At 46.3% G+C, this 72089-nt stretch overlaps 1 protein-coding gene and 1 non-coding gene across 2 annotated transcripts; one reads left to right on the top strand and one right to left on the bottom strand.

The window, feature by feature from the left end:
• Positions 1 to 24850: 24850 nt before the first annotated feature.
• Positions 24851 to 36975, top strand: LOC135818324 (uncharacterized). Its single transcript, XM_065331680.1, has 7 exons — positions 24851 to 27015; positions 30024 to 30099; positions 30936 to 31247; positions 31623 to 31704; positions 32370 to 32446; positions 33278 to 33512; positions 35268 to 36975. The coding sequence occupies exons 1-7, from the start codon at positions 24904 to 24906 to the stop codon at positions 35287 to 35289; spliced, it is 2916 nt and encodes a 971-aa protein (XP_065187752.1). The 5' UTR covers positions 24851 to 24903; the 3' UTR covers positions 35290 to 36975.
• Positions 36976 to 38891: 1916 nt separating this feature from the next.
• Positions 38892 to 38963, bottom strand: Trnaq-uug (transfer RNA glutamine (anticodon UUG)). The gene has a single exon. It is a non-coding gene; the product is annotated as a tRNA-Gln (tRNA).
• Positions 38964 to 72089: the final 33126 nt, after the last annotated feature.

Here is a 72089-nt window from a genome sequence, read left to right as displayed (position 1 = left end):
TGGTGTCGACTTCGCACTTGAATCGATGGGTTGAACTGCAGTGCTGTTGTTCGCTCCTGAGAGGAAGATGTCATCTTTTATTTTTCCCTCTTTTACTGACCAGGAATGCAGATAGTCTGTTAGAATGTCTTCCGGAAAGCGAAAGGGAGATGAATTCAGAGGACTTGCCGCCGGGCAAAAAGTCCGTGGTGTGAAGGCCGCTACTTGCGATAAGTGGATCTCGGACAACGATGCAGAGCTGACTACTTCCGCCTGGCTGATTTATGACCGGCAGAGGAACGATCGGCTGTTAGCAGAATGTTTGAAGTGTTCCGTGTGCATCAAGTTTGTAGACAGAGTCCGCAGTTGTAAAAACGTCAGCGAGGCTTTCATAACCGGATCCAAGAACCTGAGAACATCAGCGTTCAAGGATCATGCTGGAACGGAGATGCATAAACGAGCAATGAATCTTTTCCACAGGCAAGAGTGTCCCGCTCGAAACGCCCTCGAATTTGCTCCAATTGCGAAGGCACTGTGCAAGATGGACGATGGTGCTGCCACTATTGCACGACTCAAATTCGAACTGACTTACCTTCTCTGCAAGGAGCATATCGCGTTCGCAAAATTCGAGTCGTAATGTGTGAGATACGTCCACATAATGAGTCATTGTGAATATACTTCAGTACTACTAAAAAAATAGAGGAAGAAACACCCTGAAAATGTGTTGTGGAAAATGTCCGGGCATGTCCGGACAGATTTCAAAACGGAAGGACATATGTCCGAGCTAAATGAAATCCTTAAGCTATGCCCTGTGCATGGAGACTGCCAGATCCAGTCAATCGTATACAAGGCCAGCGTGACAGAAACCGGAAAAGACGAACGAAAAGAGTACATCGGTCTAACGGAAATGACGTTCAAGAAGCGATACGACGAACACATGACGTCAATGAGGCATGAGCGAATGGAGAAGAGTACCGAGTTGTCGAAGCACATCTGGGACATGAAGCGCAAGAATGCCGGGTACAGCATCAGTTGGTCAGTTGTCGCCCAAGCACCAGCATACTCCAATGCCACCAAGCGCTGCCCTCTCTGTCTACGTGAGAAGCTGGAGATCATGCATGCTGACAGAAAGGTGAACATCAACAAACGATCGTAGCTAGTGGCCAAGTGCAGACATGAGAACAAATTCTACCTATCTAACTTCACACCTCCAGTTACATAAACCAGGATTACACCTGATGAATGGCGCTGACCTTGCAAGTACATGCATAGAATCACCGCTTGACCTTATTTGTGCTTAAATTCTCTGATACCACTAGCACCTTACCACACTATATCAAGAATATTCATTGAGTTTTTGTCATCATTGCTGTCTGATGATCGCCACAGGCGTGAAACTCTGAGTCACAGCCAATCCAAGCTCCGTATCCCATTCTATAGGGCTTGAAAGTGCTACGTCACAGCATAGCAACAATTTCAAAAATTCAAAAACTGGATCCACTTGGATCCAGTTTTTGTATGGATCCAAGCACATTTCAAGCCGTCTTACTCACAGCAAGGTGACGTAGCCAGTGAAACTGACTGATTTGGCGACTGGGGGCAGGGGTTACAACTGGTGGCGAAGTAAAAGTCACCCCTGCATATGACATGAGTGGGTTGCTATTCACCCACATACTGAGGCAATAGCAAAGTCACACCTTCGTGGATCCAAAATAGAAATCTGATGTCAACTTACTACTCCCTGGCCGTTTTTGACGTCATCACTTTCAAGCCCTATTCTTTTTGTATGAAGCTCTGCACCCCAGTGCATTGAGCACTCTTTCGAGGACCACACCCAACTTCGTGTATAATCATTATGTATGCAGTTTCAAACATTGCGGATGTTGCGTGCGGTGGAAATAGCAGTTAACATTCTACTCCCCATGCTAGAGTATAGAGTAGACACACACGCGTGCAGGACGCGACACACCAAAAGACACAAGAGTGAGTTTGGAAGAATGGGAATGTCGGGCAGAGTAGCTGGCCTCAATTGAGTGCGCGTTAACGAATCGTGTGGTCGGCCTACCGAGGGCAGGAGCTGTATATGACCAAGTGGGTCGGCCTGCGCTGAGCAGGAGCGGTTTGTGACCCATGCGAGTTGGTGGGTCGGCCTGCGTTGAGCAGGAGCGGTTTATGACCCATGCGAGTTTAATAGTAGTGCGCGAGAGGCCAGTTACGGAGGAGTGCCCATGCCGACATTCCCATTAGGGCCAGAGGAGATAGCGGGTGATAACAGCCAATATAGATGTTAAGTACGCATTGCACAAGGGCGTTGTTCTAGAGGCATAAAGTCAGACTGATATTGTGGAGTAGGATCGACAGAGAACGCTATCTGCATCCTAAGTGAATGTCTTTACACTTACTCAGTGATCGGCTGGACCATGGTGTCAGGCCGCTCCGCAGCTGTAGGAGCAAAGGTCCTGAAGGCATCCATCTTGTTCCGGGACAGGGCATCAGCGATGGTATTGGAAATTCCTGGCAGGTGCGATGCTCGGATCAGGAAATTGTGCTTCACACAGATTGAGTACAGGGTGCAGATGAGTGCCATGACTGCAGGAGACCGGCTCGTGCCCGTCCTCAGGCACTCCACGACAGCTTGGTTGTCGCACTGAAACTCCACGCGCAGCCACTCGATCCCTCATGTGGCGCAGGCCACGACAATGGCGAAGAGCTCCTTGTAGGTAATGCTTAGTTCCAGTTGCTGCGGGGACCAGTCATCTCTGAACCAGCGACCATTGAAGAAGGCTCCAAATCCAATGGGGCCACTTGCGTCGGTTTGCAACTGGAGGTCAGCGCTGGGCATCCACTTCTCTAGCAGGAAAAATGACTTTCCGTTCCATGTTGACAGAGTCTGGTGCCACCAGCTCAGGTCGCCCTTGGCTGAGGCTGAGAGGTGCAGCATTCGGTGAGATGACATCTCAGATGTGGCCTTGTCGAGGTCATACAGGCGGCGTAAGAATGTACGGGCGGCCGGAATTGCTCTGGAAGCGAACGAGAGGTGGCCCAGGAGTGAGGCGAGTTCGCGGTTGCGAACGCAACCAGATATAGCAGCAGAATGGCCTATCGTGAAACCGTGACACAGCCCATGCAACACAAAGTGAGAGAAGGAGTGATCAGAATGATGGTTAAGGAGCCCGGCTAATCGGCTAACATTGATGGGAGTCTCCACAGAATGTTTACGGAGCAGAAGCTGAGGTGGCAGACTTTCCCCTGCCACATTTGACTTCTGGGTGCTTTCCGTGGCATTGAAGGCACACGTGGGCACGATAGCAGAATGAGTTGTTGCACTGGTCCCTGTTGAAGTTGCGGCAGATAGGCTTCCCAAGATGGGTTGGCGCGCTGGACTGCGGCGGACCTCCACTCCCAGCGCCGTCGGATGGAGGCTCTGGTCTAAAGGGACACCGGGCCTGAGCCACTGGGTGCACCAGAGAACAGCGCGAACATGGCGGGCGACCACGGCTGGTGAATGAGGACTGCCACAAATTAGAGTCGATGATAGCCCAGTCGTACGACAGTGGTTGGGAGGCTATGGCGCGCCGGAAACGCCTGTCATAACTTAGCCATGCGTCCACATGATACGAGTTATTTGCATCCAGAATAGTGGCCTGATATGCCAGCAAATCATTTTCTGAGCTGAGAGGGAACAAGGAAAGCGAATACTAAAGACGGCAGCCAATTGGCAGAACTAGGACTGACACTCTGAAGCAGGCAAATCAGAAATCAGAATTTTCGAGTTCAGAATTTGAAAGCTGACTGCAGGCAAGGAAACTGGAAATACAGCAAGCTCTGTTGTGCGCACAGGAAATCAGCGCATGCGCAGAGCGTGGGCATGTGATGTCTATGATACACAGCAGTATGAAGAGAGAGCAAGATTGTGCACACACGTAAGGAGGGTTATGCAACCCGTTATAAAGGCCAAGAGCGAAGCAATGGTACGTGACTGCTAACAACGGTTAACTCCTACGTTAACCGAACATTTAATACCTCTTTGTACTCCACCCGTTTAGTACACCACGGGACAACACAGTAACATAGCCAGTGGCTGGCAATGGCAAAATAGTCAGAAAACAGGCCAATGCAAAGTGAGCGATATCTTTGGCCTGCGCCTGCTTTGTACGGACTCACTCCGTGCCAACATGGAAGTTTTCTAGGTTATACACAAAGGCACATACCTTCTAGCACCTTTATGGCTGCTAGAAAGCGCAACTTTTGTCGTCAAGTTCTAATCGAAATCCTATCATTCACTCCTGACGATAGTGCTCTTCCGCTGCTCCCCAACTCTCACATACAGAACAACCGTTCTTGAAGTTGTTAAGAAGGAGAGTTATGAAAGAATGCGTTGCAAGAACGACAATACATGTGGAACAAAGGCCATGCACAATCGATGCACAGCGGCGCATGCAGAGGCGAAAAGGGGGCTCTAATGACACAGTGGTCAAGAAGACAGCACTTTTGCTTTAGTTAAATAATCTTCAAATGAATCTTGATTTTCTGCTTGTCTGTGGTGTGATCTTTTCAACCGTTTGTTTACTTCTGTGTGATCATCTCGCTCTTCCTATCTCCTATGACGGATCTGTTCCTATCTTGTCCTCAATTCGGATATTCCTTATGGCAACTGCAGCGGGTAAGTTAATAATCATCAAAAAGTCTTTAGCACAAACCCATACTGATCCCTTCTCGCTACTGTCTAATAGAGTCTGTGTCGGCTGGGGTGTCTGTGGTGTGCTTGGGCAGCGCTTTTGCACAAGCAATCTTTCCTGTCTGGTCAAGTTAGTGATGGATGGTTTCTTTTGCACATTACCTGGAAAGCTCTGTTACTCTTTGGGCGGCTGGCTATAATCTTTATGTATGCAGTTTCAAACATTGCGGATGTTGGGTGCCGTTGAAATAGCAGTTATTACCTCTTTGTACTCCACCCGTTTAGTGCACCACGGGACAACACAGTAACATAGCCAGTGGCTGGCTATGGCAAAGTAATCAAAAAAACAGGCCAATGCAAAGTGAGCGATATCTTTGGCCTGCGCCAACTCACTCCGTGCCAACATGTAAAACAAAGGCCATGCACAATCGATGCGCAGCGGCGCATGCAGAGGCGAAAAGGGGGCTCTGATTACACAGTGGTCAAGAAGACAGTACTGTTGCTTTAGTTAAATAATCTTCCAATGCATATTGATTTCCTGCTTGTCTGTTGTGTGACCTTTTCAACCGTTTGTTCACTTCGGTATGATCATCTCGCTCTTCCCATCTCCTATGACGGATCTGTTCCTATCTTGTCCTCAATTCGGATGTTCTTGATGGAAACTGCAGGGTGTAAGTTAATGATCATCAAAAAGTCTTTTAAAGGAAAAACCAATACTGATCCCCCTCCCTACTGTCTAATAGAGTCCGTGTCGGCTGGGGTCTCTGTGGTGTGCTTGGGCAGCGCTTTTGCACAAGCAATCTATCCTGTCTGGTCAAGTTAGAGATGGATGGTTTCTTTTGCACATTACCTGGAAAGCTCTGTTAATCTTTGAGCGGCTGGCTATAATCTTTATGTATGCAGTTTCAAACATTGCGGATGTTGCGTGCGGTAGAAATGGCAGTTATTACCTCTTTGTATTCCACCCGTTTAGTACACCACGGGACAACACAGTAACATAGCCAGTGGCTGGCAATGGCAAAATAATCAGAAAACAGGCCAATGCAAAGTGAGCGATATCTTTGGCCTGCGTCTGCTTTGTACAGACTCACTTCGTGCCAACATGGAAGTTTTCTTGGTTATACACAAAGGCACATACTTTCTAGCACTACTATGGCTGCTAAAAAGCGCAACTTTTTTCGTCAAGTTTTATTCGAAATCCTATCATTCAGTCTGACGATAGTGCTCTTCTGCTGCTCCCCAACTCTCACATACAGAACAACAGTTCTTGATGTTATAAAGAAAGAGAGTCATGAAAGAATGTGTTGCAAGAAAGACAATACATGTAGAACAAAGGCTATGGACAATCGATGCGCAGCTGCGCATGCAGAGGCGAAAAGGGGGCTCTGATGACACAGTGGTCAAGAATACAGCACTTTTTCTTTACTTAAATAATCTTCCAATGAATATTGATTTCCTGCTTGTCTGTGGTGTGACCTTTTCAACCGTTTGTTTACTTCTGTTTGATCCTCTCGCTCTTCCCATCTCCTATGATGGATCTGTTCCTATCTTGTCCTCAATTCGGATGTTCTTGATGGCAACTGCAGTGTGTAAGTTAATAATTATCAAAAAGTCTTTAGCACAAACCTATACTAGTAGTAGTAGTAGTATTCTTTTATTTTCCATCGGAAGCCTCAACAGTGATAAACACAACTCTTAAGAGGGCCGATAACAGAGTAGAGGGGTGTGGGGTGAGAAAAATAATAATAATGGTGTACTAGCTGTGCTAGTACTTGTTAGCAACAATCCGAACTAGCGCACATACTGCACTGCATTGCTTTGTACTGCATTCAAGACTGACGTCATGTGCTTTGTTTTGCTGCGTAATCACAAATGGCACCAGCCCATTTTTGCGGAAAAGAAAAACAAATCTTGCTTGCCCTGTTGTGCTCTTCCAGACAACGGATCGTGCTTCAGCAGTGTTTCTTTTCCTTTCGTAGCTTTGCTGCCAGCCCGAGTGTCACCTCGACACTGTATTTCTTCAGTATGTCTGACCTTACTGTCGACACTGTCAAGGCAATGCCTTGCCAAGCCCTCCGCGGCGAGCCTTCTCAGCGCGGCTTGAATCCGAAAGGAAACTTAGTAAAAGTATTTTACAGGACCGTTTGCTGGCACAACTAGCCCTTGGTAGTGAGGTCTGCTCCGGCCAGGAGAACCAGCAACATGACAGTGCGGACACGGCTCGCGAGCCCAGAAGTCCGACGTGCACCAATGCCTCCTCCGCCAGCTCAGGTGACGCGGGCTCAACGGATCTCTGCGCTCCCGTACGGGACGAGGTGTAGTCGGCTTTGTCGGCCGCCATTTTATTATTATCGAAGAGCATTGTGCCGCTCCTCACCCAAGGCCAAGGCAATGCGGCAGCTGCCGCCACTACGCCAGGCCAAGCTTCTCCAACATTCCGGCAGGTGTAGTCGGCTTTGTCGGCCGCCATTTTATTATTATCGGAGAGCATTGTGCCGCTCCTCACCCAAGGCCAAGGCAATGCGGCAGCTGCCGCCACTACGCCAGGCCAAGCTCCTCCAACATTCCGGCTGGTGCACAGCCCAAATAACGATAGCCAGCTAAATATCGTTGAGTCGGATGACGCGAAGCAGGTGCGTCGCAAGGTTCACGATAATTACACATGTAGCTACCCGGCTCAAGGCATGGACCACATACATGTCTGTTATCACGGCTGCTGCCCTACACCGCACTGCTGAACTGATTGCGTACCAGCAGTTGATCCTGACTGCTAACTGCCAGTTCTTCCCAAGCGCGTGGCTAGAGTACGACCGCCAGCTGCGGATGCTCGTGGCCCAGTAACCAGGCACGAAGAGGTTGGACACCGTCGACGTGAACCTATGGCAGATAGCTGTCACAGGCCATGCACACCCAAAATGCGCTCAATGTAAGACGGTCCATCCAGGGGCGGTTTGTGTCCTTTTCGTCCCGAAGCCAGCAGCATTTACCTCCAGTGGTCGCAACCATACCAGCGACGGCCAAGAAATCTGCCGCAACTTCAATGGAGGTCGCTGTTCTTCGTCGTCGTGCCGCTTCTCCCACACCTGCAGCCAGTGTGGCAAGGACCACCCATGCATCATGTGCAACCAGCAGCAGCGCGGAGCCAATCGACCACCCCGCCGCTCCTAGCAGAATGGCTACTGAATCGTTTGACTCGGTACGTAGCTTCTTTCCTATACACTCTGCAGACACCACACTGCTAGCTGACCACTTTGCCCGCCTGTTACGTAACCACTCAGATCAATCATGTGTTGCGTATGTTCTCCATGGCCTGCGCCGTGGCTTTACTCTTGGAGCTGCCGGCCAACATGACATTTCGGTTTTCTCTAATAATCTACCATTGGCTTTCACTCACTCGGCATTTATATCCGAGCAATTAGCCGCTTCCTGCGCCCGCAGCGAGACCACAGGCCCATTTCCGTCACCTCCATTTCAGTTCATGCGCCGCTCTGGTATTGGTGCCATCCCCAAAAAGAACGGCAAGCCGCGAATGATCCACCATCTGTCTAGTCCGGAAGGCACCGGCGCGAACGACAGCATTCCTGCCGAGCCGCTCTCTCTACACTACGCGAGCATTGACAACGCGATCAACATCATCATGTCATGCCCACAGCCTGTGTATTTGTCCAAGCTCGATGTACGCAGTGCATTTCGGCAGATCCCAGTCCGCCGTCAGGACTTCGCTGGGAAGGCTCCTACTACTACGAGCGCTTTCTGCCTTTCGGCCTCTGCTCCAGCCCAGCCGTCTTTGACTCAGGAGCCACAGCAGTCAACTGGATCATGCAGCACGAGTTTGCTATAGATCACCGGCTTCACTACCTCGATGACTTTCTCGATATCTCCACTGGTTTGGCTGCAGCCAACCAGCAACTCACCATCCCCCTCCGGGCGTTCACGTATCTCGGCACTCCTCTTTGCTCCATCCCAGCTCGAAGGGCCATCACCATCATTGACCTTCCTTGGTATTGTCCTAGACTGCGAGCGCCACGAAGCTCGGCTACCAGAGGACAAGCTGTCCGAGATCCGTGCGCCACTCATGGCTACTATCAGCGAGCGCAGCATCGGCCAGCGTCAACTCGAGTCCCTCCTGGGGAAGCTCACTTTCGCTGCCCGAGTCATCATTCCTGGACACACATTCATGCGTGAACTATGATCAGCGTGCCCTGAACTGTATCTGTGTATGCGAGTGCATCAGCGTGCATAAAGCCCACCTTGAGAATGGGTTTGCCGGCCCCTTAGTGGATGCGTGCCTTCTGAAGAGGGTGTTGAAGGGCATCCAGCGATGCCATGGTACGGCTGCACTCACCCCTCGCCTTCCTATAACTATGCCAATCCTACGATACCTGATGGATGCACGCCGGAAAAGTAGTATCCTGAATGGCCATGACAAGCTGCTCTACCAAGCCGCCATGCTGCTTCTTTGGATTTCTTTGGTGCGCTGAATTCACTAATGGCATCACACGGGGCTGTACTAGCTCCCCTGGTGACGGACGCCTGCAACTCTTCCTGATTTCATCCAAGACGGACCTATTCGGTAAAGGCGTTACTAGTGACATTGGCCCGTCTGTACCGCCGTACTGCCCGGTCCGTGCCATTGTTAGCTACCCATTTGTCACTCGTCGCGAGGGACCGGAGCAACTCTTGTTCGTACTCTCGAACTGACAGCAGCTGACCAGGCAGTCATTCACAGTAACAGTATGGTCTCTTGTCGCTGCGGCCGGTGTACCATCCCAGTCGAACTACTCCGGTCATTCGGTCCACATTGGTTCAGCCACCACCGCCGCTATGGCTAGTGCCCCCGACTCCTTCTTCCGAGTGGCAGGTCAGTGGAAAGAGCGATGCGTGTCTATGCTACATCCGGACTACAACACGGGCGCGAGCGCATAGCGCCAGCTATCGTCCCAGCTTGCTGCCGTGCCATGGATGCCATGATCCCCAACTCGGGTGAGTAATGAGCTACTGAACTCTAGCTGCGCAACGCTTGCCTGTGCTGACATTAATTGACCCTTGCTGTGCGTCAATAGTGCTTAGCTAACGGAGTGCTGGTTTCATGGGTCCACTCTCACAACTGGTGTTATCTAGCTATTTGCTGCGCTATATTACATCCATTTAGCATTGCAGCTCTACGTTGAGCTAACAGCAGCTCTACTTTGAGCTAACAGCAGCTCTACTTTGAGCTAACAGCAGCTCTACTTTGAGCTAACCGCAGCTCTACTTTGAGCTAACAGCAGCTCTACTTTGAGCTAACCGCAGCTCTACTTTGAGCTAACAGCAGCTCTACTTTGAGCTAACAGCAGCTCTACCTTGAGCTAACAGCAGCTCTACTTTGAGCTAACAGCAGCTCTACTTTGAGCTAACAGCAGCTCTACTTTGAGCTAATCGCAGCTCTACTTTGAGCTAACAGCAGCTCTACTTTGAGCTAACCGCAGCTCTACTTTGAGCTAACAGCAGCTCTACTTTGAGCTAACAGCAGCTCTGCTCTGAGCTAACAGCAGCTCTGCTCTGAGCTAACACCAGCTCTACTTTGAGCTTCGAACCAGTTGTTTCGAAACCAGCACTCCTTAATCCAAAGATGCCTCTTTGTTGACTTGTTTGTGTGAGGGATGGGGCTAATGGTGTACTAGCTGTGCTAGTACTTGTTAGCAACAATCCGAACTAGCGCACATACTGCACTGCATTGCTTTGTACTGCATTCAAGACTGACGTCATGTGCTTTGTTTTGCTGCGTAATCACAAATGGCACCAGCCCATTTTTGCGGAAAAGAAAAACAAATCTTGCTTGCCCTGTTGTGCTCTTCCAGACAACGGATCGTGCTTCAGCAGTGTTTCTTTTCCCACCATCCCTCCCTATCCAACTTATTCACACCATCATAATATTATCGTACCCACTAACCGGGTCCACTCTCACAACTGGTGTTATCTAGCTATTTGCTGCGCTATATTACATCCATTTAGCATTGCAGCTCTACGTTGAGCTAACAGCAGCTCTACTTTGAGCTAACAGCAGCTCTACTTTGAGCTAACAGCAGCTCTACTTTGAGCTAACCGCAGCTCTACTTTGAGCTAACAGCAGCTCTACTTTGAGCTAACCGCAGCTCTACTTTGAGCTAACAGCAGCTCTACCTTGAGCTAACAGCAGCTCTACTTTGAGCTAACAGCAGCTCTACTTTGAGCTAACAGCAGCTCTACTTTGAGCTAATCGCAGCTCTACTTTGAGCTAACAGCAGCTCTACTTTGAGCTAACCGCAGCTCTACTTTGAGCTAACAGCAGCTCTACTTTGAGCTAACAGCAGCTCTGCTCTGAGCTAACATCAGCTCTGCTCTGAGCTAACACCAGCTCTACTTTGAGCTTCGAACCAGTTGTTTCGAAACCAGCACTCCTCAATCCAAAGATGCCTCTTTGTTGACTTGTTTGTGTGAGGGATGGGGCTAAGAGATGTTTAAACTAAACTAAACTGATAATTGGAACAATAAAGAAGCAGTAAGCAGTAAGCAGTAAACACAGGTATACAATACAAGCGATGCAGATCAATGAGGCTGTTTGCTGAAAAGAAGATCAAAATACTTCTGAAAAGACGCTGGCAGCGTCTTTAAGCATGGTCATAATGGGATAAGGCAAGAATACTGATCCCTTCTTGCTACTGTCTCCTAGAGTCCGTGTCGGCTGGAGTGTCTGTGGTGTGCTTTTGCAGCGCTTTTGCACAAGCAATCTTTCCTGTCTGGTCAAGTTAGAGATGGATGGTTTCTTTTGCACATTACCTGGAAAGCTCTGTTAATCTTTGGGCGGCTGACTATAATCTTTATGTATGCAGTTTCGAAAATTGCGGATGTTGCGTGAGGTAGAAATAGCAGTTATTACCTCTTTGTACTCCACCCGTTTATTACAGCACGGGACAACACAGTAACATAGCCAGTGGCTGACAATGGCAAAATATTCAGAAAACAGGCCAATGCAAAGTGAGCGATATCTTTGGCCTGCGCCTGCTTTGTACGAACTCACTCCGTACCAGCATGGAAGTTTTCTTGGTTATATACAAGAGCACATACTTTCTAACACTATTATGGCTGCTAGAAAGCGCAACTTTTGTCGTCAAGGTTTATTCGAAATCCTATCATTCACTCCTGACAATAGTGCTCTTCTGCTGCTCCCCAACTCTCACATACAGAACAACAGTTCTTGATGTTATAAAGAAAGAGAGTTATGAAAGAATGCGTTGTAAGAACGACAATAAATGTAGAACAAAGGCCATGCACAATTGATGCGCAGCGGCACATGCAGAGATGAAAAGGGGGCTCTGATGACACAGTGGTCAAGAAGACAGCACTTTTGCTTTAGTTAAATAATCTTGCAATGAATATTGATTTCCTGCTTGTCTGTGGTGTGACCTTTTCAACCGTTTGTTTACTTCTGTATGTTCATCTCGCTCTTCCCATCTCCTATGACGGATCTGTTCCTATCTTGTCCTCAATTCGGATGTTCCTTATGGCAACTGCAGTTCGTAAGTTAATAATCATCAAAAAGTCTTAAAGGGGAAGTTAAGGCAAAAATTAAAATTTCACCAGTTGTAGTCTTCGGGGTGCTGAGTAGAATGGTCTTGGTCCGAGGAAGCTGAGACGCTCCCTTCCTACTTGAATCCCAATCGAACTCGCGCACTTCAACCGAAACTGGGTGACTGCGCCCTACTAGATGGGGATTTGTATGCAAAATCTCACTAAAAGCGCCATTTCGTTCTTATAAAAGCACGGATGACCGCGATTGGTCCATATGTTGTAGTCTTTTGGACGCTGAGTCGACTGGTTTTGGTCCGAAAAGGCTGCGATGCAGCGTTCCTCCTTTATTCCCAATCGAACATGGTTGAACAAGCGGTCACGTGCTCCTGGGTGCCCAAATCACCTGGTCAGCACGCCAGCAGGCGACAACTTTCACACCAAGGTTCAACTCGAGTTCAACTCGAGTGACAGGACTGCACCCAAAAAAGGTCAAACAGGCTAGTAAGTTGTACCCTGCAGGCACGGTGACCAGGTGACTGGCGTACGCAGGAGCACGTGACCGCTTGTTCAACCATGTTCGATTGGGAATAAAGGAGGAACGCTGGACCGCAGCCTTTTCGGACCAAAACCAATCGACTCAGCGTCCAAAAGACTACAACATATGGGCCAATCGCGGTCATCCATGCTTTTATAAGAACGAAATGGCGCTTTTAGTGAAATTTTGCATACAAATCCCCATCTAGTAGGGCGCAGTCACCCAGTTTCGGTGGAAGTGCGCGAGTTCGATTGGGATTCAAGTAGGAAGGGAGCGTCTCAGCTTCCTCGGACCACGACCATTCGACTCAGCACCCCGAAGACTACAACTGGTAAAATTTTAATTTTTGCCTTAACTTCCCCTTTAAGCACAAACCCATACTGATCCCTTCTCGCTACTGTCTAATAGAGTCTCTGTCGTCTGGGGTGTCTGTGATGTGCTTGGGCAGCGCTTTTTCACAAGCAATATTTCCTGTCTGGTCAACTTAGTGATGGATGGTTTCTTTTGCACATTACCTGGAAAGCTCTGTTACTCTTTGGGCGGCTGGCTTTAATCTTTATGTACAAATAAACAGTAGCCACGAATGTCACGCAATCCTTGTAACACCTCGTCGAGAAACATTTCCCACCTCGCTCACGCCTAAACAAAATATTCAACAGTAACACAGTAAAAGTAAGTTACAGCTGCATGCAGAACATGTCTGGTGTACTAAAGGCGCACAACAATTCGGTCTTTCGGAAGACGCAGAAAGATGATCAACAGAGAACAGAGAAAAGATGCAACTGCAGGGATAAAATTAACTGCCCCATGCATTCAGGGCATAGATTAACGGCCGAACATCGGACATTTTCCGGCCATTTTCGGCCACTGACCGGACGTTTTCAATTTCACCGGACATAGTGTCCGGTCAAAAAAGGAAAAAAAGAGCAGCGACCTTTCGACCTTTTATGCAGAGTTGGGCTTTCTTCGGAGCTTCGTGCCAAGTGCGACTTGCATTATCGTACAACTAACATGTCTACACCGTAGCCTCAGGCGTAGACTTCACCATAATTTACTTGTTCCGCCTGTAGCAACGCGGTTGCTACAGTCAATTCACACTTTCGACCTAGGCTTTGGTACATGGTGTCTACTTCGCACTTGAATCGATGGGTTGAACTGCAGTGCTGTTGTTCGCTCTTGAGAGGAAGATGTCATCTTTTATTTTCCCTCTTTCACTGACCAGGAATGCAGATAGTCTGTTAGAATGTCTTCCGGAAAGCGAAAGGGAGATGAATTCAGAGGACTTGCCGCCGGGCAAAAAGTCCGTGGTGTGAAGGCCGCTACTGGCTATAATCTTTATGTATGCAGTTTCAAACATTGCGGATGTTGCGTGCGGTAGAAATGGCAGTTATTACCTCTTTGTATTCCACCCGTTTAGTAAACCACGGGACAACACAGTAACATAGCCAGTGGCTGGCAATGGCTATAATCTTTATGTATGCAGTTTCAAGCATTGCGGATGTTGGGTGCAGTAGAAATAGCAGTTATTACCTCGTTGTGCTCCACCTGTTTAGTGCAGCAGAGGACAATACAGTAACATAGCCAGTGGCTGGCAATGGCAAAGTAATAAAAAACAGGCCAATGCAAAGTTAGCGATATCTTTGGCCTGCGCCTGCTTTGTACGGACTCACTCCGTACCAACCTAGAAGTTTTCTTGGTTGTACACAAAGGCACATGCTTTCTAACACTATTAAGGCTGCTAGAAAGCGCAACTCCTATACTTGTGAAGACAAAAACTTTCAAGATGTTTGTAATGAGCCTGAAGTGTGTCCTTTTTATGAGTATTATCGCATTTTTGTCTCAGAGGAAACTGTAGTGCATTGGTCCTTTTTCCGTTTTATAAATTTATCCTTGGCTCTCCGTCGAGTCCAATATTGATCCCTTCTCGGTTCTTTCTAATAGAGTCCGCGGCGGGTCGGGTGTCCGTGGTGTGCTTAAACAGTGCTTTTTCACACGCAGCCTTTCCTGCTAGTCAATTTAGTTATTGGGTTTTTTGCACCTTACTCCTTAGGCGGCTGACAATAATGTTCATGAATGCGGATTCGGGCATTTTGGATGTTGCATGCCGTAGAAATAGCAGTTATTGCCTCTTTGTGCTCCACCTGTTAAGTGCAGCAGAGGACAATACAGTAACATAGCCAGTGGCTGGCAATGGCAAAGTAATCAGAAAATTGGCCACGGCAAGTGAGGGATATCGTTGGCATTCGCCTGCTTTTTGCGTACTCACTCTGGACCACCCTGATTGTGATGGCTACGCACAAGAACACATGCTTTTTAATACTTTTATGGCTGTGGGAAAGCCAAACCTTTGTAGCCCGAGTTCTATGCGAAATCCTATCATTCACTACCGACGGTAGTGCTCTTCCGCTGCTCCCCAACCCTCACATACAGAAGAACAGTTCTTTAGGTCAACGAGAGAGCTTGGAAGCTCAGGGCCCTACGCTATGCTTTTTTGCCTAGCTCATCATGGATGTTATTAGAACTGCCCCTAATAATCGGATTTTCTGGCCTTTTGTAGTAATACATTGACCTGCTGAGCCAATGAGGTAAAATTATATTCCATACAATACGATACAATACAGTAATACGATAATGTCCTTGCCTTGATAGTGTGCTTGTGCTTAACTGTTGCTGACGCCCAAATGCATGGTTGCCTGTGGAGCACATTACATAACTTTACAGTCCCCTATAATACGCATCCTGTCCGACGGCAAAAGAGGCTGCGGATTTAGTTTTTCTGCACGTTGTCAGCAATGACTACTGGTCTTCAGCAACTTGGGTCTCCTGTAGTACGCATCCTGTCTATGCTTTTGTAATGCTAACATAATGCTCGGGATAGCACTCGCTACTGATCTTCAGAAACTTGGCCCGACTATCACTCACAATAGGACTGTTGTAATGTTCATCGTTCCCAAGCGGTCGCTGGTTTCTCCCACAATTTCATCGTACTGTTGTACGACATGCTATACGACATCCTTATACTTCCTCCGCGTCATTAATAATTGTCGCTTCGCACATCGCAATGTTTGTGACTTGGCTCGTCTTAGTCAGACTGTCGGAATCGCTGTTTTCTGTGTTCGAAAATTGGTACGACCCTTCCTGCACAATGTCTACTTGTTACTGAAGCCGTGGTGCTCTCGGACTTTGTCGGAGCTCTCTTCCGCACCAAGCAAATTCATCGCGCTCCGCACTATTCCGCCCCAGAGCGCATATCGCTTTTCTGGAGGTCGTGCCGTCCCACATCGCTCGCGTGGGCATTTACGGAGACTGTAAGCTTGGGCATAAGAATCCTGGTATCTCTCCTGAATACGAAATGCTGAAGTTGACGATGGCAAGAACAAAGTGTTCTCAGATTCCTAAAATGCGCTACTTGTGGTGCATGTTGCTGCGAAGGTAGCAGGTCTGAAACACCAACGAAATCGGTGAAGCGCTTGCCAAGGAAAGTATCTGCGGAACTGCTGGAAAAGCTGGTCCAGCGGCAGCTTGTACGGCACCTCGACCACACCGATGCTATCCTGGAAACTCAGTTTGCATTTCGCCGGCAGCACTCGACGGTTGATGCACTAGCCTTACTGGTTGATCAGTTGCAAATGGCTCGAGACAAGAAGGAATCTTCTGGAGTGTGCTTCCTTGACATGTCGAAGGCCTTCGATAAAGTGCGGCATGAAATTATGACCCAGGACTGTTGTGAAATTGGAGTTGGCGGTACGGTGATGGAGTGGCTCGTTAGCCACCTTACAAACCGGACAGAACAAGTCCGCATCAGTAGCAAACTGAGCAACATCACAGTATGCACAAGCGAAGTACCCCAAGGATCTGTATTGGGGCCCATTTTGTTCAATATCTACACCCGAGCGGTAGCTGCAGTAGCTCACCCGACCCCTAGCAAACAATTTGCTGACGATATTGCACTATGCCAAAGTGGTCCCAAAACAGCAACTATTTCACTGGGACTCCGTCATCCGTCACTGCGCTGGCCGATTGCCTCTAAAACCGCGGCCTGATATTGAATGAACGCAAAAGTCCAGTTCTGTCCATCTGTGGGAGGGATGCGCCAACCAGCATCGCTGTAAATTGCCATCAGACCCGCTTACCTGCTTGTACTGCGGCCAAGTACTTGGGTTTAACCATCACCGAGCAACTGACCTGGGACCACCATATCCACGATGTTACAGCGAAGGTGAACAGGAAAGTTGGAGCATTGTGGCGAGCCCGGCGATCCCTTTCCCAGAAGGCCAGGGTCCAATACCTAAAATTCGTTGTGATGCCCGACCTATTATATGAAAGTGTGGCCTATAGCACGTCCCTCTCAGCTTTTGCTCTAGGGAAGCTCCAACGTTTTCAGAACCGTGCCATCTGCGCTGTGTTCAGCCTACCACCCACATCTTCGGTAAGCCGCCAAAGGGAGAGCATATCCCTCCGCAAAATCGAGGAGACACAACGCCACCGACTCCTTGATCTCATCTGGCGCGGCCTGAACGGCCAATGTAGCACAGCGCTTTCGAAGCAGCTGACGCCCGCAACCGCGGCCACAACTCGACATCAAGCCAACGCCGGGCTCATTCTCCCGGTGGCCAGGACGAATACAGGCACTCACCGACCGTTCTTCCGTGGATCTGCGCTGTGGAATACTCTGCCAGCCAGTGTACATTCCTGCAAAGCCGTGGCCGATTTCGCAGCAGCCGTGTACCTGTACACTCTCAGGCCATAAACGTTTTAAAGAAGAGAAACAGTGATCTGCACACACGCACGCACGCACCCCCCCACACCCCCCCCCCCCCCACACACACACAAGGACAGTATGTATAGGCATTTTAACGAACGGTCTTTTCCTGTTAGCTCTGTTTGTCCAGTACATGAGATACGTCTTTCTTGTTGTTTTTCCTTCTACATGTAGCTGCTTGCAGCATGGTAAACGACAGTATCATGGCCTTTTCAGATTTTCATTGTACCTATTTGTAGTACCTCCCGGGATCAGTGTTTCCACTTGAAATATTCACCCAAATGCCTCATTCTTAGCATTCTTTAATTCGCTTCCATGTAATTGGACTTACTAGTATTGCCCGTTTGGTATTGCGAATTCAAATAAAAAGAAACAACAACAACAACAACAACAACAACAACAACAACAACAACAACAACAACAACAACAACAACAACAACAACAACAACAACAACAAAAACAACAACAACAACAACAATTTCTCTTATTGGCCACAGGCCATCGTGAGAAAAAAAGATTTCAAACAACTTACCCTATCCTGCTGGAAGGTCGTTACAGTGTACTTGAAAAATACTAGCTTGCCTTCATCGCCTGCCACCTGGAGGCATGGATCGCTTGAAAACGAGGTAATAGTTTCTTGACCTGAACTTGAACGCGCGTCTTGTAGAGTGCTGAAGGGTCTGCTTCAAACTCTGGTGAAGACGTCGACCTTAGCTGCAAGTGCAGTGAAGCGGGAGGCCACAAACTAAAGCTTGGTTCGTCGACAATGCTCTGCCTCAATTTCTAGCTGATTTCTTTGCCCTTCGGGTGGACAAAATAAATTCGAAAAATCGTTCTGGGAATCGAAAATATTAATGACGCGGAGGAAGTACCGTACAACACTGTATTGATGTCTTTGATGGTACGGTACGGGACAGGTACGGGACAGGTACGGGACAGGTACGGGACAGGTACGGGATAGCGCCAGGCATGCCGATGGCACAAACAAACAACAAACAAACACGGAATTAAAGCTGTGTGGACCCTGCCTAGCGCCAGACGTTACTGAAGTAACGTCTTTTGCATAGCTACGGGAATAATCTTCCAGTGTATATTGATTTAGGTCAATAATCTTCCAGTGTATATTGATTTTCTGCTTGTCTGTGGTGTGTTCTTTTCAACCGTTTGTTTATTTCTGTATGATCAACTCACTCTTCTCATCTTCTATGACGGGTCTGTTCCAATCTTGTCGGCAATATGGATGTTCTTGATGGCAACTGCAGCGCGTAAGTTTATAATCATCAAAAGGTCTTTAGCACAAACGAATATTGATCCCTTCTCGGTTCTTTCAAATAGAGTCCGTGTCGGCTGGGGTGTCCGTGGTGTGCTTGAGCAGCGCTTTTGCACATGCAATCTTTCCTGTCTGGTCAATTTAGTAATGGATGTTTCTTTTGTACATTACCTGGAAAGCTCTGTTACTCCTTGGTCGGCTGGCTATAATCTTCATGAATGCGGAGTTAAGCATTGCGGATGTTGGGTGCTGTAGAAATAGCAGTTATTACCTCTTTGTGCTCCACCTGTTTAGTGCAGCAGAGGACAATACAGTAACATAGCCAGTGGCTGGCAATGGCAAATTAATTAGAAAATGGGCCATTGCAAAGTGAGGGATATCTTTGGCCTTCGCCTCCTTTTTGCGGACTCACTCCGTACCACCATGCTAAGTTACTCTATATTGTCCACTAACACCAGTAGCTACTAAACAATCAGCTCATGTGATAACATTGCACGGCTCTGACTGACGGTACTGACTTTCTACAACTAACTGTGTTAGTGAACATTATAGGGTAACTTGTAGTGCATTGGTCCTTTTTCCCTTTTATAAATTTATGCTTGGCTCTCCATCGAGTCCAATATTCATCCCTTCTCGGTTCTTTCTAATAGAGTCTGCGGCGGGTCGGGTGTCCGTGATGTGCTTAAACAGTGCTTTTTCACACGCAGTCTTTCCTGTTTAGTCAATTTCGTTATTGATGTTTTCTTTTGCACCTTACTCCTTAGGCGGCTGACAATAATGTTCATGAATGCGGATTCGGGCATTGCGAATGTTGCGTGCTATAGAAATAGTAGGTGCGACGTGTTCCTCGTGTGCTCCTGATGGCAGTCGTGAGCCAGTCAAGTGTCAAGTTCGGCAAGAAGCGTGTGTTCCTCGTTGGAGCAATCAACTTCATGAAAAAAATTGTAATAATTTTAATTTTTTCGACCTCACTAATAGAAAAAAATTTCACCCAGTGCATGCGCAAAGAGTGCATGGCCACCAATCGAGGACATCTGAGAGTTGTAATTTTTGTACTCCTCCGAGGTGTGATTTTTGGCGTGCTGGGCCAAGCACAAGGAAGCCATCTGCAAAAAACGGCAGAAAATGGTTGTTGTTTGATCCTTTGGTGTAATCTTTGTTTCTAGTCGAAGCTATTTGCTGTTTGGAGCAGAAACGCTGAAATTGACTATTTTCTGCATGTACTCATACATGTACTCATGTACTCAGGCATGCAGTCTCACTCGTATTTTAGCTCTTTTTCTGGAATGGATGCTGCTCTGCGCCCCTTGGTGAACATTTCCTGCGCTCGTGGAGCAGCTGAAAAGGACCACTGGTATGTCTAGTTCCTGGTTTGAAAGTGGAGAGTCGACTTTTGTGCCTTGAAAAAGGAGTAGAGAGCGATAAAAGTACGTCTGTGGCGTATTTTTGAGTGGTCCTCGTACATTTTTGATCGTGATAGAAATTCTCAGACCAAACTCAGACCAAAGTGCCGTACAGTTTTCTTGTGGATTTTTTAGTTCTTTCGTCTTGTATCTATGTCAGTATCGTGATGGTGAAGTGGAGAGGGTGATTTTCTTCCTCTAGGCTTCGTTCGGCCGACTTTGCTTCGTCCTCGTTGAAAAGTGATCCTGAAAAAAAGGTCGATTCGCAAAATTATGTTGATTTTGAATGTACGTGATGACATGCGATTGCTGGCTATGGAATAGCAACTAAATAGAGCAGTTGTCAGTTGACAAACCCCCTTTTATCAAAAAAATCTTTTAAAAGCACAAGCAAAGTTGATCCCTTCTCGGTTCTGTCTAACAGAGTTTGTTGCGGCTGGGGTGCTTGTAAAGCTCTTTTGCACCTGCAGTCTTTCCTGTCTGGTCATTTTAGTAGTGGATGGTTTCTTAAACTTTCTTTTGCACCTTACCTGGAAAGCTCTGTTACTCCTTGGGCGGCTGCCTATAATCTTTATGAATGCGGATTCAGGCATTGCCGATGTTGCGTGCGGTAGAAATAGCAATTATTACCTCTTTGTACTCCACCCGTTTAGCGCACTACAGGACAACACAGTAACATAGCCAGTGGCTGGCAAGGCACCCCAGCCGGTGCGGCTGGGGTGGCTGAGGCGCCCCTCTTTTTTGGCCTTTTTTTGGAGCACACTGCAACAAGGCGCGATGATTGCAGCTCAGCGCAAACGTCGCAAATAATGAAGAATTCTTGTCCCCGATCGTGGTCTGTTGCAGAATCAAAAAGTCCTTCATGCGGTTACACTGAAATGGCACAAAATTCCTGGAAATGCTTGCAATTGGCTTCAATTTTTGAAATGTTGTCACGGGGCTCCGGACCCCCTTCCATGGCCGCCCCACGTACAAAGTCGGGCCTGGGCTGGCAATGGCAAAATAATCAGAAAATAGGCCACTGCAAATTTAGGGATATCTTTGGCCTGCGCCTGCATTGTGCATTCTCACTCCGGACCACCATGATTATCTTGGCTACGCACAAAGACACGTGCTTTTTAACACTATTATTGCTGCGGGAATGCGCAACTTCAAGTTTGTAGTCAGAGTTTTATTCGAAATTCTATCAGCAACAGGTCTTGAAGTTGCAAAGAGGGAGAGATATAAAAGAATGCGTTGCAAGAACGACAATACATGTAGAACAAAAGACCATGCGTTATCCATGAGCAGCAGCTCAAGCAGACTTGAATATATATTGAGTATATATATATATATGTTGGACTCAGTAGAGCGTCCAGCCCCTATATGATGTCCAACCCCTATATAGAGTCCATTGGTCCAAAATCCACTGTACAGAGTCCAAACTTGGAGTCAACTGTGAGCTCAAAGTTTAGATGAACATCACTCCCTGTATAGAGTCCAGCCAATTGGCTTCACCCCTATATAGTGTCCATTGGTCCAAAATCAACTGTACGGAGTCCAAACTTTGAAATCAACTATAAAGAGTCTTTATGTGGACAACACTTCCTGTATAAAGTCCAGCCAATTAGGCATCCCCTATCCAGAGTTCGAAATTAGACATAGGATCTGCTGTAAGCAGTGAATATTAACCAGAAAACGGCCTCTCCCTTTAATCCTTTACATCATTCACTTCTCAAGATAAAAAATAAGTATTGAGGCGCCACTGCAGCCACTTCATTACATGAAAAACCCTACAAACACAATCCTCAAATCAAGTGGTCTCTTCGCAGACGCTGCAAATTACAATAATTATTATCTCAATCATGTAGTGTTGCAAAATTATTGTGCTCGCACACACATGCACACACCCACACAACGCCAAGAAAATACCTAGAAAAAAACCAAGAATCGAAAGATAATAATGGAGAGCCAAGGATTAATTATTTGTTTTCAAATTATTGTGCGGGCGCCGGGCGCACACACACACACACACACACACACACACAAACTTATACAACGCCAAGAAAACACCAAGAAAAGAGTAGAGACACAATACACACGCAACTCAAACAGCCATGCAAACATCCACCCATTTACACGTAAAGTCAAGAGGGATAACAAAAAATTATACGAAACGAATGCATACGTGGCCGTGGGCGGATGCACGCACGTTTACATACATGTACATGTAGTAGTGTAAGAGAGTAACATAGTGCAGTAGTCAGCATAATACTAGCACATGCTGAGACTGCAATAGCAAGCTTCACCATTGCTCATGGCCATGCAAATGTTCAGCAGCACTCAGTTCCGCAAGCTTCTGAAGATCAGCACACCTGCAACAAATAGATAGCACAAGGATACGCTTATTACCGTAATGATGCATGGGAGCACACAACTACCAAGTTCTCAACGAATGTGATGCTCAATGAAAATCCATCCACTCAAAGACCTGTGAACAGGTGATGGTGGGAACTATAATCTATTAGTAATACTTATGATGAAGTACGAGGAATAAGATCATTTGTGCACACTCAAGACGCACAGACACACCACCATACATGTAGTGTACACAGTGTTTCACTTCACTGCAACTAAATTGAAATGAGATGATTTGAACAATCTGTACAGCGTTGCCGTCAGTCAGTCTTCCCCGAGATGGAAATGCAATGATTCAATGATTTGTTGTCACGAGGCAGTTTCACTGACACAGTGTCATGTTTGTCACATCAAAACGGTTACTTCATGGAATACGAGTACATGTATTAGCTTGAGAAGCTTTTTCTTGTCATCAGCATACAAGAAATCCTCCTCCTACTACTACTAGTACACTGGCACTGCGTTTGTGGATCCCATTGTATTTGACATCATACTAGAGCCTAGTAGAGGAAGAGTGTCGTGGAGTTCACATAATTATCATAGGGATAAAAATACATTTCTCATGAAATAAAAAATATTGATGATAGCTAGACGATCGTATACGATTGATGCAAAGTCCTTGCAGTCCTTGAGGACTATTACGAAGTGGTTGATTACTTTTAGGGCATTCATTCAAGCAACATCAAACAAACGCGATACGCTCCTTGAAAAACGGAAAAAAAATTCAAGCATATTACGACAGAACAGCAGACTAATCGAAACGAGTCAAGCTTCCTTACCTCGGTCATCGTCCTGCCATGTAGTTGGACAGCCTTTTGACACGGTGGTACAGGCAGCTCTTGTCCAGACAAACAGGATATCCTTGTGGCGTCGAACGAAAGAGAGTGTCAGTGTATCTGACTCGTCAGATTGGAACTGTGCTGAACTTTTCTCGTTCTCCGCTTTCTGCTTTCATCCCTCGCTCTGATGAAACCGTTCAAACGTCTTACTGGCAGCAATGGTCAGCCAAACAGGGATCCTTGTGGTGTCGAACGAAAGAGAGTGTCGGTGTTCCTGACTCGTCAGATTTGAACTGTGCTGAACTTTTCTCGTTCTGCAATTTCTGCTTTCATCCCGCGCACTGATGAAACGTCTTCCGAGAACCACAAGACGCTTTCCAGATTTGATTTTGAACGTCTCCTTATCCTCCTTGGTTACCTCGAGACAGATTACTGTCAGCAACTGCACAGCAGAACTGGCAGCCATGGCTGAAGTGAAGAAAGGAATGCGCTGCCACGAGGCAAGCAAAACTGAAAAGGTACAGTAGGTGTTTGTTCTCTTTTGGGCACAACTCACAGGACGGCGTGACTGGATAAACTGGACTCCTGGACCGTGAATAGGGGACTTGTAGAAAAAGTGTACTCCTTATAGGGGATTGCGCGGCAGGATGAAGCTGATCAAAACTGAGTGGACTCCTGGACTCTGTATAGTGGATTTTGGACCAATGGACTCTATATAGGGTGCTGGACATCATATAGTGCATGGACTCTATACTGAGTCCTACATATATATACCCAATGCTGTAGACAGCAAGCTGTATCGGCCATAAAGGCAGTGGAACTCACTATTAAAATACGGTACCTGGAAAATACGGTTAATGTCCTGATTCTGTTTTAGCTGCACCTTACTCTGGTGACTGATTCATGATGAATGCCACAAGAAAACGTTTGATTCACAACTCGGCTGTTGCATCGTGACTGCTGATGAGCGCATTGACATTCGTCATTTCAATACAGGTGGAATCCTGATAATTCGAATATGGCTTAATTCAAACATACCGCTTAATTAGAAGTTTTCCAGGACCGATTTCTATCAATACGAGTCCCACATAAAAAATTCTGATAATTTGAACCTCGAACTGGATATGTCCGGTTAATTCGAAGTCCCACAGATTCCACTTGCATAGAAAATGTGTGGGATTTGTGCTGATAATTCGAAGTTAGCAAAGTGTAATTCGAAGTTCACTGTACATTGTACTGGTCAGTTCAGTTTGCATGAGCAGGCTGTGCCGGTCAGCTCAGTATCCGCGGAGTCTGTGTCTAAGGTCAATAGCGCAACTCTGCGTGACCATGAGAGCATTTTGACATACATATTGTGTTGTGGGTTCATGTTTGGATAATTAGAATGTCCGGATAATTAGAAGTTTTTTCCTGGCATTTTGAGGTTCGAATTATCAGGATTCCACCTTTACTACAGTTTCAAAAATACTTCTCTAATTGTTGTACATGTAGTTCCTGGCTAGTCTCTCTCAAGTGCCTGAGAAAGTGGATGTACTTTTTGTTTTTGTGATGCGATGTAGAAAGAAGTCCTATGGATGAGCAGAGGAGGAAGGAAGTGTTCTCAAGCTGCGTCGCCGACATTGTCTACGAGCGAGTACTACTCATGGGCCCTGGTCGCGGTGGAAAAACTGGAGTGTTGAGGTCGCTGCAAGACAAGAGGTTCACGAAGACCGCCAGTACACTTGGCATAGACATGGAAAAGCTTACCTTCACCCTGAATAAGAGCAAAAGAGGAGTGTACCAATTGGAGTCAACGAATGCGTCGCATCACCTAGCCCTGCTGTCTGCCTCAATCGTCGACAAAATTATCGGTGCTGAAGCTGACTCTGGTACTGATGTCAGCGGTACAAACGCCTTCCAACGTCTGGCAGCTGGAGCAGCTGGTGCAGCTGGTGCAGTTTGGGGCACGTTTTTCAAGCGTCTGGATGAGACTTCTGGTTTGGGTGAGAACACACTGTTTGTTGACGTGTGGGATTTGGCAGGGCAGATGCCATTCCACGCGTTACACGACCTTGTGTTTTCACCCGAACGCACCACGTACTGCGTCGTCTTCGATGCCAGCATCGAACTGCATCAACCGTATGCAGACATCTTGACTGATGAAGATGGCGAGGACAATCAGCTCAACATCAGCCAACCCGCCTGTACCTACTTTGATGTCATCGACTCATGGCTATGTACAGCTCGCGAAGCACTTACCGACAACTGCACAGCGCCGATTTTCCTCATTGGCACACACCTGGATAGTATGTCGAAAGATGTTCGCAAACGAAGGAAACAACTGCAACAACTGATGCTCGGCAAGAAGTATACTGACAGCCTATATCCGATCATCTTTGTTGACAACACTGTGTCTGGGTCAAAAGTTGACCAAGGAGTTGCAGAGTTGCGTGAACAGTTGGCCTGCGTCATCCAATCCCGTCGCAGAGAGAAGTTACCAATCTCGTGGCTGCCATTCCCAGAGGTGCTGGAGGCGATTGCACAAAAGACGTCATCGTTCATCATGAGCTACGACAAGGTATGCAGCATTGCTCAGGATGCATTTGGTGATACTGACGTGAATGTGCCTCGTCTCTTGAGCTTGAACCAGTCGCTTGGCTATCTCATTGTCTTTGATGATGAAGGTAGCCACTTTCCATCGGCTACAGCTAGTATGCCACCTGTTGGAGCAGCACAAGCATCATCAGCATCCACACCACGAGCAGCACCACTACAATCACCAGCAGCAGCAGCAGCAGCAGCGCCCACGTCACAATCTCAGCCACAAGCCATGGCAGAAGGAGTAGCAGCCGCAGATTTTGGCCAAAGAAAAAAGGTTCTAGCTAGCACCCCATGGCTGATGTCAGCATCCAAGGCTGTCCTTTCGCCAGCACCGGTGTCGTATAAGCAAGCTGCTGAGTTCAAGGAGCAGTACAAGCTGCTAAAGGATGGCATCCTGTGTGAGTCGCTAGCCATTCACAGATGGCAGCAGGAGAAGGCCACGGAAGGTCTGGTGCGATTTCAGGAGCAGCGCCGAAGTCTTTTTTCACTGCTAGCGTCTCATGGCGTAGTCTATGATGCTGGCGAAGATGATCCATTTTGTACGGGGTACAAAGTCTATTATGTGCCAGTCCATGCCCAGTGTAAGCCGTCACAAGCGCTAGAGTCCAAATCAGCGCCGCTCTACTTGGTTGACGAAGATCCAGACAGGAGCATCACTCAAGCGCATTTTGGCCGAATCACCGTGCGATGCTTGCAAAAGTACCAACCGCACCGGACGAAGGATTTGCGCATGGGCCTCAACGTCTCCATGAGGTGCCAGAATGAGTTTCAGCTTCAACTCTCCTATTCTTCCACAGCCATTTGCATCACAGTGGACAGCGACAAGAGCGAGAAGACAATAGATCACTGCGAGTCTGTTGTTCGCTTCATTCTCAGTGCCACCACAGAGCTGCAGCAGCTGTATGGCCAGCGCCTGCCGCGCCTCCATCCCAGCATTGCGTGTCTGTGCCGCGATGACAGGCGATGCCAGCTTCATAACCAGCCGCACTGCAGGAGCACCGGATGCCAGCACTTTGCAGAGATTGGCGAAGACGTCCGACCAATTCGCTGTGGCCTAAGGCAAGCGCATACCGACCGGCCAACGTGGGATAGATGGATCAAGGTAAACATTGTTATCGCAATAGAAAGGTGTGCGTTCACCCTGCTCATTCTTTCAATGTATAGAGAATATAAGAAAGTTGGCTGCTCTCCACACTGGAGCTCGAAGATTTCCAGCCAACCTGACTTGACACTTGACTGACTCACGACTGACACGCCGGGCACCGACTCTATTCACGGAAATAGACTGAATTACCGTATTTCCCGAATGTGATTACCTTTTTACACTAAAATTCAACTGTAAAAAAGGAGTGTGCGACTTACAATCGAGCATGACTTGCTGCTGAAGTCAATTATAATAATATATCGAATCAATTTTGCCTAAACCTGAAATTGGGGGGGGGGGGGGCTTGTAATCGGGAAGTACGGTACTGCTGAAGTACTGAATAGGATGGTAAACAGTAGGTTTCAGCTAGGCTCCGGCGGATTATGCTCGCATTATGCTCGCGAAATCCTCATATGACCCACGCTCTGCGAAAACCGACCTTAGATGCTTCGTAATTTTTTCGAGAAAAAGAACAAAACGAAAAAAGAAAAAAACGTGACGATCTGTCGATTTTTGAAGATTACAAGGTGAGAGTCATGGCGGAACGAAGCAGAAGACGGTCGCTAACTCAAATTGCTGTGGGCTTCTCCCCAGAGGTTTTAGCCGAACTCCTTCACGATGAATAGTCATTTTTTGGCCTGGTCCAATCGCAGTTCTGATGACAGCAGTGCCGAGGAGAGTCGGATGTGGAATCGCAGGACGTAACGCTGATCGAGCTGGACGGTGATGCGGAGGAGAATTTCGATCAGGCGTCGGTTCTGCCACCAGCCCAGCCCCTCAATGCCGGCAATATACAGAGTGCAGACCAAGAAAAATCGGTTCAAGTACTGTCTACAATCCAGGAGGCGCGTGACAAGTTTGACAAGCGCTGTAGGTGTTCCGCACTGGTGCTGTTTCAAGAGTGTGACACTTGAAACCTTGCTTGCACTTACAGCACACACAGCGCAGGTCCTGATCAAGACAGATCGCTGCTTGTGTGTAGGCGGAAAGCTAGACGTGCTCAGGAGACGTGGTGAGGCTACCCAGCGCGTCCAGCATGCTGGGAGATGTGATAGATGGGGCTCAACAATACTACTCTGAACTACTGAAGTACAGAGTCAGTGGCTGGTGTGGAAGTCATGTACATGCATGTCAGGAAGTCTTTGAGTGTGCCTCCAGGATCAAGCCCTGGGTGCTGAAATCTACAGGCTGCTGTCAGTGCAAGTGTAATCAGCCCAACACAGAACTCTGGAATGCACTGCCTGTGGAAGATGTTGTGGAGCTGAAGCATTTTATAGAGCATTATGCTATGCTAGTATCATGCTATAGTTCATGGCCTCCCTTAACCTGCGGCTCCACATGGACACAACAAGCCAGTACCAACCTACATGTATTTGCCCAGTATCACTACGAAGAAGCTTGTTCACCAGGCGTTCACAAAGCCTGGTGGCAAAGCTGCATACAGTACGTTTGGCAAGATTTGGAAAAGAGACTGCCATGATATCACCGATTACGAAACAATGTGTGCGGCTGATGTAGACATAACTAGATGTTCTAACTACCAGTACCAGATAAAACTATCAATATCCTTTAATCCGGCATTGATCCTAGCTTCTTCACTACTTTGCACCTGCCTCTACGCATCACTCCGGCTGGCATATCCTCAAACAGAGCCAAATACCTCTTCCACCAGATTCGTGAGCAACACCATCCACAGAACAGAGATAGAATGTGTCTATCTCCACAACAGGAAGATCCAATGCCATCATAAACCTTTCCTTTTGAGCATTATGACATACAGATTTATTCTGCAAAGTTTGGTTGCAATCATCCTGCTTGAATTCTTGCTGCATTGGTTCCAAAATGTAGCATAAAATCCTGGATTTTTGCTATTTTTCCTCCAAAAATTGCAGGAAAAGTGCAAAGAAATTGTCATTGTATCTAACTGAATATGTATGCAATCCACCTAAAACTTCACCAGAAGTTGAAGAAAGGGTCCTGGGTCAACAATCCAGCACAAACTCAATTTCGCCAAAATAGCACCTAAGGTCGGTTTTCGCAGAGCACTGGTCATATTATGCTTTGGCACGCAGGGATACATACTCACTTTGTTGTACTTATGGAGCCTCAAAGTTCGGAAAATTGTGCCTTTTCGTACTTGCAAGTGGCCATTAGTACAACAAAATACATGAATATCCCCATACCAAGATCACCATGCATATTAGAGATCAACATGGAAAGAGAAAACATGACTCCTTCTATTCATTAGTTGATTTCTTTTGTAAAAAGAATTTTTCATTGCTAAATTAGTTTGAGTTACCTTTGAAAATTATCATGTTCAACTGTCTTCGTAATCGTCATACTCGTCCAACCGATGTCACCCTCACCCTGCGAAAAATCAGCTCATCTCTCCCGTAGCTCCACCTCTCCTTCCACCATGACCGAACATCACCTATACCTCGTTTTTTTACTTATTATAACAATAACCATAGCCTGCACAGTCGATGGTCTCGATCCAGCGCGCTTCTCTGCACACCTTTTCGGAAAAGTTGCGAAGTAGTTTGTGAAAATGAAGAAAATTGCGATTTCTCGCAAAACAACGGAAAGTTGCGAAAAAAGTGGTCAGCATCTTTGGAAACGGGCTACTCCCGGAACCCTTTATAGCTTTACCATGCGGACCACCAGCAGTGATCAGTTGCATTGTGCACAATTGTGTAGCTGACATACTGAAATTGTAACTACAACCATGTAGTTATGCTCCTACCTCCGAAAGGATGCCTCATTATGCTCCAAATTTTCAACCTCCAAATTATGCCGGCATGATCCGCCGGTGCCTAGTTTCAGCCCGTTTACCATTCATTGCTGGGGTGTGAATGAGGTGGGCCAGTGCATACCCGGCACTAGTATGCTGGAGGTTGAATTTCATCACTTAGAAAATCAAGTGCACGTTTTTTTTTCTTCTTTGGTGTGTTGATGGGTTTTTTCAGCCGTTCTACCCGGACTGCAATGTTGATGACTTGTGTCGCTTAGTTGTTGACGGCGCTGCTGGGATGAATGATGACGGTGAGTGAAACAAATGACTGGTTGATAACTTGGATAGGATGGAAGGAAGACTCTCCTACAATTTGCTCATACAATAGGTGTGTGCATTTCGTTTGCTGTTTGCTCCATCTCATAAGTTCGCATTTTGTTTCTAAGCGTAACGCATTTCGAAACGGGGGAGGGGGTAGCGCCCTTTTCGAATAGAAAAATGACTGTTCGCACATTTTCTGGAACTGTACAATCTACTGTACTAGTGCTAGATCTCTGCAGCAAATGAGTGTGTTTAGGTGGAGATCTGCCTGTGTTTGCAGATCAGCTAACCCTTGCACTGCATGCAAGCAGGCTACTCAGAGGTGCCAAATGTCACACCAGCCTGATCAAACCGTGTACCTGGCCAGCGTTTACAGCAGTACAGTTGTTGTGGAGGAACTATGTTTATGTGCGTGTACATGTCATTGATTGTAGTTGTACTCAGTAAATGCGGTACTACTGACTGAGTCTGCATGCCATTCACGACCGCTCAAGCAAAACATTCATAATTATACATGTACATGTACACAAGCATACCATAGCATGGGACACGGACGTGCACAGTACAATGTAGATAAACACAGAAAATGTGCGATAAGACTTTCGAATAGAGGGGGGAGGTAGGGGGTAAAGTCTATTCGAAATGCGTTACGTTTGCAAAATAAATGCGAACCTATGAAATGCTCCCTTAGATGATTTCCACGGTTGTTGAAGTCTTGGTGGTACTTTCACTGAATTTCTGCTTTGCCTATGTTCGTTTCTATAATGCACATTGTGATAACTGGATGCTCACTTTACTGTGTGTCATTATTTTCTCGGCTTGCCAGACAATCCTTGGTGTGATATTCGCTACAAGAGGCACCATAAGTGGTTTGTCGAGAGACTTCCACCGCGGGAGACTCGCCTTGCGGCGGTCTCGAACGGGCTGATTATGGAGGGTTTTCAACGCTGCCTGATGGATCGCAGTCATCGCACTGATCACAACGAAGAATTTCTCAGAGAGGTCTCTGGCGGTGGTCGTAGGACATTCAAGTTGTTCCTCGAGGTCATTGATGACCTTGGCTACAACTTTGTGAATGTGCGAGCGGAGCTGCAACCGCTAGTGTCGTCTGATACTGAAAGCACTGCTGCCATGACCAGTAAGCATTTTCTACTGCAGTATAGCATGTCTTAGTGTATGCATTCATGCATGCAGGTGTTCAGTGCATGAATCATGCTTGGAGTAGGGGTTGGGGGGGGGGGGGGACTACTGCACTTGAAAGTGCTATTGTGAGCATAAGTTATACTTGTGCTGTTGCCAATACACATGGTGGGTGGTAAGTAAGTTTCGGCAGAACTGTAGTGGTTGAACTGTAATAGAATATCCCATAGTGTGTGATGCAGCCGGTGAGGTGGGAGAGGTTTGTGTGATTTAGATGTTGTCTTTGCTAGATCAGGAATAGTCTTGATGCAAGGGTTTGACGCAAGTGTGGATTTGTGTTTCCTGCATTTGTACTTGTCTTTGACGTTACAAGGTGCAGTGAGTGCTAGTGGAGTGTCTCGTCCGCAGGTGTCCGCGCTTCAGTTCATAGCAGGGGCAACGGTGACAGAGTCTGGGTGAGTTGCAACCATTGCATGCGTATAGCTTCAAACTTGGACCCCCCCTGTCTGTACAACACGCTCCATGCAGGTCAAGGTCTCTTTTTGATTTCCCCATGGTGTCCGGAGTTGCACGCCTTGATCCTTGAGAGTCACAGTGTTCCTACAGATGCAGAAACTCAGTCTAACAGAGTCTCGCACAAACTGTGTACTTTTTTCCATAGCACGGTGTGACTCTTGTGTGCAACGTGACACTTTTCATTGTACACCTCCCTCCTTTCCCGCCTTGAACATAGTTGTGACTACAAGTCTTAGATCAAGGTACACCGGCTAACAGGCAAACAAGTGTTCAGAGCATCTCCGCAGACTGACGATGCTGGATGCATCGACCACACCGGGTCACCTGGTCGTCCGGCCCGCACAGGTTTATCTACGTCTCGCCGGGTTATCTTTCCTAGAGCGGGTGCTATCCAATCCTTGTTTGGTCGCCGGCGTGTAATGAGTCTAACAACCTAGTGCAGGTCGTTCTTCACGCTTCACCTGGTCTTGCACCGTGCCAGTACAATCAGTGCCAATCTGGCGTGCTGCCTCAAGATTATTCTCAGACTGTCGGCATGCAGTATAAACGTGGCTCCGAATGCATGTCTAAATTTCCGGCTGCTGGATTGGGTTCTTGTTTGCAGGAGAATGTTGGAAGATATCTGTGACCAAGAGAATCTCTACTGTCAACTGAACGCAATGTTCAGCCAGGAAGAGCGAGGTGAGTATGCATATGTATAGAGCATTTGATTGCTGCCTGATCGTGATTTATCGTTTTTCTTCTCGTTTTTTTTTACTCTGCTTTGATTTCATTCTATAGTTGTATGTGTGAAAAATGCCATAGTGCTACCATTGCATGGTGATGGTGTTGCCATGGTGTTATGAAGGAATACAGTTGCCATGGTGTTATGAAGAAATACTGTTGCCATGGTGTTATGAAGAAATGGTGTTGCTGTGGACCAAGTAGTTATTAGGACGCAATGTCTTATTATTGGTATCGATGAGGTTGGACAAGGATTGGACTAGACGAGACAAGATTAGAACTGACGATAACTAGACCAAGGATTCGACTACTCAAGATTAGACTCTTCCAAGTCTTGTTATATATGTACGAGGAATTACTATAATAAATGTACTGTACAGTGCAATGCATAAGCGCGCCCAATTAGTTGGCGCGCATATGATGTGTACAGCCCGGCCATGTACACTAGAAACTAGAAAGGGATGTAATTAGATCAAATGTACGGTGGTTTATGTGCAGGGTCAGAAGGAGGGAAAACGGGCTACAAATGTGTATGGTACTAATTATTGCATGCAGAGGCAGCGGGGAAATGCGTCAAATATGGAGGTTATGCTGTGTGTACGGTGCTACATGGGGGTTATGAAATGTGTATCATTATTGCATGCAGGGGTAGGGGGAAATGGTACAATTATGGGGATTATGAAATGTGTATAAACTATTGCATACAGGTGAGTTATCCAAATATGGAGTGGGTATAACATATGGTGTCATTAAGAAATGGTGTTCCCATGGTTACTATTGATTGTTTAGATGACCTGGCCTGTGCAGTTGTGGAGGAAGTGACTGGCGACTGGGAGAACGCTGAGCAGGTCATAAAAGACTCATGCCGCAGACGTCGTCAGCAAGCGCCTGATCATCGTGATGCGAAGGCCATCCTCACCTACTGGATGCGTAAGCGTGACAGTCCACCGTGCACAGATCACATGATCAAGCTGATGCGTGATGTTTGTCCCTCGCGTGTCTGTGACATCAAGGTGCTGCTGAGGTGAGTACTGGCTCCATTCTGCTGCTGCTGCTGCTGTTGTTGTTGCTGCTAGTGCTGGTGGTGGTGGTGCTGCTGCTGCTTTTGTTGCTACTGCTGGTGGTGGTGCTGCTACTGCTGCTTTTGTTGCGACTGCTGGTGGTGGTGCTGCTGCTGCTTTTGTTGCTACTGCTGGTTGTGGTGCTGCTGCTGCTTTTGTTGCGACTGCTGGTGGTGGTGCTGCTGCTGCTTTTGTTGTGACTGCTGTGATGGTGGTGGTGGTGATGCTGCTTCTGCCGCCCATAGTTCAAATTCAGACTTTGTTATGTGTTTGTGTGGAACTGCTGGTAATTGCTCTGTGAGGCTATACAGGTGGTTGTAGTCAGGGTGTATTGTAAAAGCAGAAAAGCTAGTCGGTGAATAATGTCGTCCAACTCCAATGAAAGGGAGATTGTGCAGTTGAAAATTTAGTCCATGGACATAAAACATATCGAGAACCTGGAGAAATCGACATTCGTCCAGAATTGAATTTACTACGAATACTAGTACTCCTTGGCAGGCAGGCAGGCATAGAGGGATGGTCTAAGACCATGATTGAGAAACAGAGGGTACCAGGTTCAAGTCCTGCTTGGAAGCGGAAGGATTTTTTCCAGCCGTGCTGCGACCCACAGTTAATTGGGAACTCGTGCCCTGGCACGAGGGAAACATGGATGCAGTGAATGGGATTTTCGGTCTTTGAACACTTTGTGGTGGGTCTGATCTACTCACCTCCCACCGTTTAGGAGCTGCATCTGCGCCTTGATCCAAGAGGGTGGTGGCGTTCATACGAATGCGGAAAACTCGGCCTTTGGCTGAGTCTCACGCGAACGGTGATTTTTTTGGACGGAAAGACGAAATGAAATTCCAGACGAATATTTCTGCTTTAGGGGCCATCCGTAAATACATGTATAGTTATTTATTTAGAAACGAGTCGTTCAGGGGGAGAGGTTGAGCGCCTGCTCGTTTCTCGAAAAATATCAATGAAGAGCTCACTGACTTGTCAGTTTAAAAGTACTCTGGCAAGGTACTTTCGGGCTTAGTTTAAATCTGGCTTTGGGAAATTTATTTTTCATTGCCACCAGGTTCGGCCTCATTTTCTCTGTGCTGCGCTGATGAGTCCACAAAGGACGAAACAGTTCTGTCCGCAGATTGAATGTACAGTTTGTAAGTATGGGAACGTCCAAGAATAGAAATAAAAAGTATCGATACTATGAACCGTTTCTACGTGTTCGTTTCTCAGGGAGGGGGGGGGGGGGGGGGAGTGGGGTTGAAGAGAAATGACTAGTTTTTGTTTCTAAACAAATATCAGTTTTTACGGATGCCCCCTTATACAATAGTACCACGTGGTTTTTTACAACTCCTTTCGTTATGGTCTATGAAATTTGAGGGCTCGCTTGAGAGCCGTCCGTCAGTTTCATCGGTACCCGCTTGCCCCGAGTTGAGTTGCACGGCGCAGGGTGTCAAGGGATGGGTGGACTGGGACCACTGGATCCGGGCCAATGATCGCGTTCCGCAGCCCCGGCTGCTCAATGACATCCGATAGTGCGAGTCGAGTTTTGCACCCTGCACCAGTTGACCATCCCAGTGTGCGCAGGTCTAGGCCAGGTGTGCACAGCTCGAGGCGTGGCCAAGACCTGACTGATCAGATCTCATTCAGCAAACACTGTACAATCATGGACTTTGCAGGACCAATCCGTCCAATGTTGTCCTTGTGCCATGTACTTCTGTTGTTGCCTGCAGTTCGACTGAGCCATCCAACTGAGCCAGTGACCTGTTTACGCCACTCCATCACCATGGATACCAGCATCAAGATGGCTACCAGCATCACCATGGATATAAGTAACACGAGTACATGTGATCATTGTATATACCGTACCCTGGACCAACAGTAGCCGCGGCTTTAGTTCTGCTTAACGTGCTACGTTGTATGTGACATCATAGCCACCCTCCGAGTTTCTGTGTATTCCCTCTCCTCCAACCGTCGCTAATTCTGACCTGCTTTTCTCAGCCAGTGCAGTGCAATGTGCTGCAAGCTGGCATTCTTGTTTTCGATGGCGGTTGCTTTTTTCTTTGTTTTAAATATTCCTCTCAGTAGTCTGTGTGTGTGCGTGTGTGTGTGTGTGTGTGTGTGTGTGTGTCTGTGTGTGTGTGTGTGTGTGTGCGTGTCTGTGTGTGTGTGTGTGTGTGTGCGTGTGTGTGTGTGTGTGTGTGTGAGCGTGCGTGCGTGCGTGTGTGTGTGTGTGTGTGCGTGTGCGTGTGTGTGTGTGTGTGTCTGTGTGTGTGTGTGTGTGTGTGTGTACGTGTGTGTGTGTGTCCGGAGTGGCGTACCATTGCCCGTCGACAACCCAAGGCACCCTCTGCTGCTGGCTACGGTTACGCCTACGGCCGCATGTTCGGTTGAAGCGGCGACCTGAAACGCCATCAGTTGTTTGTAGGCTTGCTTGAAATATCTAGTGTCCTGTCTTTAGTAGCCACTTGCACACTCTAGTTAAACCGCCTGGCTAATGCAAACTCTAACTGCACTACGCTGTGCACGTACACGGAGTGCAGCTGTATTCGCGAAACGCTTTTTTCCTATTTCTTGTGTGTATGCTGCTACTAGTGCTGGTCGTGTCCGATGTCACGTGATTGCTGCACATTGCTCTGTGTCTGCCTTCCAGAGCCTGTGCAGTGGTCCAGTCCGCTGGGCTGCGCTGTACATGTAAATATATGATGTTCTCCCTCTCTTTTCTCTCACTCACTCTCTCTCTCTCTCTCTCTCTCTCACACTCTCTCTCTCTCTCTCTGTGTGTGTGTGTGTGTCTCTCTCTCTCTCTCTCTCTCTCTCTCTCTCTCTCTCTCTCTCTCTCTCTCTCTCTCCCTCTCTTTTCTGTCTCTCTCTCTCTCTCTCTCTCTCTCTCTCTCTCTCTCTCTCTCTCTCTCTCTCTCTCTCTCTCTCTCTCTCTCTCTCTCTCTCTCTCTCTCGTTCTTTGGATCAAACTTCTATTATGTGTTACTGTATTTCTTCTATCGCAATGTGCTGACGAACAGAATTCAGTCTGTTATGTATTTATATCCCTATCCTCACTGTACTACTACTAGTACATGCCTGTCCTCCCATCCTGATTTTCTGCTATGCATCCCCTATCCCCGGACTGCCATGCATCAATTGTTTCCATCCCTCTACAAACATTGACTGAACGGTAGCATGTCCTAGAGTGACATCAGCCACTTACCCCCATGTACGGTCACGGCTAGCTGCTCTATGTACTAGTATGTCTATGTGTGAGTCTGACTCCCCCTCCCCCCCCCCCCACCCCTCTCTCGCCCTTTCTCTCGTCCTCTCCTTTTTCATCCCTGTCTCTGTCTCTCTTTCTCCCACACTTCTGTAATTTTCATTTCTTTTCTTCACTGCCGATCACAGCCCATGCGTTCACCGAACAGGCAAACCATTCTCTCCCCTCTCGGCCTTGACGGTCCCCGATTTGGCTGTGTGCATGTGTGTGCATGTGTGTACATGTGTGTACAGGGTGAGCTTGTAATCGTGTGTCTGGGGGACTGCACTGCAATGGTTGATATTCCTAAAGTGTGTTTCCCCCCAGACTCAGTTCCTCCAGCTGTTGAGGAGACTGGTATTACATGAAGTAAATGGTGTAAACTATCTCGTCAAGAAAGATATTATTCATGATGGAACGGAGTGGTAATAATACAACTCTAGGGGCATGGCGGTGGAATTCGTGTGGCAATTTATCAATCAGGAATATCTCAGACATCGCTGTGGCTAGTTGCTAACCCAGGCAAACGATGGTGTGCTGATGCACACATACACATACATGCATGCACACACGCACAAAAAACGTGCACGTATCAAGCAACCATGGACACGTGCACAAACAAGCACATATCAAGCCTGGGCATGTGCGCGTACCAAGCTATGTGTTCTTATCCTGCCCAGTCCATATTGCACGGAACATCTCTGGCACACTTCTCCTGAAAAACACAACAGACAGCAAACAAACACAAGCATGCATGTGCACACACACACACACACACACAAAACGCACAACACGTTTTAAAATCGATTTGAATATAGTTTAAAAAATAAACCAAGCCTTTAGAACAAGAGTCTTTCAACTACAAACAAGGCCTCAGCACCATTATGACATGATAATAGGGTGTACCTGGAGCAAGAGATGCAGTTTGCCACAACCACGGCAAGCCGATACAAACGCATGCATCAAAGTCGCGCGCCATCCATGCGCTGGCACACTGTTTCAAGAAAAGTGCGCATTAATTAACAAATCCTTCAAAACCACCACCACCACAACACAACACAACACCAGCACAGATTGCACTCGCAGACTGCGCCCCACATGAATTCGCTGTGCTCTTCAGGTTTTGAGAGAAATCTACAGATTGCACGAACCACACACTGGAATTTTGCACCACACATACTTGAGTGTGCTCCCAGAAGTCTCCCAGAAGTCTCGCAGAAGCTCAGGCACACGGTTTCACCGTGCCTGGTCTGCGCCATCTGGGATTTCTCAGATTGCGCAGAACTGCCTGCGCAATCTGCAGATTGCGCAAATTCTCAGATTGCTCGGAACATATACAAGGGAGAGTTATACAGAGAGACGGACGGGCAGACGGACGGACAGACGGACGGACGGACGGACGGACGGACGGACGGACGGACGGACGGACGGACGGACGGATGGTGGTGGATGGATGTATGGACAAAGGAACAGACAGGCAGAAATACATACATACGGAAGGAGAAACATGTAGACCGATGGACAGACATGCAGACAGACAGACAGCCAGACACACAGACAGACACACAAACAGACAGACACACAGACACACACACACACACACAAACACACACACACACACAAACACACACACACAGATACAGGGGAAAGACAGATGGACAGCGACAGAACAGGGGCGTCGGGCACGGTACGGTCACTACGGTATTGACCATACCACTTTTTGCCACAGGTACCTCGTAATTTGATAAAATACACTCATCTGGACTCTAAATTTCAAATATTTCGGCTCAGCCACCCCTCCCACATGAGTAAATTGTACTTCAGATGGCTGACCGTACCACACTAAAATATCTTCCGACGGAGCAGAGAAGCGGCCAGAGATGAAGAAGTTCTCCAGAGTTCATGAGAATCACACCAAAACAGTCACTGAAAACTGGGTACTGGAGGGGTGGTGGGGGGGGGGGGGGGGGCTTGGTGGGAGGAGTGGAGAGAAATGTCACTCACTGTCCACGGCACATAGCCCTTGCAGTAAGTCAGTCAATTTCTGCAGAATTCCCTCACCAGCTACTTACTCTCCAGCCAAAAAAAAGGCACAAAATGTAGGAAAAAAAGGTTCTACCGAGATTTGAACTCGGATCGCTGGATTCAAAGTCCAGAGTGCTAACCATTACACCATAGAACCCTTTTCTGGTGCTACAGCCATGCTGATGTGAAAGTAAGACACGGACGCCCTGGGAACATTTGTAGAGTTGCTCTCAGCTGATGTGTTTGTGCAGTCTGTAACGATAATAACGATATGAACAGGTCACATATTGCCCGCATAAACAAATCATACGGGGGTCATGCATCTGTCAATGATCGTTAACCAGAGTTGCTTGTTGGTGGCGAGGTTGAGGCATTCCTGAATCGGCACATTCAGAGGTTTGAGGTCTTCTTTGATCTTGTCGACCCATCTCTTAACTTCTCTTAACTGTAACGATGCACGACTCCAAAAAACACTATCATAGCATTGCACACGGTGACACAGAGCACCACGCAGCATGTGTCGTGTGTAAGATAGCTCTATTCTAATGAATACTGAGCACTGTACCGAGCCGAAGGACTCTTATTTTGCTATCGTAGAATTGCGTACACAACACCACGTGTTGGATGTAGACGCCCAGTGCTATGGAATCACGGTCATTCCGAGCCCCGGGACGCACTGACACGGAGCGCGCTAACTTGACTCACATGATTGCACTTCACAGAGCATCAGCACCGTAGATGACTACACACATGCACAGTTGCGCTCACTGAAATCCGACCCAAAGTTCAAAACTGACGCCCCGGACCACGGGTTCCGATTAGGGCCTGGTCAGACTGCGGCAAAATCGAAATAATCCTAGGATTATAATCCGAATCTCCATAGTAACTTGCCGCCAGAGCGGCAAAAGCGAGAGTTGACGCTCCAAAAAAAAAAGCAAGAACGGACCACGCTTTTCCGCTCCAAACAGGATTTGACGCTGATACGCCATTGACGCTGATAATCACTGATTTTTTCATCTCGATATCGAGGAGCTAATTGGCCACGGACAATAACAAAACTCATAAGGATGGTTGCAAGGATTGCACTGAAGGTGTTGGCGATCCCCAAGGTGAAGGAATTTGACGTTGTTCGTGGAGATTACCACTTGACGCTCGAAATGAAGTTTGAATTTTCACTGTCCCAACATGTGTAGTGTGATCGCGATTCAAATTCTGGACGCTGTTCTGTTTTCGTCAGGCAACCAAAATTTTCCGCAGTCTGACCAGGCCCTTACATCAATTATGTACTACTACTGGCACATTTGTACGTCCAGCTGCACTCGTACCGGTTTCCAGGGCCAGGTCAAGGGCCGTGCAAGTTTAGGGCACAAAATACCATGGCTGGTTATAATCGCCCACATCATATTTACATTGGGTAACGCCACATGACTGTGCGTAATAATAATAATTTTTTTAAAGACACCCTTTCATGCCGTGGAATGTCTCAGTACTCCTTGTCAGTTTTGTGCTAGATCGTTCACGTCTGACTGTTCGAAATCTGGCTTAGTTGGTGGACTCGATCGCACTACTTATGCCCACAATTTCCATGTCACAAGTTTTTCCTTGGCTCACCATCTGAGTTCTGAATACACACATTTTGGGTTGGATTTCACCGCGCACATCTGCAGATGCACACAGTGAGTGCGTTCGATTACACACTTGAATCGATTCATGAATCGATTCAAGTCCATTCAAGTCGTTCGATTTCATGTCATGAGTCCTGGAATCGATTCGGAATCCATTCACTCTATTCACATGGGGTGATGTGAATAGCGCGAATCGATTCATGAATCGATTCGTGAATCGATTCGCGTGCATAATCGAACGCACTCAGTACGTACACAGTGCAGGACACGCAGGGATATTCTCACCCGAGGAACAGCTGCCAGGCGGTGTGTGACTGCTGCGACAGCGTTTCACGCAGCAGCGCACGCGTCTTGAGCCGCTCCACGATGAACGGGCTGCGATAGCGCCCCGCTTGCTTCGTCCTGCAAGGGAGCGAACAAACAAGATGAAAGAGATTGCAGGACACGAGTCACATACATGTACAACACGAGAAGAAGTGAGTATTTACTGCATGATTGCATGCACTGTATGCACCACAACGTGCCATAAGACCTCCAGTCGGGAATCTCACTGATATAAATACACCCTCGCTTGAATAGACAGTGAAAGTTTGTATCCTTGGAGATGGTTTGGCCTGGAGAGCAGTATAATAATTATAAGTGGTACTTTTCAGGCACAATCTTCCTCAGCCTACTCAAGCTCAACTGCTGAGGGGTGAATTCCCCGAAACACTGTATTGAGCAGGGAGTGGTGCTTTCTTGCAGGCTTGCCGAGAGGAAGGTGCGACGTGCTCCTCGTGTGCTCCGGATGGCAGTCGTGACTCGTGAGTCATTCAAGTGTCAAGTTAGTTCGGCAAGAAGCGTGTGTTCCCAGTTGGAACAATCAACTTCATGACTTTTACCGCCGAAGTCGCAACTTCTAAGTTCGTATAAAAAACTTACTTTTCTAGAATCAAATGAAGAAGCGCGATATTGCGCTTAGAGGTCCCTTGATACACGCTTGACTCCTCTGTCAGATACTTTTTCTTTCGTAATTTTCTAGTTCCTGTCCTCTCTTCTCTAAATTCGGCTGATCCATTCGCCTTTATATCATTGGGCCTAGTGAGCTTTTATTGTGCGAATTAAAATAAACCAACCATCCAACCAACCAACCAGAGGTAACAGACGTTCTATGTGCTAACACACGCAGAAAAGGGGCAAACTGACACTGTTAGGTGCGCTAAGTATACTGAGGACATCATCGGTATTTGCGCTACAGATTCTAGCACTCTGAAATAAAATAACGTAGCATACATGTACTAAAAACAAGGGTGACAGTTCAGACTTGGCGCTCCTACACATGATTACATTGAGTCAACAACTAAGTACAAATAAATATTCCAACAACACCAACTGATCGTGCATATCACAAGCTGAGGGAATGGACCAACGTTCAGATTGCAAGCAAATTCTAAAGGAAAAGCATAACATTGGTTTTTCAGTCAAGTGTCAAGTTCGGCAAGAAGCGCGTATTCCTTGTTGGAACGACCAATTTCATGATATTAAAAGCATTCTTATAAAAGTAGCATGCACAGCAACCGTTGAGAAAATAGCTCGCGGCCCGAAAGTGCTATGTCTCACAAGGCTTCAAGATAATGCACTGCAACATAAAGCAACACGCATGCTAAGGCAGGAAATAGAAATGACTCGATGAAGATTTAGTGGAAAGAAGAGTGCCCGAGGAATTCCTAAAGGCAGTGGATCTCCACATTGCTAGGCCCTGTGCGTGCCATTGTCTCTTGGTAACAGCTGCAAGAGGTCTTCAACTCCTCAAAGGTCTTCAACCAGCGCGTTTTGTTATCCGTACAGATCATTTCGAAGTTTAACTCAACCCAGGCAAAGTTGTAGAGAAAACAGCGACAGGGAAAGTGCTCACCCATTTCATAAAAGCTGCTGCAGTTTTGGAGAACGTTCCTCGTCATCGGCAGTCGACCAGTTACAGTTTCGGTGATGAACTCCATGCGTAAAGACTTGTCAACTAGATGAAGATTGGCTTCAGGCAGGAAATGTGGTGTTGAAAGATTTTTGGTGCTTTCAATCTCAGTGCAAGTGATCTGGCAATCTTCCTGCAAAACAGTCTTCTCACTTTTATCCAATGATGACTTCCTCATTAAGGACTCGCACACTGGCTGGCTTCTTTGGTTGCTTGGTGATAGCGTGGAGGAGTTGCTGGAGGATGATAACGAAAGGGTCGTTGACTGGATTGCCCGAGCATTTGATGACGTCATATTGGCCCAGGTCACCATTAGAAGTGTCCAGAACAAAATGGACGGTTTCACAGATTCGCACTGCATCATTATTCTGCTAGATAACCTTGAATGATAGGTTTGTTGATAAACTTGGCAATTTCGGTGCCTCACTTTTTGCACGTAAAAGCCTTGAGGCTGACTGGATTTGAATCTCTCAGCTGTCTGTTCGTCTAGAAAAACTCTCTGTCTCTGGTGTTCTACTTTTCATCTCCTAGTTGGCCTATTATATATTCTTCTGAGATGATGTTTTTGGGAAATACCTCCCCATCCTTATTCGAAGAGAAACAATTATCGAATCTAGAAAGTGGCAGCATGTTCAAGATGATGATGTAGCATTAGTGGCATGAGCAAGTGCATGCTTTCCTATCCAGCCTGGTAGCTTGGATTGAAAGTGCTGTTCCACTTTCAGCTCTTGTTTCACATCAAAGATACTTCCTCAGCTTTTTTTCATCTTGATTTTTCTTCCGCAATCTCTTCTGATTATGCAGTGCGCACAAAGTGAAACAGGAGAATGGCTTTGATCAACCTGGGGTATTCCTCTCCGGTCAAATTAAATACGATATTGATATCAGTCTGAAATCGAGATTTTGCGAGATCAACAATTGAGCAAGCTCCAGACTGTAATGGGTGGGGAGCGATATTGGTGGGCCCAAAGAACGGTGATGTAATAGGCGAAAGTGGAAATGACTGAGTATTGAGATGTGCCTCAGACGATCATCTCCAGACGCTATCACAGTCTACAGTCTCGATCATGCACTCATACATACACTTGTTTTGGGCCATACTGTTTGCAGTGCATGGCGAGATGCACTCACTGAGCACTGGCATGGGAACCACTACTACTCGCTAGCTGAAGGGAGATGAGGTCATGTTCAGATGTAACTGAAACCAGTCTTGTGCAATCCCAAAAAACATCCCTCAGTTCTGCTACATTCTATTCCGGTTTTTGGCAATTAGCTCGTGCTCAGCGGTAGCAGATCTGATTCGCCAAAGCCAATATGTGTGAATAAGGTGCAGATCTGTGCACAGGTATGGGAGATAATGCACAATCGCGTACCTGCAGCGATTTTCTTTGGCTCGTACGGTGAATGATGTTCTGAGCGATCTTTCTCATTTGAATGGGAATAGGAGATTACGCGAATCCTTGCAAACCCTGTAACACCGTTTTTGTTGAATGATGGAGCTCCGCTGCTTCGCCCCGCGGCGGGGAAAACGGAGGAACGGGAGCTTGGCCGCTGCCAAATGCGCGTAATCGACAGGAGTGGAAAGAATTTCGATGCCCATACAATCCTTGCCTTGTCTTCAGGGCACTCTAGCCGCCATAGCCAGTTCGTATAGACGCTCTGTGATCGTCTGGATCAGTTGACAGGACGGTGATGGGTGGACGTCACAGAATTGTCATCTCACCAACATGCCACTTCGACTTTGATCTGCATGTATTTATGTGGATGTCCGATTTTCAAGTGGACTTATATCGTAAAAGATATGCATGTTTGCCTTTGAAAAATCAGCAGAACATGGCCAAAGAGCTTGAGCACTCGGGGTTGAGACGTCCATCAGGACACCTGACAAGGAAAAACGCCATCTTCGCTCACCCATAATACCCCTTGTTTAGTTGTAGGGTATGTGCGATACCACACCGGCCAGGCAATCAACTCCCTGCCTGTCACGGTAATTCAGTGCGCACATCCAAGGATCAAGGCAACGCTAGTAAATTTATCCAGGGGTTGCAGACCAGCTCGCCATGCACCCCAGACCAGGAAGAACATTGTCATATTTGCCAAGGAGTGTGGTCCTATTGGAGAGCGCGGAAGTCTATAATCATTAGAACACAAAAAGGACATTTTCCAGGGGAATTACACTAGAAACTTCAATTTACAATAGTTTGGATGGAGGAATTCAACTCAGCACGAGGAGAACAAAATTTGTAATCGCCTTATTTCATGACTTAAAGTCGGAGAATATTGCAAATATCGATGCAGATGGAGATTGAAGAGGTCCCCATAAGGTGACCAAAGGGCTAAGGCACCATGGATGATGACAATATTTGGAAGGGAAAGCAGATTTAAATCGAGAGTGAGCATATATTATAACAGAATGAGAAGCTGCAGAAAATTCGTGGCCATGGGAAGCGTGGTGATACTGGCTAGGGGATGAAGAAAATAAATGTACTGCTTTAAAACATGTACATGTACACTAGCAACAGATACTCAACAGCATTAAATTTTACTTGAATACATTTTGTTTCGTAATTTGAAATGACAAGAACAATAAAAGCAGTATGGTTTGCAAACCTTTTATTTTATTTTATTTTTTTACTATTGAACACTCACTGCATGATGCACAAAAATGAAAAGGAGAACTCCCCTTTGTGATACTCCTCCTCTACAATCACCTACGCCTTTCCTGGGCAACGGTTCTCGTGATAGCAACTGCAAGACCGTCGCACCTTCTCCAATTGTTTTATCCAGCGTACCGTGCCATCAGTGCAGCCCATCTCGTACTGAACTTTCACCCAGCCATGGTGGTAGACAACACATCGACAAGGGAGATGTTCACCTTTGTCGTAGTAGGAGCTGCAGCTTTGGAGAACCTCCATCGTCATGGGTAGGCGACCCGCCACAGTTTCGTTGACGAACTCCATGCGTAGCGACTTGTGTACCAGTGGAAGATTAGCATCAGGTACTCGTTTTGGGGCAGAGGTTATGCTGCTTGTTGCTACCTTGCTGCAATTGAGATTGCAATGACTTTGCAGTATATTCAACTGACCTCTGTTCACATGAAGCTTACTCCTTAGCGATCGGCATGTCGCAACGATATTTGGCCCAGACGTTACATATTCATCCACTTTTCCAGCGGAAGGCACAGTAGAAAGAGATACAACTGCTCTAGCGCTACAAGTCGTCGGCCAGCAAAGGGCCACAAGTAACGTTAGCAAAGCTAAAAAGCCAACCATGCTGCTTCTCAAACTATACGCCATAGTTAAAATTAGATAACACGGCCCTAGGTTGGCAGTCTGAAGCCTGAAATGATAACTTAACTAGTTTGAATTATAGAGTGTTGAAAACTTCTTGCTTTTTGAAACGTTTCCCTCCTATTTTATACTCCTCACCTGGCGGAAACATGCCCGGACTGAGGGATTTTGTAGCAGACATAGGTCACTATTGCTTTCACTCGATCTGGTGGGTAAATCTAAATTTTCGACAGAAGGTTCATCAAGGTTTGTTGTTTGCACTGGAAGATGTTCCAGACAGAATTTTCTACAACTTGAAAGGGACCAAAAAACATAAGGTTACCCAAATAATTCAGGTGAAGCGGGAATACATCTAGCGGAAATCATTTTTGTGATACCAACACGCCTCGAAAGTCAACTCCATGGCGATTATCGTTACAGCCGCCTCATTGCGAAAGAAAATGTCATTCGTCACTAAGCTTGGGCGTGTACCTCTCTGCGTAAACGTACATAGTCCCAGCTTTCCTTACCATGCCTCAAGGTGAACAATGACCATTTGGAGAGGAAGTTCAAGTGCCGAGGGAATTGTATCAGGCGAGCTGAGCCGGATAAGGCATTGAACAGACTATGACAACATACCATAATGCTCGCAGCTGAGAGGTCCCTCTTCTACTGGGTGTGTTTGTTTAGTAGATCATTATTATAGCTAAAAACAAAAGATATGCTCTCCTGTGCCATATGTTGCTAATATGCTAAGAGAAAAATTGAACGTGATCTGATGTTGGTAGAAGACCCACATGTTCACACAGTACATTCAGGGTTATCATCACTGGTATTGTTTTTCAATACAATACTAAACGCCTACGTCCGCGTTCAATATCAGTCTCCGCTTTGTGTTTGGTATTGCGCGTCACAGAGTCTATCAGTATCTCGTGATAATTCCTGGAAGCGAGTGCCCAGGGATTAACTTAACTGGAGCTGCGCGGTGACAACTCCCCCGCCTGTCACCCACCCATCACCATGTCACTTCACGTTGTTGAAGGCAACCCAACAGATTAGTCCAGGAATGTGTGCTGGTTGTAGGTGAACTGGAGTGGTCTAGATTAGCAGTTCTACCATGATTCCGGAATATTATGTCTGCTCAGTTAATTAATGTGCACCGAAACTATCTGTCGTACAGAGGAATTCCCACCCTGATTCCACGCAGCTGAACCCGCCCTGGAATAAGCTACCCTCACACAGAGGCGGCGTTGATTCCTCCTGAAGAGAGGCGGTCATGTTGGTGATCAGTCGCTGGTCGTGTTTGCCAGAGCGCAATCTGTCCCCAAAGCCGGAACTTGGATATGGGCGGGTTTACCGTGATCCATTCACTAAACGTGCAGATTCAATCTCCAGAATCAGGCGCCGTTACAACCCGAGCGACTCTTTGATGTACTGAGTTACTTCCCAGCAGATACTAGACGTTATCTCCCGTGCCCCTCTGCATTGCGAACAGTAGCTACCAGATCCTATTGTACGGAGTTCTGGCAGTGATTGGACGACGCACACGTCGGTAGACAAAATAGGTCGATAGAAATTCGTCGAGTGCTGGTTTTCCAGTTTCCTTCTTTCTGAGCAAAGACCAACAACATGCCACACGGATAACTGCTATGGTACTACTTGTAGAACAAATCAATGCTTCCATGCTGGTAAATAACAGGTACCTATTGCGAGCAAAAAAGTATCTGCTTGCTTGACTATGCTGACATTCGTTTACATGTACGCTGTTGTTCAAGAAGAATATTGTCGTGCACAATTTGGCCATTTTTCTGTTCTTCTCGTTCGTATCATTCATTTTAGACCACAATTCCAAAATATCGTTTTGAGTAATTTCTTGATATCTCGGCAAAGATTAGAATGGTGCAGTTTGAGATCTGGTGAATGAAGGATGCGATTGTAGATATTCTTCAATGTCATGGCGAGACGCACACCGACTGAGAGGCTCTCATCATGTTACTGCGCATGACCTTACAGAACATGGTAGCATCTTCACAGTCGTCGGTGCTTTTCGTCATTTCGCTCTTGAAACTTTGCCATTCTCTTGGGTACGCACGGGAAACTAGCATAGCGATTCTGCTGGGCATAATCTTTTGCTCCGTATTCCCACTATACGAGGGCGGTGAATGAGTGCGATGAGAGAAATATAATCGAGCGTGAAAAGAAGTCTCATACCTTTGAGGTGACGGTATGTTTTTCATCTGAAGCACCATCAGGAACAGCACACCGACTAATACTGGCACATGACAGATGACCATGTGCTCACCGCATGGAAAAGACAGGCTGCCCAGGTCCACTCTAAACTGCATCACTATCATTAATCTCCTGATCAATACATGAGCGAATCATGCAATCATCCTAATCATGACGTGATATATGTACTGCCTGTATCCTGACTCGACCTGGCAAACGATCAAATTGTTGTACTATTAGAGTGTGTTATGGCAACTGACTCTGGCACCTGGGTACATGACGTGGCACAAGGCGCTCATGCGCAACAGTGACATTGTATGGTAGTTAGAAAGTCGGATGTAGTAGAGCAGGAGCAGACTTTTAGGCTGAATACTCTCCTCATTTAAATAAACAATGACAAATCTACCTTTGTCACACGGGGCAAACAGATACGGACGCGGACGATAAGGACACAGGCTGGTGCCTTTTTGTATTTGTGCTTCATATGACATACTCTCTAGAGAAACATGCATGACCATCGATAATTTTAATCTCATAATCTTTACAGACTACACTCTACTAGACAGTTCAAACAATTATCCATTCGGAAACGAAGACTATCGCTTCTCCATGCATTCTGCACACAGTACAGTGCTTCTAGTAAGCGTTTCCAATCCAGCTGCGTACCATAACCCTAGCCGTTGATTTTACTTCATTTAACGCCCTGATTTACAAGCAACGATGTCTGCAAGTAATCCCCAAAGTTCATTGCTGCCTGCGAACTGCACGAATACACCAATAGACATGTCCTTCGCACTTCGTTATCCCGCAATGTACTGTCATTTGTTTTACGAAGTTTGGCTGTTGCTTCGATGCCTAATAGACATCTCAGCGCTAGCATCTCGAGTCAAACGCAACAAGAACAACTGGCATCTGTTTGGTGCTGTGCAACAGTAGGGTATGGCAGTAGGCAGGGTAATACTGTAGTAGGTTACCTTGGAAACAGTTGTGATGGTCTTTCTTAGGAAAAGTGTAGATACTGATCGTCATATCATTTCAATCGTAGACCTGGTGGGTGTTCAGGTAAATTATATTTTCATTCAGACACGGGCGCTACATTCCTCAATGCCACCTCAAGTATTTCGATCTGCGCATAAAAAATGCCTTCCGACACCTCAAAATCGGACGCGGAATGTGTACATTATATTCTACGTTACAAAAGCTGTTTTGAATGTGCAAGCGAATATTCATCTCCAGGAGGCCAGCATTGGAGCTTTGAAAGCAAAAAACACAGTTTTCAAAAATGCGCTTTGGACACATTTCCCTTCTAATGGAGAGCTGACAGCCAGATTCCTGGGCATCTGCTCCATAAAGCCCCCTACCCTAGAGGTGTGACATGTTGGTGCATGCGTCGCGTGTCATTGGTCTGCGACAGAGCCGCAGAAACTATACTATTAGTGTTTGACAGGAACGCAGATCCTTTTGACTGATCGCAACCGCTCTTGGACCTAGTTCCGGCTCTGGGGACTGAAAACATTACGATTTCTCTCATCGGCTACCCCATATGCCCCTCACATCACTATTGTATGGGGACATCATCTTGCAAGCATGGATGATGTGCATGAAAAAGCTCAGGGCAAGTTCGCTTCGTGATATTCAGGTGCAACGGATCCCATCCCTGCTCTTACATACCATAAATGACTGGATGTTTGCAGAGCGATGATGGGACTGAAAATGCACGCCACACCCACCTGTACACAAACTCATGCATTCCGCCACTTAGCACTTGTCTGTACAGATCATGATGACATGTTGATAAACACTTGACACTGGGCTCAAGCTGTCAAAAGCACATTTTCCGCACTATGCAAGTCTGTGACGTACGTCATAATAATCATATGAGCATTGAAATCATCAAGATGCATAATGCATAACTACAAGAATGGGGCTAATGCAAAGGTGAGTGAGTGTTCGTAAACATTAGACTGCATGAGGCATCGTCGGGCATCGTTTACCATGGACTTCGAATACTTTCGAATGCTCAAGAAATGTAACAGATGCTACACGTACATAATATGCTGCAGGTAATCAGGTAGCAAACATTCACAAAGTCATCTTTCAGGTTAGGAGATGGAAAAGGGAAATTACCGTATCTCCCTCAGGACTCTATCAGGCGACTACTATGAACCAGTGATTCCGTTATAACGTCCATGCTCCAGCGGCGAGCTCGCGAAGGAAAACATACATGTACGTCACAGCACCAAACGAAATTCCCTGATGGTATTCGGCTAATGGCAAATCGCCTTAGTTGTGACTTGTATAGTCAAGTGGATCCGGTCCGCCCTTTATCCTGCTTAGTTGGTCGGATCTTTTCAACTCCCTGGACAATTCCACACCAGAATGTAGGTGGACCATTCTTTGCTCACATTGATTGTTCAGTTGGCATCAGGAGAGCAAGGCGGAGATGACACACAAACCATCTGTTAGACTTCTAGCCTATTATGCTCGATGAGGTTTGTTAATCACAATACTGTTATTTTGACCACTTTGAAACTGTTAATTCGAGGAAAGACACCATTTGGGAGTGAAATACACACCAGTTTGAAATTGGAACAATTAGCTTTAACATTCCTGCGTCCGGACAAACATATCCTCAACCAGATCTCTTTCCTTGCCTAACCCAATGTGTTCCTGAACACGTCAGGTGAAGCGGCCACGAATCTGGCTGAATTTACATTTTTTAACCCCCCCCCCCCCCCACACACACACACGCCCGGATGCCATTTGGCTACTGTGCAATGCACCCATGCTGCATTCACTACCTCTCATACCGACTGGCATCAGCCTTGGATCAGAGGTGGGATAAATCTAACGAAAACATACTTTTGTTTTGTTTGTGTAGTACATTTTCTATTGTGAACTTAGAAGTAGCTCAACGTGGATGGCATTACATTGTGTAGTAGTGGATAATAATAATACATGTACTTCGAAGTAACTATAATACGAGGATGAAAGAAAGTAAATATCGGTGCTATTATTGGATAATTGATGCTCAACTTACCCTAATCAGACGCAACCATCGATCTGAGAAACACATATCTAATAGCCATGATTAGGTTTGACCAATACATAGATTTCTCAGTACGATCAAATACAAAAGATGGAAATCCTTGGGATTGCCAAAAATTCAGTTGATGGGAGGAAATAGAGATGTATAAATTAAAATAATATAAATTAAATAATTGAACGAGGTTAGGGATAAGTCATTTGACTCTCATCATCATCATCTGCATTGGCGACAAAATTCATGAAAGACGAGAAAGTATCAGTGACAAAAGCGGAATTATGCGGCCGCTGTGTAGGCAGTAGATGTTACTCTGCTTCTGTGGTAAATGAGAACCCTTAACTGGTAGTTGCTTATTCTCATCCACAGGCTGCCTTCGTTTCTCATCAGTTCAGATCATCTCGTCGAAAATAGCTGTACACTAGCTCATAATTTAAGGCAAAGCATACATCGACACAAAGCTGCTTTCTTTCACCACAACACGGGCATCGACTGTTCATGACGTCCATCGGCGCAGTTACCGGTGCAAATACAACTATTTTCCTGCAAGCAGTGGCATGACACTCTGACTTCCTCTGACTGCGTTAACCATCGTGTTCTTTGATCAGTGCAGCTCATTTCGTACCTCATCTTCACCCATCGGTGATTATAAACACCACACCGACACCGACGATCCTCACCCAGCTGATAGAATGGGCTGCAGCGTTTGAGGACTTCGATTGTTTTTGGCCGTCGAGTATTCATAGTTTCGTTGATGAGCTCTCTGCGTAGAGACTTGTTCACGAGAGGACGATAGGGCTCAGGCTCCAGCCATGGTGTTGAAACAGTCTTATCTCCCGGCAGCTCTGTACAGGTGATATTGCATCTCATCTCTAATACATTCTTCTCTACTCGCGTAAGGTGCAGGCTTTGCGCCAATCGCACACAGTCCAGTACGCTAGTACGTTCAACTGTGATAGACTGCTGGGAACCCACTGGCATAGCGCGGAGAACGTTCACACTCGCGGCCAACACAATAAACAGTGTGGGTAGCGAGATTACCTCCGGGAGTCTTGCAATGGATGACATTATTCACTCCGCAAACTTGACTGCCGCAAACCGTGTCCGTAGTGGCCTCAATCAAAAATTATTAGTTAGCTTTTCACTCTCCTCCTAACTGCTTGGCTGAGCACGACCGTTGTGTGCGTAGTTTATAACCTTTCACAAAGCTATACGAGTGGTACCATGCTGAGAATCAGGCTTTCTCGAATCTATCCTTGGGAGAAAATTTATGTTTTTGTGATTATGGCAAAGTACAGCCCCAGCGGAAATTGTAATCTCCTCGTTTTAGCCTTACATCATATCTATAGAATTGTGTTCATGTTACATTTCAGCATGCAGCAAATCTCCATCTTGATAGGAATCTCAGGTGGGACGCGACATATTCCTGGCACACATTTCCGCTAGTATGGCTGCCCATCGCGTGTGTAGACAACTGAACTGATAGGGCGTTTGACTTTGTGAGGCCAAAGTCATTCCAGATACGATACTGGTATCAGATTGCTCTCAGATCCTAACGATCTGAGTCCCAGGCAAATCAAAATAAAATACAGAGTGGAATGATTCTGGCCTATTCTCCATACATTGTATATGTATGAGACATATCAAAACGCAGCCATTACATTACATCAGACGGAAGTCATACAAACCGATTAGACCATTACATCACTCCAACCCTTCTTTTGCCCTGTACCTGGTGCATAGATGGCTTTGATCAGATATTCCCAGGAAATTATCAAACTTTAAAATCAGCAAATGTCAGCCTGCATGTCTTGCACAGCGTACAACGCACTGACTGCCAGAACTCTGCCTCAGTTCACCACTGCACACACTCGGAATACTACTTGAAGTACCTCATGTACATTAACATGTTCATGTACCTGCCAATTCGAGGCGAATTTGGAGAGAGGATCATGACTGATGATCATTGACTGTGCATGCGAAAATGCAGACCTCGTGCTGTTTCACAGACTACAGGTACATGTATGGTGCTACCAAATGTCTGTCTCTATCTTTTCAAACACATACATGTATGCACGCACACACACACATAGTACACCCGCACCCACTTTCTCCTATTGATGTTCGTCCAATCGTTTGCCAAAGTATACACTGCAACTAAAGTAGAGCAGGCGCGTCACAACCAGGATTTCCCCCGCTACTGCATGCCAACCCCCTCTCACATATTTTACAACGCAGAAACGCAGCAGAACATTTTAAAATCTATACATGACAAAGCGATCGGATAGTGTGTGCTGCACACTCATCATTTGAATGAAAGAAGTGCTATGATCGCGCAGACGCTTAGCGATCCAGACTGCCACCACTGAAAAGGGTTTTCTTGAACATTGCTCCTACCCGCTGTGGGGAATCCAAGGAGAGGATCTCCAACGTCACAACTGCTTGCAGGTGACAGACATCGAAACGTTTCGGCGCGCGTACCATGCTCAGCGTGTCCTCGGGGCACTTGTTCAGACATACACCAACACAGTGTTGTACCCGAGACAGTACTTCATGTACATGGCATGTATGGCTGGCTGAAGACGTTTGCGTACAGAATATTGACAGGTGATGTTCGACATGACAGGCACACAGGCGACTGTCAATACTGGAATGAATATTTGCGGACAACTACATCATATCTGTCAAAATGACAATAAATTTACCTGCACACTTCAGGCCTAGAATTGATAGAAGTCAGAAGTCAACATGAGATGATGAGGTGCTAGTTGTGCACCAGTGCCCAGTTCTACTCCTAGCGTATGACTTTTCTTTAGCGAAGCATTTGTAAACTACTCACACACTGTGAAAGTGTTCACTCATTTCTGAGGTACTTTCAACCCTTTCTAGCTTTGACGAGCACTAGATATTGACGCTCTTCCTCTGTGCACCTGCGTGCATACATGGCTGCATCAGGCTTTGGTTGAGCTCTGGTTTGAAGGCAATAGGCGAGTTGATGTTAGATTTGCTGCGTTCAAGTGCACAATCTCTTCATGAGCAGTACACGTCGTCCACGATAACGTCAACTGAGAGTTTTAACGTGGACTGAGAGTTGAATCAGGGTATGACGTTTTGACGCATATGTGTATGTGCGACATCAGTCCGGAAAGGGTTAAAACCCTCAGGAAGAGACGCACCTATATTCCATTCATATTCCATTCATATTCCATTCATATGTTGGAAACCACCAGACCGGCTGTGCATTTCAAAGTGACCATTGTTGCCATTGGTTTGCATATCATTACAATTATCACTATAACTCACTCGACGTAAATGTCTTGGGAGATTTGCGAGGTATAGCCTGTACGCTCTGGTAGTCTAGCATATGATAACAACGTATCGCAGAGCAATGAGGAAAGGAAGGCTTCAAAGATGCAAAACATTTGAAGGAAGAAGCATGTCTAAAGAGGAATGAGGTTGAAAAACTAAAGAATAAGGCTGCTGTTGAGTAAGAATGAATTCAATTGAATTGAACATCGAGTACAGTGTCAATTTTGGCAAACAGCGCTGACATAAAGATCGTACATTGGAAGATTAGCTGCTTCATTGACTCACGCACTTGACTAACGTGACAGGCGCTAGAACACATGATCAATATTGTCATCCATGTTCTTCTGCTGACAGTGACCCTCCCTGAAACAGCTACAGGACAACTTCACTTTCTCCATGGTCTTCAACCAGCGTAGTTTATCATCAGTGCAGGTCATCTCGTATCTGACTTTCACCCATCGATGGTTGTAGACAACACAGCGACATGGAGGATGTTCGCCGCTTTCGTAATAGGAGCTGCAGCTTTGGAGAACTTCAATCGTCATTGGCAGTCGACCGGTTACTGTTTTGTTCACGAACTCCATGCGTAAAGACTTGTGTACGAGAGGAAGATTGCCTCCAGGTACACGTTGCAGGGTAGAAGTGGTTACGTTCCTACGCACTTCGACACATGTGATATTACAGCGGTCCTGCAATGCACTCACTTCACTGCTACTGAGGTATGGCTTGCTTCTTAACATCGTAACGGCAGTGGGCGTTTCACTTGCTGATACTGAGAGTTCCTCCGTGCCAATTTGTGGTGTCGTTGAGGTAGCTAGTCCGTCGACTGATCGAGTGCTACATGGTCGTGCACTGACAAGGACTATGGCTAGAAATGACAGACCAAAGGAGTAACCCGAATACATTGTGGATTTCAGGAAGAAATGTGCTTGAAGCTGACGATACCTTTAGGATTGGCTTTCACGTTGCTACTTGGTCAATGGAATTATGCATGAACGACTTTCAGGTTGAAAAGGAAACGAGGTTTCTCCCAAACTACTTTGTAAGCCAGTGTTTGTGGCAGAACATGCCTTACTATCCCTCCTTATATACCTCTCCACAAGGAAAGAGATCTGGTTGAGGATATGTTTGTCTGCACGAAGGAATATTACGGGTAATTGTTCAAACTCCAAACTGGTGTGTGTTGCACTCCCAAATGGTGTCTTTCCTCGGGCAGTTATATACACAGTTTCAAAGTGCCCAACATAACATTAACAGCAGTTAGACTGACACGCCTTATAGGGCATACCGGTAATTGGCTAGAAGTCCAACAGGTGGTTTGTGTGGGATCTCCGCCTTGATCTCCCGATGCCTACTGATCAATCCATGTGAACGAGGAATGGTCCACCAACATTCTGTTGTGGAACTATCCAGGGAGCTAATACGATTCGTTTAACTTAGCAGGACGATGGGCAGACCGGATCCACTTGACTATGATAGGCACTGCTATGGCGGGTTGCCACTAGCCGAATACCGCCAAGGATTTCCGCTTGGTGCTGTGACGTGTGTATTCCTTCGTGAACTCGCTGCTGCCGCATGGGCGTAACGGAATAATCGGTTAATACTACTTAATAGCGTCGTCTAACAGAGTCCAGATAAAGACAGTAATGTCCCTTTCCATCTCCTAGCCTGATACATGAGAATGTTCGCTGCCCGAGTATCTGTAGCATATAATTATGTACATGTAGCATCTGTTACATTTGTTGGGCATTCGAAAGTATTCCACGTCGTTGGTAGATGAGACATTGTCGGATACAGTCGATTTTCCGAACACTCACTCACATCTACATCAGAACCATTGTTGTCGTTGCACATTATGCATCGTGATAGTATCAATGTTCAGTATGTTACGTACACCACGGAACATCACAGTGTGGAGCATGATCTCCTGACAGTTCAAGCTCACTGTCAAATGTTTATCAACATGTCACTATGTACTGTAGCGGACAAGTAGCGGAATGTGTGTTGTATTAATACGTGTACTAGTGAGTAGGTGTGGCGCGAAATCTCAGTCCAATCATTGATCTGCAAACATTCAGTCTCTCAGTGTGTGTATGGGCAGCGAAACGATCTGGAGTCCGGAAATTTCATGTAGCGAACTTGCCCTGAGCTTTTTCATACACATCATCCATGATTGCGAGATGATGTCTCCGTACAATAGTAAGGTGAGGGGCATATGGGGTAGCAGACGAGAGTAAACTCTTTGTCTTCGGTCCCCAGAGCCGGAACTAGGTCCAAGATCGGTTGTGATCAGTCAAACGGATCTGTGTTCCTGTCACAAGCAGTGGTATCTAGGTCTAGTGCAGATCAATGAACCGCGACGCACACACCAACATGTGATACCTCCAGATTTGGGGCCTCGTCGAGCAGATGTCCAGAACCCTGGCATGCAAGTAGCCAATCCTACCATAGAAGGGAAATGAGGCCAGCGCGAATTATAAAATAATGTCTTTCGCGTACAAAAGCTCCAATGCTGGTGTCTTGGTGATGAATATCCGCGTGCTCATGCAAACCAGCTTCTAGTGACAAAGTTAGGTGTAATGGAGACAATATACGATATCCGTGTCAGGTTTTGAGGCGTGTGAGTTCATTCTATATGCTCAGATCGAAACAGTTGAGGTGCCACTGAGGAATCCAGCGCATATGTCCGAATGATTTTTCCTGAAGAACCCACAAGATCGACGATTGAAATGATATGACCATCAGTACATGTGTGTCCCATATGGTGCAGTGGTACATGTATGTGCAGCGATTTCCAATCGATAGATTGCGGGTTCGATTCCCGACGATTATGGTCACACACGTCTTTCTTCGTTTTCTCAGACTCCTCCTGACTTTTCTTTCATTCTCCTGGGTGGTTACCAACAGCCAGTGCATGCCGGAGTATGTGGTGTGATGTGTTTGCGGGAAAAAAATGAAAAAGTCCAAAAAGGAGGAATTCACTGGCCAGAAAAAGCCACTTCATAGCTGTGTGGTGTAGACCAGGCTGAATAGTGGCGGTCAATTCTTCAGCCTTGCAAGCTGTTGAGTGGTGCAATCCCAGCACAAGCTGCTATGGCTTCGGCTGTAGCATCGCTATCATCGCCTCCGGCGATGGGCGTCCAATGGTCCAATGGTATGTACATTTATCATAGCAAGTTGGCAAGACCAATACACTAACATTATCCAGTGTACCTTATATCCTTGCTAATACCATACCGTGCTGCTACCCAGCACCAAACATATGGCAAACGTCCCTGCTGCGCGGACTGCTAACAGTACTTGAACACTGGAGAGATGTCTGTTCGGCATCAAAGCAACAGCCAAACTTCGCAAAGATGATGGTGCACAAGGAAGACTCTCAAGTATTGAGAACATGCCTAATGTTATGTTCGTGCAGTTTGCATCCAACAATCACATTATTTTTAAATTATTGGAACTCTCTTGGAAGGCACCGTTCCCTGTAAATGAAATGAATTAAAATCCAAGGGTGCGGCTATGGCACGCAGCTGGAGAGGTTTATTTTAAAAGGTGTATAAAAGGTGCATTTTCCTAATGGATGCTTGTTTGAAATATCCAGTGGTTATGTATTTGTTGATTAGGAGAATATATCGGTGCATATTCACGTCACTAGAGAGCATGTGCCGTTGACCACAAAAGCAAGGAAGGTGCTAGTCCGTGTGCTTATCGTCCACACCAGTACAAGTATATGTTTGCACCTTTGTCTGCCATTTTGGTAGATATGAAAATTTGTTCTAGACGAAAAAGTATTCCGCCATAGTTAAACTCGGTGCCAGGAATTCTGCTCTACTGCGTCCGACCTTCTAACTGCAAGTCGACTTTTGCGCTGAGCGCCTTTTGACATGTCATGTAGTATGGTGCCAGAGTCAGTTGCCATAACACGCACAGGTGATGGTCCAATGATTTGACGGTCTTCCAGGTGGATTCCGGATACAGGCAGTACATCCACCACGTCAAGATTAATACGATTGCATGATTCTGTTCGTGTATTGATCAGGTTTTTGATGATAGCGATGCAGTTTAGAGTTTGCCTGGGCAGTCTGTCATTGTCATGCGGCAAGCACATGGCGATATGTCATTTTACAGCTTTTGTCCGCGTGCCGTTCCTCATGATGCTTCAAATGAAAGACATTCCGTCACTTCAAAATCCTTTCACGAACGCCCGATCGAATTTCTTTCATCGCACTCACATCGTCCTCGCTTAGTGAGAAACTAGAGAGGAGACGGAGAGCGAGAGACTTGTTACGCAGTAGAAGTTACATGGACATTATTCCCGCGTAATAAAAGCAATTGCAAGAAGTCGAGACGTTTGTCCGGGAGGATTCTCAACCTAAAAGGACGAGCGAGACGAACAGAAAAAAGGTCCTCCTAACCGTGCACGACACCATTCCTCTTGAACGAATATCAGCATAGTCAAGCACACAGATACATGTCCCTAACTCAGTAGATTAGCAGTTGGTTTTCAGCATGAAAGCGTTAGTTTCCTACTACATAGCAGCTTTTTTGCGCATGGTATTGGTCCTTGCTGAGAAAGACGGAAACTGGACAACCAGCACTAGACGAATTTCTATCGACCTACTTTCTCTACAGACATACATGACTGTACTTGGTCTAATGGCATGGCCAACTAAAACCGCTCACTGCCAATAATAATGCTCCTTATTTTAGGATTACCCAAAGGCTAACGCCTATCTGGGGGATCTCCTAGTTGTGTATGTCCTAGTAACGTAGTTAAGGAGAAGAGAGAAAGTACGCAAAGTGAGTGTGAAATGTTGGCCATAAATCAGTTCAATATGATCAGGTACCCACTGTTCTCAATGCAGAGGGCATGAGGAATATCGTCTAGCATCTGCTGGGAAGTTACTCAGTACATCAAAGAGTCTCTCGGGTTGTAACTGCGCCAGCCTGCCTCTGGAGATTGAAAGATGCATTCGATCTGCATGTTCAGCGAATATATCACGTAAAACCCGCCCATGTCCAAGTTCCGGCTCTGGGGACAGACTACGAACTGGCAAACACACACAACGACACCCAACCAACATGATCGCTTCTTTTGTGGGGGATTCAACACCGCTTGCATGTGTGAGAGAGTGGCTAAAATTCAGCACGGTTTCAACAGCATGGCATCTTGGCAAGAGTACCTGGAGCACTGATGGTCCTTTAATGGCTTCGCTGTTCGTTTATTGAGAAAACCAAAAAATATTCCGGATCATGATAGGACTGCAAATGCGCAGCAATCCGTTCACCGTTTTTCAGCACACATTCCTTGACCGGTCTGTTGAAGTGACATGCTGACGGGTGGGTGACAGGCAGGAGGGTTGTCACGAACTCAGCTCCAGTTAATCCCTGGATACTTTGGACCAAGCATTAGCACGTGATGCTGATACACGCTCTGACGTGCAGTACTAAGTAGAAAGCGGCAAATAGGGAGACTGATATTGAACGCGGTCTAACTGTTAGGCGTCCAGTATTGTATTGAAAAACAATATCTGTGATGATAACCCTGAATGTACTGTGCGAACATGTGGGTCTTCTACCAACATCAGATCACGTTCAATTTTTCTCTTAGCATATAAGCAACATATGGCACAGGAGAGCATATCTTTTGTTGTTAGCCATAATAATGATCTGCTAAACAAACACACCCAGAAGAAGAGGGAACTCTCAGCGGAGAGCATTATGGTATGTGGTCACGGTCTGTTCAATGCCTTATCCGGCTCAGCTCGCCTGATACAATTCCCTCGACACTTAAACTTCCTCTCCAAATGTCCATTGTTCACCTTGAGGCATGGTAAGGAAAGCTGGGACTATCTACGTTTACGCAGAGAGGAACACGCCCAAGTTCATTGACGAATGACATTTTCTTTCGCAATGAGACGGCTATAACGTTAATCGCACTGGAGTGAACTTTCGAGGCGTGTTGGTATAACAACAATGATTTCCGCTAGATGTATTCCCGCTTCACCTAAGTGAGTTTTGTGACCGTATGTCGTTTGCTCCCTTTCCACTAGTGAAAAGTGTAATACGGAGAATCTTCAAACGCAAACAACAACCTTGAACCTTCTGTCGAAAATTAGATTTTACCTACCGAATCGGATAACAGCAATTATGAGTTATGGCTGCTCCAGTATCCCTCATTCCGTGCGTGTTTCCGCCTGAAGAAAGGTATAAAATGGGTAGAAAACTTCTCAGCAACCAAGAGGTGTTCAACACTACAAATCTTTCCATGAAGCAATTCCACCTGCACTACATTGAGCAGAAATCTCTCTAGTTCCGTAAGTGTTTCAAACTTAAGACTAGCAACGTAGAGCCCCGTTCTTCAGAGCATTTTCTATCTACTATCAAGTATGGCGTATTGTTTGAGAAACTTGGTTGGCTTGTCAGCTTTGCTATTTGTGGCCCTTTCCTGGCCAACGACGTGTAGCGCTAGAGCAGTCGTATCTTTGTCTACTGTGTCTTCCACTGGAGAAGTGCCTGAATATGTAACCTCCGAGACAAATATCATTGCGTTATGCCGATCGCTGAGGACTAAGCTACGTGTGAACAGAGGTCAGTTGAATATACTGCAAAGTCATTGCAATCTCAATTGCACCAAGGTAGCAACAAGCAGCATAACCTCTGCCCCAAAACGTGTGCCTGACGCTAATCTTCCACTGGTACACAAGTCGCTACGCATGGAGTTCGTCAACGAAACTGTGACGGGTCGGCTGCCCATGACGATGGAGGTTCTGCACGATTGCAGCTCCTACTACGACAAAGGTGAGCATCTTCCTTGTCGATGTGTGGTCTACCACTATGGCTGGGTGAAAGTTAAGTACGAGATGAGCTGTACTGATGGTGCGGTACGCTGGATAAAACAATTGGAGAAGGTACGACGGTCTTGCAGCTGCTATCACGAGAACCGTTGCCCAGGAAAGACGTAGATGATTGTAGAGACGGAGTATGACAAGGATTTTCAAACCAACCTGCGTTTTTTATTTTTGTTATCCTTTCAAATCGCAAACAAATTTTGGTGAATATCTGCGGCGCATATACTAGTACTTCGACGTATTAAGGAATATCATGTATTTTGTTCGCCTCAATATCACCATGCAGCAGCACCACCAAGGTCATGTTCACCATAGACACGTATTTGTTCGTGAAGATTTATAGCCTGTCATAATATCTGTTCACTAGCAACAAGAACGCATTTTCCCATACAAATACTTTCACCATCCATTGTATCTTAACCCTCTGCTTTCCTAAATATGGGCGCCTCTCCAGTCTCCATCAGCATCACCATAATGCAATATTCTCTAATTTAAATCATGCACTATGGCAGTATTGTGTGGGTTGCTCCCTTCATATGGCAGCAGCCCTTTTTGTCTCACATTATCCTGGATACATAATATTCTCCAAGTGCTGATTTGAACTCTACGATGAGGTTGAAGTTTCAAGGGGCTTCCCCTGGAAAAGGTCCGTTTTGTGCTCTAATGATGTGAGACTTCTGCGCTATCCACCAGGACCACACACCTTGGCAAATATGACAATGTTCTTCCTGGTCTGGGGAGCATGGCGAGCTGGTCTGCAACCCCGGGATAAGTTTACTAGCGTTGACGTGATCCTTGAATGTGCGCACTGAATTACAGTACGGATCGTTGCCTTGATCCTTTGATGTGCGCACTGAATTACCATGACAGGCAGGGAGTTGATTGCCCGGGCGGTGTGACATCGCACATACCCTACAACTAAACAAAGGGTATTATGGGTGAGCGAAGATGGCGTTTTTCCTTGTCAGGTGTCCTGATTGACGTCTTAACCCCGACTGCTCAAGCTCTTTAGACGAGTTCTGTTCACTTGTAAAGGCAAACGTCTACTCATTCAGACATTGTACGATGTAAGTCCACTTGATATTCTGACATCTACATATAACAACTTGTAAGTGCAGATCAAAGTCGATGTGGCATGTTGGTGAGATGCCAAATCTGTCATGTCCACCCTTCACTGTCCTTTCAACTGTGACTTACCCAGCCAATCACAGAGTGTCCATACTTAATGGCTACGGTTTCATGATCCAATGTCTGGATCCAGAAATGGCGTACTCACTGATACATAGAAGATGTCTAGCAAGACCCAAAGCCAGACATCTCGACCATGTCAAGCAACGGCTCTGCATGGGCAGCCTTCAGGACAGAGAGTGGTGGAGCCTGATTAAACGATTTGGAGTTCCTTCTATACATCAACGACGCAGAAGACGCTCAAGTCGAGTGCGTTAAAATTCGAGTTATGATTATTCTTCTGCAATAATGGGCAAGGGGCCTTCTGAATTCCCGATAGATAAGCGGTATAACGAAGACCACACGTGGAACACTCTTTCTCCCTATCTCTCTCTCTCTCTTTCTCTTTCTTCCTTCCACCCAAAGGCCACCATCTTTCTACCCCTTACACGCACACATGGAAACAGTATCGCTCTCACTAACACGCACACAATCGAATTCATTTCCTAACACTCCTCCCTCACGTACACACACACGCCAAATATGACATCTCTCATGCTCTTTGGCGACTTTACATTGCACCCGTGCTGCACTCACTACCTTTCATACCGACTGGCATCAGCCTTTCATTAGAGATGGGATAAATATATTCTAACGAAAACATCCTTTTGTTTTGTTTGTGTAGTACATTTTCTATGATGTACCTCAACGTGGATGGCATTACATTTTTACAAAATAGTGGATAACGAGAGAGCTTTGAAGCTCAGGGCCCTACGCTATGCTTTTTTGCCTTGATGACCTAGACAAAAAAAAGCATAGGGATGTTATAATTTTTTTTAAATCCTTTTTTTAAACCTGGGATTCGAACCCGCACTATCGCGCGCCCTGCATGCAGCCCCCGATACACTTCGCATACATAGTAATTCTTCCAAGTTGTTTTACATTGTGATCTTGCATTTGAAAGCCCTATTTGAATATGCATTGTGGCCAGCCGTCTTTGATGGCACGGTACGGTAGGGGATAGGTACGGGACAGGTACGATCGAGGGTTATACGACACCGTCCAGCTGCCCACAATATTCAAATAGGGCTTTCAAACGCAAGATAATAACGTGAAGCAACTTGGAAGAATGGGTATAAATGCGAAGTGTATGGGGGAATGCATGTAGGGCGATAGTGCGGGTTCGAATCCCAGGATATGCCTGAAAAAAAAATAAGGAGAATTGAAAAATTTATAATATCCTATGCTTTTTTGCCGTCAGATACGGATAGCGCCAGGCGTGACACAAACACACAAACAAATACCAAACGAGAGAGCTTGGAAGCTCAGGGCCCTGCGCTATGCTTTGTTGCCTAGCTCATCGTGCATGTTGTTAGAACTGGTGGAAATGCTTTTTCCTTTGATTAGCTTCATCATTGTATTGCCAAAACGTTTCAATGAGATACTGAAGTAACGTCTTCTGCATAGCTTCGGGACGGGCGCTGACTCTGCCGATCACGGGTGTTCTGCAGTCGATGACGTTTCCTGGGACCGGCGCTGACTCTGCCGATCACGGGCGTTTATCTTCTTATTATTATTATACTGGCGGCAACCAACATCCATTCTGATTGCATTTACTCGTCTCCCTACTTCGTATTTCTTTCCAGAAAATCTCCCCATACGGCAGGGAGTCGTTTACATAATATGACTCCCTGCTCTACACCTACATGACTGTATAATTATACGTTATAGTTATTATGCTATCCGCCTACATGCGATTCCCGGGCAGGTCGACAGGCGGCCCAGCCAGCCTGCTAATGGGATCTCGGCCTCGCACACAAATCCACACAAAATGTTACTGCACTGAATGCATTCCCCCGATACACTTCGCATATATACTAATGTCTTATTCTCTTGATGGTACCGTACTCTTGATGGTACCGGACAGGTACGGGATAGCGCCAGGCATTTCGATGGCACAAACACACAAAAATATTGTGGCCAGCTGTCTTTGCTGGTACGGTACAGTACGGGACAGATACGGGATAGCGCCAGGCGTGACACAAACAAACAAACAAACAAACAAACAAACAAACAAACAAACACCAAATTAAAGCTGTGTGGACCCTGGCTAGCGCCAGACGTTACTGAAGTAACGTCTTCTGCATAGCTACGGGAATTAAAGCTGTGTGGACCCTGGCTAGCGCCAGATGTTACTGAAGTAACGTCTTCTGCATAGCTACGGGAACGAGAGAGCTTGGAAGCTCAGGGCTCTGCGCTATGCTTTGTTGCCTAGCTCATCGTGCAATTTGTTAGAACTGATGGAAATGCTTTTTCCTTTGATTAGCTACATCATTGTATTGCAAAAACGTTTCAATGAGATACTGAAGTAACGTCTTCTGCATAGCTATGGGAGCGGCGCTGAATCTGCCGATCACGGGCGTTCTGGAGTCGACGGGATGTCTGTCCTGACGTTTCCTGGGACTGGCGCTGACTCTGCCGATCACGGACGTTCTTCTTCTTATTATTATTATACTGACGGCAACTAACATCCATTCTGATTGCATTTACTCGTCTCCCTACTTCGTAGTTCTTTCTAGAAAATCTCCCCATACAGCAGGGAGTCGTTTACATTATGACTCCCTGCTAAAGATCTACATGACTGTATATACGTTATAATTATTATGCTATCGGCCTACATGCGATTCCCGGGCTGGTCGACAGGCGGCCCAGCCAGCCTGCTAGTGGGATCTCGGCCTCGCACACAAATCCACACAAAATGTTACTGCACTGAATGCATTCCCCCGATACACTTCGCATATATACTCATTCTCTTGTTGGTACCGTACCCTTGATGGTACGGGACAGGTACGGGATAGCGCCAGGCATTTCGATGGCACAAACAAACAAAAATATTGGGGCCAGCTGTCTTTGCTAGTACGGTACAGTACGGGACGGATACGGGATAGCGCCAGGCGTGACACAAACAAACAAACAAACAAACAAATAAACAAACAAACAAACAAACACCAAATTAAAGCTGTGTGGACCCAGGCTAGCGCCAGACGTTACTGAAGTAACGTCTTCTGCATAGCTACGGGAATTAAAGCTGTGTGGACCCTGGCTAGCGCCAGACGTTACTGAAGTAACGTCTTCTGCATAGCTACGGGAACGAGAGAGCTTGGAAGCTCAGGGCCCTACGCTATGCTTTTATGCTTTTTTGCCTAGCTCATCGTACATGTTATAAGAACTGAGGCAAAAGTATTTGCAGAATTTATTGCGGATTGTTATTTCTCTAATAATTATCTTCTTTTGGTTTGCTCCTTTTTTTCTTTTTATCTCCTTATACTGTAAATCAACAAATTTTGGCTGATGAGAAAATTAGAAACCTCTCTATTAGAGAGGTTAAGATGCACGTTATTTCCGACGTGACGCGCAATTTCACGTCAAATTTGAAATCGATAGGTATTTTTGCTCTCACATGCATCCATTGCTCAATAATGCATCAATTTCCTATATGACAAACTTTGGCCTGTGATTTACTTTGGCCGGTTGGTACCAAGCGGCGAAATCAGCGAAATTAAATCGCCAGCGAAAATTAGTTGATTTTAATACAGTAATCGGATTTTCTGGCCTTTTTGTAGTAATACATGTACATTGACCTGTTGAGCCAATGACGACGCCGAATGCATGGTTGCCTGTGGAGCACAGTACATAACTTAGCAGTCTCCTAAAATAAGTATCCTGTCCGACGGCAAAAGAGTCTGCAGATTTAGTTTTTCTGCGCGTCGACGGGATGTCTGCGACGCTAAAGTTCAGCTCGCGTTATTTGGCTCGCACGTCGAAAAATCAACGCGAGTGACCTGCTGCTCACGTGGAAATTTGGACATTACATAACTTTACAGTCTCCTATAATACGTATCCTGTCCGACAGCAAAAGAGGCTGCAGATTTAGTTTTTCTGCGCGTCGACGGGATGTCTGTCCTGACGTTCAATGGGACCGGCGCTGACTCTGCCGATCACGGGCGTTCTGGACTCGACAGGATGTCTGTCCTGACGTTTCCTGGGACCGGCTTAGACTCTGCCGATCACGGGCGTTCTGGACTCAACGGGATGTCTGTCCTGACGTTGCCTGGGACCGGCGGACTCTGCCGATTACGGGCGTTCTGGAGTCGACGGGATCTCTCTTCCGACGTTTCCTGTGACCGGCGCTGAATCGCTCGTTCACGCTTATTTTGGAGATGACGCGATCTCTCTTCCAAAGTACATGTATGTTTATGCTGACGCTGTTTATGCTGACGCATCCTATCACCTATTCGGCGTCTATTCTAATTTAATTTCCTCCTCGTCTCCCTATTTCATTCCAAATCTCCCTCTACATCAGGGAGTCGTATACATAATATGACGAATATTGGTACGGTACGGGACAGATACAGGAGCCCGCAAATATTGTGGACAGCTGTTATGTACAATCCTGTAGAGCCTTTGTAGTCACAGATACGGGACAGATACGGGACAGATACGGGATAGCGCCAGGCGTGACACAAACAAACAAACAAACAAACAAACACACAAACAAACAAATACCAAATTAAAGCTGTGTGGACCCTGGCTAGCGCCAGACGTTACTGAAGTAACGTCTTCTGCATAGCTACGGGAATAAATATTAATAATAACTGTAATACGAGGATGAACGAAAGGAAATATCGGTGCTACACATATATCTGATAATTGACGCTCAACGTGCCCTAATCAGACGCAACCTTCGATCTGAGAAAACGTATATCCAATAACCATAGTCAAGTTTGACCAATACATAGATTTCTCAGTACGATCAAATACAAAAGATGGAACTCTTTGGGATTGCCGAGAATTCGGTTGATGGGAGGGAATAAAGATGTCAAATAATGGAACGAGGTTCCGGATAAGTCATTTGACTCTCATCATCATCATCTGCTTTGGCGACAAAATAGTAATACAAAATTCATGAAAGAGGAAAAGTATCAGTGAGAAAAGAGGAATTATGCGGCTGTGTAAACATTAGATGTTACTCTGCTTCCGTGGTACATGAGAACCCTACCTGGTAGTTTCTTATTCTCACCCACAGGCCGCCTTCAATTCTCATCAGTTCAAATCATCTCGTCGAAAATAACTGTACACTCACTCATGGTTCAAGACAAACCATACATCGACATGAAGCTGCTTTCCTTCACCACAACACGGGCATCAACTGTTCATGACGTCCATCGGCGCAGATACGGGTGCAAATACAACTATTTTCCTGCAAGCAGTGGCATGACACTCTGACTTTCTCGGACTGCGTTAACCATCGTGTTCTTTGATCAGTGCAGCTCATTTCGTACCTCACCTTCACCCATCGGTGATTATAAACACCACACCGACACCGACGATCCTCACCCAGCTGATAGAATGGGCTGCATCGTTTGAGGACTTCAATTGTTTTTGGGCGCCGAGTATTCATAGTTTCGTTGACGAGCTCCCTGCGTAGAGACTTGTTCACGAGAGGACGATAGGGCTCCGGCTCCAGCCATGGTGTTGAAACAGTCTTATCTCCCGGCAGCTCCGTGCAGGTGATATTGCATCTCATCTCTAATACAATCTTCTCTACCCGCGTAAGGTGCAGGCTTTGCGCCAATCGCACACAGTCCAGTACGCTAGTACGTTCAACTGTGATAGACTTCTGGGAGCCCACTGGCATAGCGCTGAGAACGTTCACACTAGCGGCCAACAAAATAAACAGTGTTTGTAGCGAGATTACCTCCGGGAGTCTTGCAATGGATGACATTATTCACTCCGCAAACTTGACTGCGGTAAACTGTGTTCGTAGTGGCCTCAATTAATTTAGCTTTTCACTCTCCTCCTAACTGCTTGGCTGAGCACGACCGTTGTGTGCGTAATTTATAACCTTTCAAAAGCTATACGACTGGTGCCATGCTGGAAATTAGACTCTCTTGAATCTATCCTTGGAAGAAAATTGAATGTTTTTGTGATTATGGCAAAGTAAAGCCCCAGCGGAACTTGTAATCTCCTCGTTTTAGCCTTACATCATATCTATAGAATTGGGTTCATGTTACATTTCAGCATGCAGCAAATCTCATTTTGATAGAAATGGGACGCGAAATATTCCTGGCACACATTTCCGCTAGTATTGGTGTAATATAACTGTGCGCTGCACATCGCGTGCCTAGACAACTGAACTGTTAGGGCCTTTGACTTTGTGAGGCCACAGTCATACCAGACACGATACTGGTATCAGATTGTTCTCAGATCCTCGCGATCTGAGTCCCAGGTAAACCAAATCAAATACATGTACAGCATTACAGAGTGGAATGATTCTGGTCTATTCTCCATGCATGCACATGTATGTGACATCTCAGAAAGCAGCCATTACATCACATCAGCAGGACATCATACAAGCCGATTAGACCATTACATCACTCCAACCCTTCTTTTGCCCTGTACCTGGTGCATAGATGGCTTTTATCAGATATCTGCCAGGTAATTATCAAACTTTAAAGTCAGCAAGTGTCAGCCTGCATGTCTTGCACAGCGTACAACGCACTGACTGCCAGAACTGTGCCTCAGTTCACCACTGGACACACTCGGAATATTACCTCATATTCATGTACCTGCCAATTCGAGGTGAATCTGGAGACCATCATGACTGACGATCATTGACTGTGCATGCCAAAATGCAGACTTCGTGCAGTTTCACAGAGTGCAATCATGTAATCATGTATTTGCTACCCAATGGCAGTCGATATCAGATTTTTTCCACACACACACACACACACACACACACACACACACACACACACACACACACACACACACACACACACACACACATAGCACACACGCACCCACTTTCTCCTCCTGATGTTCGTCCAATCGTTCGCCATCGTATGCACTGTAACTAAAGTAGAGCAGGTACGTCACAACCGGGATTTCCCCCGCAACTGCATGCCAACCCCCACTCACATATTTTACAAAGCAGAAACGCAGCAGAACATTTTAAAATCTATGCATGACAAAGGGTCTGATAGTGCGTGCCGCACACTCATCATTTGAATGAAAGAAGTGCTAGGATCGCGCCGAGACTTAGCGATCCAGACTGCCAACACTCAAACGGGTTTTCTTGAACATTGCTTCTACCCGCTGTGGGGAATCCAAGGAGAGGATCTCCAACGTCACAACTGCTTGGCAGGTGACAGACATCGAAACGTTTCGGCGCGCGTACCATGCACAGCGTGTCCTCGGGGCACTTGTTCAGACATCCACCAACACAGTCTTGTACTCGCGACAGTACTAAAGTCTTCATGTGCATGTATGGCCGGCTGAAGAAGTTTGCGTACAGAATATTGACAGGTGATGTTCGACATGACAGGCACACAGGAGACTGTCAATACTGGAATGAATATTAGGGGACAACAACAACATCATAACCGTCCAAATGACACGACATGTACCTGCACACTTTCAGGCCTAGAATTGACAGAAGTCAGAAGTCAACATGAGGTGCTAGTTGTGAACCAGTACCCAGAACTACTCCTAGCGCATGACGTTCCATTAGCGAACATTTTTCTAAACTACTCACACACAATGTTCACTCATTTCTGAAGTACTGTCAACTCTTTCTGGCTTTTCCCAGCACTAGAGATCCACACATTGGACGGTTCCCGCAGTGGAGCTGTTCCTCGGTGCACATGCGTCCATTTATTGCTGCACCAGGCTTTGATTGTGCTCTGGTTTGAAGGCAATAGGCGAGCTGATGTTAGATTTTCTGAGTTCACGTGCACAATCTCTTCATTGGCACAACACGTCGACTGAGAGTTGAATCAAGGTATAACATTTTGACGCACATGTACGGTATCAGTCCACAAATGGTTAAAACTCTCAGGAAGAGTCATACCTATATTCCGTTCATACTCCATTTTAAATATGTTTGAAACCTCCACCGGCTGTGCATTTCAAAGTGACCATTGTTGCTATTGGTTTGCATATCATCACAATTAAATCACTATAGCGCATTCCACGTAAAGGTCTTGGGAGATTTGAGAAGTATAACCTGCACGCCCAGTTCTCTAGCATGTGATCAAAACGTAACGCAGAGGAACAAGAAAAGGAAGGCTTCAAAGATGCAAAACAATTGAAGGAAGAAGCATGTCTAGAGAGGAATGAGGTTGAAAAACTGAAGAATAATGCCACTGTTGAATAAGAATGTATTCAATAGATTTCAACATCGAATACAACGTCCAAAACGGCTAACATGAAGATCGTACATTGGAAACAAAGCAGCTTTTTTTTGACTCACGTACGTGGCTACAGGCACTAGCACACATGATCAATATTGTCATCCTTGTTCGTCTGCTGGCAGTGACCCTCCCTGAAACAGCTACAGGACAACTTCACTTTCTCCATGGTCTTCATCCAGCGTAGTTTATCATCAGTGCAGGTCATCTCGTATCTGACTTTCACCCATCGATGGTTGTAGACAACACAGCGACATGGAGGATGTTCGCCGCTGTCGTAATAGGAGCTGCAGCTTTGGAGAACTTCCATCGTCATAGGAAGTCGACCGGTTACTGTTTCGTTCATGAACTCCATGCGTAAAGACTTATGCACGAGAGGAAGATTGGCTCCAGGAACACGTTGCAGGGTAGAAGTGGTTACGTTTCTACGCACTTCGACACACGTGATATTACAGCGGTCCTGCAATGCACTCACTTCACTGCTATCAAGGCATAGTTTGCTCCGTAACATCGTAACGGCAGTGGGCTGTTCACTTATTGATACTGAGAGTTCCTCCGTGCCAATTTGTGGTGTCGTTGAGGTAGCTAGTCCGTCAACTGATCGAGTGCTACATGGTCGTACACTGACAAGGACTATGGCTAGAAATGACAGACCAAAGGAGTAACCCGAATACATTGTGGATTTCAGGAAGAAATGTGCTTGAAGCTGACGAAACCTTTAGGATTGGCTTTCACGTTGCTACTTGGTCAATGGAATTATGGATGAACGACTTTCAGGTTGAAAAGGAAACGAGGTTTCTCCCAAACTACTTTGTAAGCCAGTGTTTGTGGCAGAACATGCCTTACTATCTCTCCTTATATACCTCTCCACAAGGAAAGAGATCTGGTTGAGGATATGTTTGTCTGCACGAAGGAATGTTACGGCTAATTGTTCAAACTCCAAACTGGTGTGTGTTGCACTCCCAAATGGTGTCTTTCCTCGGGCAGTTATATACACAGTTTCAAAGTGCCCTACATAACATTAACAGCAGTTAGACTGACACGGCTTATAGGGCATACCGGTAATTGGCTAGAAGTCCAACAGGTGGTTTGTGTGGGATCTCCGCCTTGATCTCCCGATGCCTACTGATCAATCCATGTGAACGAGGAATGGTCCACCAACATTCTGTTGTGGAACTATCCAGGGAGCTACTACGATTCGTTTAACTTAGCAGAACGATGGGCGGACCGGATCCACTTGACTATGATAGGCACTGCTATGGCGGGTTGCCACTAGCCGAATACCGCCAAGGATTTCCGCTTGGTGCTGTGACGTGTGTATTCCTTCGTGAACTCGCTGCTGCCGCATGGGCGTAACGGAATAATCGGTTAATACTACTTAATAGCGTCGTCTAACAGAGCCCAGATAAAGACAGTAATGTCCCTTTCCATCTCCTAGCCTGATACATGAGAATGTTCGCTGCCCGAGTATCTGTAGCATATAATTATGTACATGTAGCATCTGTTACATTTGTTGGGCATTCGAAAGTATTCCACGTCGTTGGTAGATGAGACATTGTCGGATACAGTCGATTTTCCGAACACTCACTC

The sequence above is a fragment of the Sycon ciliatum genome, chromosome 5, assembly GCF_964019385.1.
Source record: "Sycon ciliatum chromosome 5, ocSycCili1.1, whole genome shotgun sequence".
NCBI classification, from domain to species: domain Eukaryota; kingdom Metazoa; phylum Porifera; class Calcarea; order Leucosolenida; family Sycettidae; genus Sycon; species Sycon ciliatum.
The sequence above is the reverse complement of the archived record's forward strand: the minus strand, read 5'-3'. Positions and strand labels throughout refer to the sequence as shown.

Excerpts from the sequence above, each read along its gene's own strand:
- LOC135818324 (XM_065331680.1), top strand. The coding sequence starts at position 24,904 with ATGGATGAGCAGAGGAGGAAGGAAGTGTTCTCAAGCTGCGTCGCCGAC. Across the intron at positions 31,248-31,622 it reads AAGCACTGCTGCCATGACCA|GTGCAGTGAGTGCTAGTGGA; the intron begins GTAAGCATTTTC and ends TGACGTTACAAG. Across the intron at positions 32,447-33,277 it reads GTTCAGCCAGGAAGAGCGAG|ATGACCTGGCCTGTGCAGTT; the intron begins GTGAGTATGCAT and ends TTGATTGTTTAG.